This window comes from Myodes glareolus, chromosome 6, assembly GCF_982192425.1.
Source record: "Myodes glareolus chromosome 6, mMyoGla1.1, whole genome shotgun sequence".
Lineage (NCBI taxonomy): Eukaryota > Metazoa > Chordata > Mammalia > Rodentia > Cricetidae > Myodes > Myodes glareolus.
The window spans coordinates 23,469,591-23,540,038 of NC_142031.1; the positions used below are offsets into that span (position 1 = coordinate 23,469,591).

The 70,448-nt window shown below is 50.2% G+C and overlaps 2 protein-coding genes and 2 long non-coding RNA genes across 5 annotated transcripts; 1 reads left to right on the forward strand and 3 right to left on the reverse strand.

Moving 5' to 3' along the window:
- Positions 1–1,933: 1,933 nt before the first annotated feature.
- On the reverse strand, positions 1,934–2,947 carry Dnajb8 (DnaJ heat shock protein family (Hsp40) member B8). The gene has a single exon (XM_048416672.3). It carries the CDS (start codon positions 2,711–2,713, stop codon positions 2,021–2,023), a length of 693 nt encoding a protein of 230 aa, XP_048272629.1. The 5' UTR covers positions 2,714–2,947; the 3' UTR covers positions 1,934–2,020.
- A 13,619-nt stretch (positions 2,948–16,566) lies between these two features.
- On the reverse strand, positions 16,567–29,649 carry Gata2 (GATA binding protein 2). 2 transcript variants are annotated; one of them, XM_085690602.2, is made up of 6 exons: positions 29,372–29,649; positions 23,639–23,911; positions 22,591–23,232; positions 20,929–21,074; positions 18,881–19,006; positions 16,567–18,355 (listed from the first exon to the last, which is right to left on the reverse strand). In XM_085690602.2, the coding sequence occupies exons 2-6, from the start codon at positions 23,865–23,867 to the stop codon at positions 18,056–18,058; spliced, it is 1,443 nt and encodes a 480-aa protein (XP_085546728.2). In that variant the 5' UTR covers positions 23,868–23,911; positions 29,372–29,649; the 3' UTR covers positions 16,567–18,055. The 2 variants fall into 2 exon arrangements, with proteins under 2 accessions (XP_085546728.2, XP_087763180.1); XM_087907054.1 differs by lacking the exon at positions 29,372–29,649 and adding an exon at positions 24,553–24,761.
- On the forward strand, positions 24,863–33,861 carry LOC146894161 (uncharacterized). Its single transcript, XR_015738071.1, has 5 exons — positions 24,863–26,173; positions 26,550–26,752; positions 28,188–28,727; positions 31,692–31,805; positions 32,480–33,861. It is a non-coding gene; the product is annotated as an uncharacterized LOC146894161 (long non-coding RNA).
- An 18,000-nt stretch (positions 33,862–51,861) lies between these two features.
- Positions 51,862–62,309, reverse strand: LOC125388488 (uncharacterized). The gene is made up of 3 exons (XR_007228246.3): positions 61,260–62,309; positions 58,683–58,916; positions 51,862–52,739 (listed from the first exon to the last, which is right to left on the reverse strand). It is a non-coding gene; the product is annotated as an uncharacterized LOC125388488 (long non-coding RNA).
- Positions 62,310–70,448: the final 8,139 nt, after the last annotated feature.

A 70,448-nucleotide genomic window follows, 5' to 3' on the forward strand; every position in this document is an offset into this window, starting at 1 on the left:
AGCCTGCAGGGCCTCAGAGCTTTCATTTGCGAAATGAGCAAAAATGTTGCTGCTGGGACCCAGGGCTGAGGACCTGAGGCAGCCCTCCAGGAGGGTTGGGAATGGCACATCTTATCTGTGCTGGGGGGAGAGAGGACACAAGAGGAGACTCAAGAAGCGGGCAACCGGTGGTCCCTGGCACCAGGGTTCTTGGGATACTGGAATCCCCGAGTCTGGCAAGCTCCCAGACTTCCTCTGGGCACCTAACTGAAGTGTGTGACTGTTCGGGGCTGCTCGGCTCTAATTGGATTTGCCCAGCAGCTGTCTGACCTAAGCAGGCCCACTTGAGGCAGCCGTAGCTGGTCAGTGATCAGGGACATTAGCAGGTCAACAGGGGCAGAGGTCGGGTGGTGAGTGCCAGGGGATTTTGATAAAGTCCGTCCCCAAGCAGGGCTGGGAGCTCGGGCTCTGCCTTCTGTGTACCCCAGCTCCTTTGCCCTGACCAGTAACGTGGTTAGCTGCCTCCAGCTGCCGGCTGGCTGAAGACCCCTGAGGCATATTCCAGGGAACTGGGGCCCAGGCCAGGCCTCAGGGTCAACAGCTTCTGGCCATCACACTTGCAGCGCTTGGCAGGCCCTGGCAAGCTTGGGGTGATACCTAACTTCCTAGAACAGGAAGAAGATTCCTGGGCCCACTTCTCAGCGGCCTGTATTCCTCCCCAAGGGGTCCTCTTCCTAGTGTTGTGTGGGGTAAAGAGGACAAGTTCTTCCCTGGTTCCCTCAGTCAACCAGGTTCCCTCAAGGCCTCCGGTCCTCCTGCCACGTCCATCTGACCTGCTGTGCCCTGGAACTTTGGATCTCACCTCCGTCCTCTCCACACCACAGGCTGGACCCCTTCTGAAGCTGGAGTTTATGTAAGAGCAGCATCAGCCCATCTCATCAGCCCACTCAGCGACCACAGGATCGGTCCCTTACCTGAGAGCTACATTCTGTCGCTAGTAGTGAACCCTGGAGTTGTCACGGCCCCGGCCACACCTGCTGCTGTGCTTCCTGCGGGAATAGCCATCATGGGCATTGTTTAAGTGCTGGTCCCTTCGCTCCAGCACCCAGGATGGCACACTGGCTCAGCTGCCTGCCAGGCATGTAACCCTTCCCTTTACCTCAGTTCCCTCTTCCACAATATGGAGCCGAGAACCCTGGTATGTGAAAATTGGGGGTGTTCCACAAAGTGACTCACATTCACTTTGCTTGTCTCTTCTTGTTCGTCCAACAGGGTCACCTGGTCCTGCCCCAGGCCCTTTTCACATGCTGGTCCCACCACCCAGAATGCTCTCCTTGAGCTGTCAGAATGTCCTCCCAGGAGACCTGACCCAAACTACCCCTGCCCCCTCAGTGTGACATTGCTGCTTCCAGCCGACCCAATGGTTCCCGGCACCAAACAAGAGCATACTCATGGTGGGAACAGGGAGCTCACCTGCTGCCCATTCAAAAGCCCTGGATGCATCATGCAGAGAGAAGCATGATGGGAGGTCACAGGGAGAGGATGGGGGTGCTGAGGCTGGGGAGGTAGCTGAGGTTAGACCACAAGGGCTCCACGGTAGGGACGAGGTCAGAGGATTTTATGATCAGAACAGAAGAGGTGGAAAGGTTGAAAGCGGTGTAGGAAAGAAAGGCTGGCTGCTACTCCATTAGCGGGTGAGGAAACATGGGAATTGGGCAGGAGAGCCTATGAGGATGGTGGTCATCCTGGAGAAGGTAGAGAGAAAGGCAGAGAAGGTAGGACTGAGGGTAACAGGATGGGCAGGTGACCTGCTCCTAGGCTTGCTGTGGGCATCAGCTGGTGCTGGGCACGGAGGCCACAGCTCCTGAGTATGTCTGTGGAGTTGGGGCAGCCACACCGTGGGCCTACAGTGACACACCCCCACCGCTGAGGATGGAAGACGTATCCACATGAGTTCACTTGGAACATTTATTAACTACTAGCTTACGACTACTGTGGTCCCTTGTGATGGTGACTAGCCCAGGGCCAGGCTCGGTGGCTCTCACTTGCTGTCCACCCGCATGAGCTTCTCCTTGCCATTGACGGTTACTGACCGGAGCTTTCCATCCTCTTCCACCTCCACACGCTCCTGGCCATTCTCGATAATACGCTTGGTAGTCACCTTGTGGCCATTCACAATCTCCGTGGATGACATCACTGACTTGAACCCTGAGTTGCCTGAACTGGAGCCACCGATGGAAGTGGACGAGAAGGTGGTGCGGCTGCCCCCACCACGGCCCAGGGTATCGAAGGATGAGAAGGCCTCCATGAACGCCGGGAACTCACCGAAGCCCGAAGAGAAGGCCCCACGTAAACCACGGGGCCGGCCACGGTCACTGAATGGTGTGTCCCAGAAGTCAAAGGAGAAAGGATCCATTCCCCCAAAGAACTCACGGAAGATATCCTCGGGATTGCGGAAGGGATAGCCAGCACCAAAGGGACTGCCGTGAGGGACATTGCTACCGCCACCAGCCCTCCAGGTGTCACAGCCTGCCCGGTCGTACACAGAACGCTTCTTAGAGTCCGACAAGACCTCATAGGCCTCAGACACCTGCTTGAACTTCTTCTCAGCCTCCTCCTTGTTGTCGGGGTTCTTGTCGGGGTGCCAGCGCAGAGCCAGCTTCCGATATGCCTTCTTGATGTCCTCAGGAGAGGCACTGGACTTTACCCCTAACACTTCATAGTAGTTGGCCATAGCAAGGGTGGAGGGGACCGGATCGGATTGAGGGAGGACTGAGGAGGGCTGGGGCAAGTTGTTAGGGTCCTCCTTGAGTCCCCTTGAGTGGGAGACTTGCTGGAATCTGCTGGCTCTGGGTGGCGAGAGTTTTAACTTTCCATCCTCCCACTTCTCAGGGACAGGTGGAGCCTCCACTGAGAGGGGTGGGGGTGGGGGTGGGGGATAGGAACAGTGCCACTCTGGGCTAGGCCCAAGTGGCCCCTTCCAAGCTGGGGCCAGGGCCCTTTGTGACATAAGCAGTGAGTAGCAAGTTCCCCCACCCCCTCAGCCAAGTTCTACACATCATAGGGCTGTGGGAGAGGCTGATCTCTGTGGAAGACCCGGACTGTGAGTTTGGCTGTGTGGAGGGGGTTTACTGGGATTCCTGGGAGCCAGGAGGAAAGGCAGGATCAGTTGTGGGCCTGGGTTAGTGACACCAAAGTTAGGTGGCAGTGGTCAATGAGAGGAGCAAGGACTTCCTGGGGTCTGTCCTCTGAGCCGATTCTGCGTTGCTGTGAAGGGCTGAAGAGGACCCAAGCCCCTTGGGTTAGATAGGGGCAGTCATCTATCCTATTTGTGGCCTGTTATTTCTAGATTCTCACAGACATCAGGAAGGCAGCTCATAAGCAGCTGGGGCAGATCCAGCCCACAGTGCACGATCAGCAAAGATTTGTTTAATGTATGAGGCTCAGAGACATAGCAACAGCTCAGGGTCACACAGCAAACCTGTGAGGGAGAAGGAAACTGGAACTGGGTCCATCTGGGCCGTGGTGGCCAGCAAGGAGAAGGTCCATTCTGTTTAACTCAGGTATAAAAGGTCATTAATAGCTGGGCAGTGGTGGCGCACACCTTTAATCCCAGCACTTGGGAGGCAGAGACAGGTGGATCTCTGTGAGTTCCACAGAGAAACCCTGTCTCAAAAGCAAAACAAACAAACAAACAAACAAAAAAACCCAAGGACAAGCCACCTCTGATCCCTGGAAACCAAATGTAGTCTCATATATGGAAGAAAAATGTAGAAACAAGCTTATCCTAGACCTGGAGAACATCTCTGGAGTAGCTGGTGTTAAGAAGGGGACAGACCAAGGTGCACAGCAGGATGCTAATGGAGAAGAGGTCTTGGGGGTCACAGCAGCCTGGAAAGTCTCCAGGTTTGTGGTCCTTGGCTTGTGCTCTGCTATCAGATCCTGTTTGCTATAGCAGTGTTGACTTCTCCCTGCTCCCATCCTCATCCTGTGCAGCAGACAGAAGCAGCAGACTCAACAACTCAGAGTGTCAATAAGAGACTGGGCTTCCAAGACCTCTATGATGCCATTCTTCCTTCACCTCCTTCCTCCCTCCTCCTCCCTTCTTCTTCTGCATCTTTAAGTCTTTCTCTCCGTTATCCTGACTCATTCTTTCATCTTCCAGTGCTCCTGGGCTCTCAGTTCCCGACACCTTGCAGGGGACCTAGTAGTTCTATCAAGACCCACAGGCCAGGAAGGACAGCAGATTCTGGAGACACTTCAGGTAACTGTCACCATTACGCACATTCACCGCAGTAAGAGCAGGACGGGCTCCATGCTCCACACCAGTCCTCACTAACCCAGGCTGCTGGTGGTGGCTTCAGGTAAAGGCGGCCGCACCCCCACCATTCTGGTAGTGATGGGAATAGCCATGTTAGTGATGGAGATGATGGGAGGCGCAGGAGGTAGAGATGGAGCCGCTGACAGTGACAGAGGCTGGTAGTGGTGACTGTGACCCTCCTAGGAAGGTGACAAGGAGTTGAGCCATGTGTGGCTCAGCTTGCTAAGGTGCAGCGTCACACTCAATAGGTGCTTTCCTTACCTGCCCACCCTGTAGGGGCTGCTGGGGCTCCTCTGTGGGGCCCCCAAAGAGACGCTGTTCTGACCTGATTTTGCCAAATGTGTGGCAGAGGGCCCGGGGATGCCAGTTACCAGGAGTCACTGCAACCCTCTGTTGCCGTGTGATGGACAGGCCTCACCCACCTCCTGGTGAAACCTGGCATCTGCCAGGTGGGAAAGGCCCTTTTCCTGGATGATTATGCAAGTCCAAGGCAATGCCGGAGAGAGGGGAGGAGGAAGCGAACCAGTACCGAGCTCTAGGTGGCACAGAGGATGGACAGGTAAGGAGGAAGTGATGTCGGAGGTGGTACCGTGGTGATGGAGGAGATGATGAAGGTGGCGGTAAAGGATAGCAATGGTGTGATGGAGGAGAAAGTGGTGGCCATAATCGTGGAGGTGGAGGTGAAGAGGATCGTGGAGGAGGTGATGCTGGTGGTGGCCATGACAACGGCAGTGGCAGTGACGATGTCGGTGATGAGAAATGTGATGCTAGTGATGATGATGGAGGTGGTAGCAGTGGCAGTAATGGAGAAAGTAACGGTGCTGATTACGGTAATGATGGAGGAGGTGATGGTGGCGAATCTTGGCTGAAATGGTAGAGGCAGTGGCGATGGTGCAGGTGGTGAACACAGGGAAGGCAGTGATGAGGATGGAGATGGCGATGATGTCAGAGGGTGGTCATGGCAACAGTGACGCTGATGGAGGCAGAGACAGTGGTGGCAATAGAGGTGCATGTCAGCATCAAAGGGTGTCACTGCTGCCCACTGTAACTGGGAAGGAAGGCATGACAAGTGTTTATGGTGATGCTGATACCCAGGTAGGATGTTGGTGTTCTCTGAGGCTCTTCTAACGATGTCATCAGGGCCATGGTATGCTTACAGTGTTGAATTAAGGGATTCAGGGTGGTGATGTGTCCTGAAATCCTGTCATCCCCTCTGGTCCCAGCCAGGCACCTTTCCTGTCTCACTGGCATATCTGGTACTGTCCCTATCCATCTCCCAGGAGAACCTCCAGCTTCTCCTAGGTCAGCCTCATCGCCCTCCTTCTCCAGATGGAGTCTATCTGCCCAAACGAGACAACGTGGAAGCCCCAGCACTGCTCAGGCTCAGGATAGAGGACACTTGCAGTGACTTAGCGGGGCAGCATATCCGGGGCCTCTCAGTGCCCAAGGAACCTTGACAATGGAGACCCCCTAGGTGGGCCATGAAAGAAGATCTAGAACTGGACAGCCACTTGGTGGCAGCATGCCGAGGTGAATTCCTCTTCTGCAGAGTTCTAAAAACTATCTACTGTGAGGTAGCGAAAGCCTGCCGTGTTTGGGGGTCCAAGTGGAGGAGTATGGCATGTGAGGGCAGAATATGGTGAGTGGGTAGGAACATTAGCCAACCCCGTGCTCCTGACCCACAGCGGTGTTAGGTCACTTCCATTCTGTACATTTCTGTCCTCATCCTCTAGTGGGATGGTGAGATCTCCCCGCCTCCCCCTCTGGGGGTAGGGCAGCGTCTGATGCCTCAAGTCCATCATATCAGAAAGGACTGTGGAAAGAGAAAAGACCTCCTATGATTCGGTGATCTAAGCAGAGCCCAGCTCAGTACAGAAGCAGGCCCAGAGAGGGCAGGGCACACCCAAGGTCACACAGCAGCCCCGGAAAGCCCTCCCCAGGCAAGCTGATGGAGGCTGATTAGGCAGCCAGAGGCCCCTCTGTCTCTCTAATTAATGGAGTGGCTTTTTAAAAGGATTCTAATCACCCCGATGCTATCTGCTTATCGCCAGAATTCCTAATTAGATGGACCTGGCAGGAACTTGCCTAATTCCCTCCAGCCTCTGCACCCTGCCCAGGGGGGCAGCCCACCCACCCGTCCACCCCAGCAGATGGGCAGCTGTGGGGCCTTCTCTTCTCTCAGGGCCTGAGGTGGTGGCCAACTCCATTTCCTTCAGGATGGATGGGTGACAGGAATGGATGGATGGGCTGCTGGATTGACAGTGACAGGTGAGTGATGAGACTGGGTGGAAGGCAGCAACAAGGAATAAATGAAAGGCTGGGCAGAGAGTCTGAGGGATAGGGTGTGGACTGCCAAGCCAGATGACCTGGGTTCAAATCCCAGCTCTGTCACTTCATAGCTGTGTGTTCTTGGGGAAGTCACTTGACCAAGTTACTGTGACTTGGTTTCCTCATTTCAGCTGTAAAACGGGGGTAACTCTTTTCCCAGGGATGTTTGACAGTAACTGGCGAGGGCTACTGCTGGCATCCTTGCTCCAGGTGGCCACACAGTGACCGACCCCAATGTCAGGGGCTGTTAAAGACAGTTCTACACTGTCTGTCTGTTTCGGGTACAATATTGTCTTCACTGTGGACAGTTTAACCATACACGGGGCCTGGAGCAGCTTGTTTCTCAGTGAAGCAAAGACTGGAAGTGTGAGCGGCTCCAGCAGAGTGGCCAGAACAGGTGCCTGGGGAGACTTAGAGCGGGGCTCAGGGCCAGATCCGGGCTTGGAGAGTGTACTGAGATGGGAGACCTTGGAAAGAACTGGAGCAGGAGGATGCATCACTGTTGGTCCCAGGAGGATTCTTTGCAACAGTGGTATTGAGTGTGATACCCACCAAGTAGCAAATATGTAACGTCTGAACGTTACCAAGTGTCAGCGGAACCAGGGCATCTGGTGTCACTGTTCTTTGCTGGTTATTATGAAACAAAACGACCAGGTGAGAAAACCTTGAATGTACAAATCTTGAGCTTACAGACTCACCCTTGTCTCAGTAAACCTCTAGACTTTTACCCCAGAGGAACTTTGGCGTGGGGTGTGGTGTGTGGGGTGTGGAGACATTGGCACTCCTTGTGCCCTGTATAGAGCAGTAAGTAGAGCAGATCACGTAAGGCCTTTCAAAGAATTGATTAATTGATGTTATGTATGTGTATGGGGTATTTTGCCTGCATGTATGTCTGGGCACCGTGTGTATGTATAGTGACTGTGGGGGCCAGAAGAGTGTATCAGATTCCCTAGAACTGGAGTTACAGATGGTTTGAACCACCACGTAGGTGCTGGAAATCAAACATGGGTCCTCTGCATGAGCAGCCATCTCTACACCATCTCTCCAGCCCACTAACTTAAGCATGTTAAGGAAAAGGAGCAAACATATCGCATGAACTTTATACTGTGAACTATTACATCACAACAAAAATGAACGAATCAAAATGTTATATATTAATGTGAATAAATATCTCATATGTGGTAGAAAGCAAAAAAGAAGGTTTTTTATTTGTTTGTTTGTTTGTTTGTTTTTTAGTATATGATACTGCAATCACAACCCTACCCCTTACTAATGTTTTGGTTGGAAAATATTAAATGGAAAATTCCAGAAATAAACAATCCATAGGATTTAAACTATACACCATTTGCGTAGTTTGATATCATCACCCCCTGCGCCCATTCTATGTAGAATGTAAAGCATCCTTCATCCGGTGCATCCACAGTGTGTGTGCTACCCACCTGTCAGTCACTTAACTGCCATCATGGCCTTTCTTATGTTCAGATACACACACCCCATTTAATAATGGCTGGAGAGAGGATGGTGATGGTGGCGGTTTTAATGCATGATTCGTGTTTCATTATTACTGTTGTTAATCGTTTTCTGAGCCTCACTTGTAAACTGAATATTATCATAGGAAAAACATATCACCTCCAGTCTCTGGGATGCATGGGAATCTTGGGCCACATCCTCTGCAGGTGAGCAGAGATCGCCCACATTTGTCAAAGTGAAAACATGCAGAACAAGTCCATTTCCAGGATTCCCACCACTGAGGAAGCCCTGGCCATGTGGAGGAAAGGGAACCCTGGTGGCTAGGATAGGGTCAGATTCTTTAAGCTGCCTCCAGTCTACCAGCTCCCATTGCCAAGCAACAGAGGGTGGGTGGCATTGTTGAGGTCACTGCTGGTTATATGAAACTCCACTGTGGTGGCGACACAGGTGTCTCTCTGGAAGAAGCCACAGGAATCCCACGGCTGCCGGAAGTGAGGAGGGCTAAGCTTAAGGGAGCTGGCAAGCATTTCACAGATTCCTCCCATTAGAGCAGGAACTTGCAGTGAGTGCCAGCTGTGGATTGCCCTCAGGGCTAGCCTGCTGGGATAGCAGGGAACCGCTGGAAAGCTGGCTGGCTACACAGGCTCCTGGCAACAGAAACCAAGAGGTAAAAACTGTGAACAGTTGTAAGGTGGTAAGTGCCCTGAGGCACACAGAGGCCTGCAATGGCTATGCCATCTATGTTTGGGGATGTCTGAAAAAATTGCTTAAATAAAAGGTTAAGAAGGGTCCTGGGGTGATCTTACCTGAGGGAGTGGAGCAGAGTAGGTGTAGGGGTGAATGAGTGAGAAGTGACCGGGCTGGAGTGGGAGAGGGAGGGGGTATAAGGCCTCTGGTTCTCCATCTTGGGAAGGTGGGGCTGGACCAGCATCCCTGCAGAATTAGAGCCTGCTTCACAGTGTGTCCCTACTGCTTAGGGCAAAGTAGCACCGCCCACCCACACTGAGGGGAGGTAGCGGATGAGGGGGATGAGGGGAGAGGAGCATTTTTTCCCAGGATCCCCTGGGGAGTCCCAGTGTGTGCTGGGCGTGGGCCTGGGAGGACAGATGGGCTGGGTCAGCAGTTGGCAGGACCCTCCTCCCTCTTCAGGGAGCAATCCCACCACAACCATCCCATTCTGTCCAAGAACTGAGCTAACCCCCTTTTCCCATTACCCACAGTTTCCCCAGCTTAATGAACCCAATTTAAGTTGGGGGTACAGGAGTGGGACAATATAGACATGCTTAGGGAATGCCCACGACCATCCCACTGCATCCCACAGGCAGGCTTTAGTCCTGTAGGAAAAGTACCTGGAAGGAAGGTGCTGGCCCGGAGCCTCGAGACTGGCACTGGGGGACCTCTCCTAGCTCGGTGGCTTCTCAGAGGGCCCTGCACCTGCCTTGCATGCAGATCTGTAAGGTTTTCTGTTGTTTGACTGGTGTGATTTCAGAGAGGCTAAGTCACTTGTTCAAGGCTGTACAGCAAGGAAGAGAAAGATGTAAAGTCTTGTCTGTCTGTCCATTCCTCCCCACCTCAACCTCTCAAACCCTGAGCGACACTGTCCAGGGAAGCCGAGAGCCTCCAAAGAGGTCAGGTACATCTTCCTTACCTCGATACGGGAGCTTCAAGGGTTATAGAGAAGTCCATTTAGCAGAGCTGAGGGACTAAGGCACACAATTTTCTGTTACTTAAATGACAAAATGTTATTTTAAATGACATCAAAGTATTAACATATCTGTAAAGTAAAAAGGCCCTTCCAGACCAGACGCTGAAGTCACTCTTCAGCGAACCACTGTTCTGCTTGGCTGTGCACCTTTCCTGGGCGTTTTTTCTACTTTTATAGGTGTGTGTGTGTGTGTGTGTGTGTGATGCTTTTTTCCCAGCGAGTCTTGTGTGACAGCTTTTCCCAGCGAGATGCAACACACACGTCTATTCACCTAAGACAGGGAGACCACAACAAAGTATGGATACCACCAAAGTCCAACATGGAGAACCAGTGAATTTTATTGGGGTTGCTTACAGGAATATGGGTGAAGGGTTACGTACAGGAGTAGAAATGACTCAAGGACAGCTGCCTCACCAAAGTTCATCCCAATATGGATAACAGTTCACAAAGCTGGGAACCTGGAGCACACCGCACAGCCTGCAGGCAGCCTGGAGAGTGTCCTTTCTAGGTGCCTCCGTTGGTCTAAACTTCTTCCAGACAGGTTAGCTGGTTTCTGTTTTTTTCTAGGCAGCTCATTTGGTCTCTGAGTCTTCCTTGCAGCTTGGCTTTGCTCCTTTGAGAGGGTCTCTCAGCTTTTATGGCTTACTCTAGTAGGAAAGGGCCTAGTGAATCTGGTCAACTTCAGGGACATCCTGAATATGTTTTGAGTTGTTTATCTTCCTGTTTAAGGAGCTTCCTTGCAGGATGGAGTATTTCAATTTTGAGGCAAACTGTTTCCCAACAGAAGATTGGACCCAGAGCTTCCCACGCAGTACATAAAGCACTCTTCCAGTGAGCTACTCTCAGGGCCAACACAAATGTTTTTCTTTTTTTATATAAATGACATTTTGACTCATAAAGACATAGACATTGCAGATATAATAACAGCGTATGTACAGGTGGTTTGTCGGTTTCTTTGAGAAAGATTGTCAAAGTCTCAGACTGGCTTCGAACTTGCTTTGTAGTCATCTGTAGCAGCTTGCCCTGAACTTCTGGCCATCAACATGGTGCTGGAATTGCACCATCATGACAGGCGTTTTGCACATGCTTTACAAATAAAAACACCACCTGCTGCTGGTGCATGCCCATAATCCCAGCCACTCAGGAGGCTGTGAGGTAGGGGGATCAAAATTTCCAGGTTAGCCTGACAATGTCTGGGATGTAGCTCAAAAATCAATGATAGAATACCTTCCCTAGAATGTGCCAGGGTTTGACCTTCAACTCCAGAGTTGAACAGTATAGTCAGTGGCCACGCCTGCTGTATGCACAGCACTGGATCTTGTTCATACTTTTTAGCACCTCCACACAGTCCACAAGACCAGGGAACCAGAATTTAAGTTCTGGTCCCTTCCAGGGATAGACAGTCATACAGGGGGATAGTTTCTACATGGCCCATCAAAGTACACCCTCGGGAGGCAACGCTAAGATGCAGGGGCGGGGGGCAGGGAGTGCATGGCCCTGATGGGGCTAGAGACATCTCTGAGCTTTCATACCTATAAGACTGCTTCCTGGCTGCTCTTGCCTGTCTGTGGGGTGACATCTCTGCACCTTCTTCCTGTCCCCTCTTGAAGGTGGATAAATTGTTTTATCCTTTATTCTTGGGACCAGTCTCTCTGTGTAGCCCTGGTGGCCCTGGAATTCACTCTGTAGATCATTCTGGCCTTAAACTTACAGAGATCCTCCTGCCTCTGCCTCCAGAGGGCTGGAACTGAAGGTGTGCGCCACCACCATCTGACCCGATCATTCTTTATTCCGGTTTTGTATTCTGGGTCTTAATATATTTTGCAAACTTGTCTCCCATTCTGCAGACACTATTTTAAACATTATTAATTAATTTTGAACAATAGTCTATCCCTGAAGTCATTTAGCCACATTATAGAACATTTAGGAGATAGAAGGAAAATTCCCATCACATAAATATTACCTTTTGATAACATATAAAGAAGTGGGTGTCATGTGACTGAAGCTCACCATCAGGAAGCTCATTCACAATGCTTCAAAGCCGCTCCGACCAGCCGGGTTCAGAACTCCCCAGACAGGTGCTTGTTCTGTCTCTATGAGAACTCTTGGGTTTGGAGACCTCAGGCTTGTGTGGTCGCCACACTGCCCTATGGCTGGCTTATTTCTCTTAGCATAGTGTCCATACAGTAGCATGTGTTAGCATTGCTTTACTTCTGAAAACAGAGAGACCACCATTGGCTGGACAGCTTCCGCTTTTTGTCTCACCTTTTGATGGATCCCCGGGTGGCCACCGCTTCATAGCTATAGTGAAGTGTCAACTGTGACTTTGGTGTGCAGACACCTGCCGGAGTCCCTGCTTGCTTTCCTTTGGGGTGTCTACTCTTGCCATCCCCCTACTTTTTAAAAATATTTATTTTATACATATGAGTGTTTGCCTGCATATATGTTCACATGTTACAGTACCTGAGGAGGCTAGAAGAGGGCATTAGACTGTCTGGAACTGGAGTTACAGACAGCCATGAGCCACCATGTTGTACCACTGGGAACGGAACCTTGGGCCTCTGCAAGAGCAGCAAGTGCTCCTATCTTCTGAACCATCATGGCTCCAGTTTTGGTCCCCATCCCCCCACCTTTTTTTTTTCTCTTTTGAGTGTGCATTCTCTCAGGATTATCAAGACTGTCATAAAGATCTTTGAGCCCAGAGTGAAAGGTATTTGGACAGCAATGGAGAGTTCGTATCTTGGAACAACTCTCTGGGCACTACTTTTGACAGTCCTCTCCCATTTTTATTGTTCTGCTTCCCCTCCCTGGTGTAGAAGAAAACCTTTATATTTGTGTCCAGTGTCCTGATGACAGTTTATCTGTGAGGGAACCAAACTGGGTGATCCAGCTGGGTGGGTTGTAATAGTTGGTCTCAAGATTAAATCTTTAGGGCTGGGGTGTGGCTTGCCTGACACACATGAGGACTTGAGTCCCATCCCCAGCACTGCAAAACACAAGAAAAAAAAACCCAATGGTTTTCTTTAAAGTCTCATATGTGTGGTACCTTCAAGATTCAACGTCCCCACGATCCAGGTAGAAATGGGACCTTGGGACCTACTGGAGATGGTGTTTGGGCATTCTGAGAACAGCTGTCCTTCACTAAGAGAGGTGGAAATGGGCCAGACTCTGGGCATTTTCATGTGAATCTCCTCGTCTGATGTTATTCCCAACTAGTTCATGTTTCAGGAGCGATTTTTCAGCCCAGAGTACATCACTAGTTGGCAAGAATGTCTTTGCACAGATTTGGGGTACCAGCTGTACCCAAACTATTTTGTAAGTCATGGTTTGTGTTTAGGTTCACCTGGGTCCCCATGCACCTGCTTATCCTCCCAGCAAAAGCAGAGGTGTGAACAATCCCACAGCAGAATCCTGGACAACGTTTTACTCAGCATGGACCTATACAACCTCCTCCCCCAAGCATTCATTCCATTTTTTCCTAAGCTTCAGATTGATTGTTGACTTGCCTGTTTTTCCAGATGAAGTTTGGAACTGTTTTTTTTTTTTATTGTCTTTAAAAAGGTTGTTTTGCCTCATAAACTCATTGAGGATCCGCCCACCTTGGGAATGGCTCCACGGTGTCGGTCATCTTCCCTGCCTCGGATGAGCTTGTCCTATCCTGTGGTGGATGACAAGAATTCCTCTCCAAATTCTCCTGGAGGCTGTGGCCACTTCTGAGGCCCTAGATTGATCAGTGAGACTCATTCCCTTCCCTCTCCTGATAATAGGTCACCAAGAAGCAGGAGGGACTGGGAAGGACAGAGTTGGTCCCTAAAGGTCACACAAGAGGTTTGGTTACTACTATGGAAAAAGAGAGTAAGAAGTCAGGCTTGGAAGTGTCCCAAAAGAGGAAGGGAGGGAGGGCCTGGGTTGGCCGGCCCCACCTGGGTGCAGACAGATGGAACAAAGACCCACCCCACCCTGACTGCGCTGATGCCTGGCCCTATGGGATCATACAGAAGGTGGTCACCCTGCCCAAGGCCTGTGGCTCCTGGTCTGCCTGGACACTTTGTCCACAAAAATCCTAATTGTTTACCCAGTGATGGCTGAGTGGTGGGCGTGTGAGGGACTAATCACTGTGTGGAAGAAGAAACGCAAACAGGGATCAGCAGTCCCCAGAGCTTGCTTGACTGTAGCCCTGTGGTCTTCTGCGCTCACCAGCCTCTCACATTGGCCCAATGACTTCTTCTCCCAGGTAGTCCCTAAGTTCAACAGGCAAGGATACAGGAGGAATCAACCTGTCATCACAGGACCACCTATCCCAAGAACACATTGGCCTTGAGTGTCCACAGAGGGAAGACACTCGTCTGCTTGCGTTCTCCTGGCCTGTCCCTCAGCACCTGAGACTGTATCTGGAGTGGATGCTCCAAAGCTTTGGGCTAACAGGAGAAAGGACATAAGCTAGGGCACTGTGGCCGCTCGTAAGCTTCCTCTGCATTGTGGGCTTGGATCTTAGCCTTTGGGTCCTCTGAAAAACTCCAGGTCTAGGATGTGGGTGTTCCATGTTCCAGGTTCCTCGTATGCCAGGGTCTGGAGTCCGACATCTCGGCTGCAGGCTCAATTTCAGGATTCTCTTTCCTTTTCTAGGTTCTGAGCTCCAGGAAGGCTCTGGATTTGAGGAACCTGGCTCTGGACTCTGTGGCTCTGGGTTTGAGGGTGCCATGCTCTGAGCATTTCAGTTTGGGTGTGAGTGTCTAGGCTCTCGACTCTGCGTTTAAGCTGTAGATCCCTATGTTTCTGAGGCCAGAGCTGTGATTCCTGATTCTTGGGCTTTAAACTACAGGTTCTTAGACTAGTGATTCTCAACCTTCCTAATGCTGTAACCCTTTAACACAGTTCCTCATGTTGTAGTGACTCCAACCATAAAATTATTTTGTTGCTACTTCATAACTGTAATTTTGCTCCTGTTATGAATCATAATGTAAATATCTGATATGCAGGATGTCTGATATGTGACCCCTGTGAAAGGGTTGTTCAATCTCCAAGGGGATCTAAGCCAACAGGTTGAGACTGTCTATTCTGAACTTTGGGCCAGCCAAGTTTGCCCTGAGTCAAGAAATATCATTACACTTCATACGTGGAACATTCCCTCCTTTGAAGTGATTTCTACCTGTTCTCACTGAGGAGGCTTCCTACACCTGTAACAATATGTGGCAAAAGGGGGTTGTTAATAGCGCACACACGTGTGCGCGTGTTTACACACATGCGTGCAATCTACTCCCAGATCCATTCTTTATCAAACACATAACCCTGTATTTAAAACCTGGGGACAAGACAGAAAGCTGCCCCTGTCTTCACTGTGGCTGCAGCTAACAGGGGACCCATGTGGTGGTCCATGTGGGACCAGGGCCACCCAGGGGGAAGCACAGCAGCCTAACTAAGGTTCAGCTTGGCTCTTGCCTGACCCAGCTGTCCATTCTCCAGGGAAGGATGAGAACAAGGTAGTGGTGGCATGTCAAGGCAGTATGCTATGGCCAAAGCTCTGGAGGTACCTCACTCTACCCTATGGACTGGCACTTTGGACGTCTGGCCTTCTGCTGTGTGTGATAGCCCAGCAGTCTGATTCAGGAGTGTGGGGTATCAGGGATGTTGGAGATTGGACTTTGACACTGGTAACAAGATCACAGTGACTATAGAAAAACCCTCAGGAGCATCGGTACCAGAGGTCAGGACAGCATCAGCGAAGATGTAGCCATGAAGAGGGGTGGCCATGTGGACAGTTAGGTGATCAGAGGCAAGTGACCAAAGTCATTGTCAAAACTAGTCATAGTGGCCACATGTCAACTTCTCAGGAGGCAAAGTGGCAAGAGCCATAGTGCTTAGGTGTTTGAAGCCAGCCTAGGCAATTAGAGATCCCACAACTCACCCTCCCCCAAGAAAAATCACTGTTAGCACCATTGGTGGCCCAGGACACCAGTGACTGGGATCCACATTGGCCAAGGGAAACCTTGATGGGAAATTCTAGGCATATGATTAGTGCCAATTATCAAGATCACTGCTAGGGACAACTTTGTGTACAGGCCAATGGGTGGACACACCACTGACCAGATGCAATGATGACATACTTGTGATCGGTTAGCAGTCACTCTCTAAGGGCATAGTGGCAGATACATTGATCAGGAATATTGATAATGGTGGCTGTCCTGGGTCATTGGTTAGAGACAGCAATCAATGACAGGGTGATCAAGTTTGTCAATGAACAGATTTGGCAACTTGATACCCTAGAAACCAGAGCTGACCACACTTGGGGGGGGGACCTGAGAGGTGCTAGGGCAGTTATGAAACGCCTAAACAGGCATCTTGCTGGGTTCACAGAAAAGGAAGCGGATGAAGAGCCTTGTCCATCCCCATGTACCTTCCCCTGGTCCCCAGGGAGGAGGTTTTAGCCAAGTGGGGCCTTCTCTGAAAGACAAGAGACAGCAGAAGTAAGTCCATTTTACAGTTCAGGCTCTGCCATGGATGCGGGACCCCAGGGATCCACGTGACAGGCTGCAACATTCACAGGGGTGCGGGGCCCCAGGGACCCACGGGACAGGCTGCCCCGTTCACAGGGGTGCGGGGCCCAGGGACCCACACGACAGGCTGCAGCGTTCATAGGGGTGCAGGACCCCAGGGACCCACGCGACAGGCTGCACAGGGGTGCAGAACCCCAGGGATCCATGCGACAGGCTGCAGCGTTCACAGGGGTGCAGGACCCCAGGGACCCACTTGACAGGCTCCCGCGTTCACAAAAAGTATTTTATTATTTTTAACAGTATTCACTTTAAAGGAATAGGAGGGTAGCATACAATTTTTACAGACAATATTTAAATGTTGTACATAGTTAACAATAACTTAGGTCACTAATTCAAAATAAAACAAGCCAAAAACATAAAAACAAAATACTGCCGCTTCTTTTTCTTATGCGGGTACTAGCACAAAATAAGTTACTTCCGGTTATGGTGCTCTGCAGCAATTGGACGCCAGTATTGCACGTAGTTGACCTATCAGCACAATGGCCTTCCCGGGCTAGGGCCCCCTTGCTGCTGCTACACCACCACCACCACACACAGAATCGAAGTTTGGGACGTGTTTTATGTACAGCTGTACCTTGAAGGATCCAGCCAGCCACAACGGAACAGAACACCCCAGGAATTACGGGAATCACAGTCTGCCCGCCCCCTGTCCCCCAGCAACCAAGAGCGTAAGATCCCCCTTATCCCCAGCCTCCTGCTAGGGCCATGGATCCAAGAACATTCGAGAAAGAAGAGTGGAGCTCAGCCGTGGTTTGCAGGTTTTATTCCTTTTCATTGTGGGGCTTCTGTGGCGTCGTACAAGTGACTGGACCCAAAACGAGTTTAAAAATAAAACCACTCATCAGCGAGTTAAGCTTATGCAGTTTGGGTTTTGTTTTGAATATTTTCTTATTTATCGTAGAGTGGGCGGGAGTTGAGGGGTTAGCAGAAAAGGATGTATTTACAGGGGTCCAGCTGGCCTAGAGCACAGGCCGCAGTTTGGCCATTTGGGTCACACCAGCTTTGGCCTCTCGAAGCCAAGGGAATGATCTGGGAGACGTTTCCCCTTTCCAGAGAATGCTTCCTTCCTGTGACCCAGCCCTGGCCTGGGAATCTGCGCAGGACCGCCTGCGATTGTCTCTGCCCTCTGCCTCGAGGGCTGCGTCAGGGCAGGGGCTACCCTCCAGGCAGCTGGGGAGAAGGCTCTGGCCCAGGCCCTGTGCGTCTGCCCCCCAGAGCCCTGACTGGTGGCAGTAGGCCCCAAGGAAGGGCCCAGAGAACACAAAGAGCCCATGCCTCCATGTCTTCATGTTCTTGTAAGAAATAAGAGCAAAATAAATTATTATTATTTTTTTTTTTTGCCTACTCCTTGCTCCTCCAAAAAAATGGTTTCATTTTTCTGTTCCGAGTCTCCTCCTTTCCTTGCTAGAACTGTCTCTTTTGCTCTCCAAGCAACTGTCCGTGAAAAAAACTTTTCTGGGCAGCACCCAGGGCACACAAGCTGTAGCCCAGTTAAGAACATTCACAGTAATGGTGGCACACGACTGGGAGTCCTCCAAGGAGAGGTGGCTTCAGCCAGGCGAGGCTGGCAGGAGGAAGTGGGTCTCTTGGAATGGGCAGGAGCCAAAAGTGTGTTCCACCCATCCTGGGAGTGCCCGGTCTCACTCTGGTTCTGCCAGTCACTCTCTCTGTCCATGTCTGTCCAGCGGGAAGCTCTGCCTAGCCCATGGCAGTCACCATGCTGGAAGGGTGGGGGTGACCGAAGGAGAGACTGGAGGAGGGGTGGATGGGTGTTGGCGTGGGCAGGATGTGTCCAGAGTGGCTGAAGGGTGGGAGATGGCCCACGGGTGCCATGTGTCCAGCCAGGGCGGCTGCACTGAATGGGGACGACTTCTCCTGCATGCACTTGGACAGCTCCTCAAAGCACTCAGCCCCTTTCTTGCTCTTCTTAGACTTGCTGGACATCTTCCGGTTCCGGGTCTGGATCCCTTCCTTCTTCATAGTCAGTGGCCTGTTAACCTGAGGGCAGCCACACAGCCTTTAGGACAAGTTCCCTACCTACCCATGGATCCCTTCTCCACAGGTCAAGGGAAGCTGGGTCACGCATATCCCCAGGGTGCCAGGAATTGTGCCTTCAGCGCAGTCCTCCCACGTCACTCACCACACTCCGCCTAAGCCTGCACTGTCACCATCTCAGGAAAGGAGAGGTAACGGTGTAACAGCTCACATGGTTGTTTCCAGCCCACTAAATGCCTGTTCTGCTAGCCTCCTCCCAGACACCTCGATTCCTCCCCTACCCCCAACTTTTCCTAAGACAGGTACAAGCTCCCTGCCGGCCCTGCCCCCACCGGTCCCACCTCCAAAGCTCCAAAGCAGAGGCCCCCTTCTTACAGGAAGCCCTTCTGGCACTCTGGGCTGACCAAACAGGCAGCCGGCTGCGGCTTCCCAAGCCAAGCCAAGCTGGAGATTGTGGCTGGGGCCCGCTGGCGCTGGCCGGGCTGCACAAAGAACCGAGGTCCCTGGGGAGGGGTGGGGTGCACTTACATTGTGCAGCTTATAGTAGAGGCCACAGGCGTTGCACACAGGGTCCCCGTTGGCGTTCCGGCGCCATAAGGTGGTGGTTGTCGTCTGACAATTTGCACAACAGGTGCCCGCTCTCCTGGCAGCAGACTAGGAGGGGAGGGGTAGCGTCAGCGGGGCCTCTCCCACGCCCCACCTTGACCTCCTCCAGGGCCCTTAGCGCCACCCCCAGTCTCACCGCTTAGCCCAAGGAGCAGTGGGTCCCACAGGGGAATCAAAGCATCTCAGACCAAGGAATTTTAGAATTTGAGAAGTAAGCTAGCTAGGAATCACAGAGCTTTGGAATAAAGAACTCTTAGAATCCAACTGATGTTAAACACAGAGGGGAAAGCCAGTCACTTTCCCCAACTGCCTGCAATCTAATTTCATAGGTGAGGAAACTGAGGCCCCAAGAACGGTCCAACCCTACGGCCATCCTGAGTAGCTCTGTCTCAGGTCGCACGTCTCCTCTCTCACTATCCCCTGGAAATCCTGAATCCGGGTGAGTCTCGGTCAGGAGGCCATGGTAGCAAGACCCTGCACTGCCTAGGAGAGCCCAGAAAGGCCTGGGGAAGTTGCAGCCCAAAACTAAAGTGTGGAGTTGCCTTGTCCTATACGTGATCTGCAAGTTACCAGGAGAGATTTAAATTAAATTTCACTACAGTCTAAAAACAAAACGTTCAGTTCCCGTGACTGCACTAACCACATTCCTGGCGATCGATAGTCATACTAGCCAGAGGCTTCCACACAGGGCTGAGGAGCAAAGACATTCCCACTTCTGGCTGGTCTAGATTCTCTGTGCCTGAGAGCTCTCACCTGCCGCCTTCACCAGACCCTAATCCCAGCCCCCCAGGAAATGCCAGTCAGAGGTGGGGAGTGGAAGAGAGGAGATCTGGTCGCTAGAACAAGGAACTCAACCCTTTTCCTAGAATACAGATCACCCTTCTGCCACCCCTTCTGCCCCAGGTAAAAGGAGTGGAACATGTTCAGGTCCCCCCCTCCAAGCAATCCTAGCACTGAACTCCACTGGGCAGTCAGTGTCGGGTGAGAGTCCAGCTGAATCCAGAGTGGCCCTGGGCCTGAGCCTGCTGATGGAGGGGACCAGAGTTGGCCGCTGCGGGGGCAGGGACGGTGAGTAAGCAGCCTGAAGCTGGAATTCTGACTCAGGGGCCGGCAGTATATCCTCCTCCCACCCCCACCAGCCCACACCCGCCCTCACCCTGCTCCAGGGGGAAAAAAGAAAAAGGGCCCCAAAGCGGTGAACGATTTAAGCCCATAAATCACTTCGCCCTGAAAAAAATATATTTATTATTCTTAGCATTTTACACATTATTTGCAGAGCGGAGGGTATTAGAAATTTCAAAACAGCCCAGCGAGAGGCAGGACTGAGTCGAGGCGGCTCTGAAAACTTGCCGGTCCGGAAACAGATACACGAAGTTTCCTTATCTACCCACTGCAGATGTCCGGATAGGAAACTCCGGCAGGAGATCCGAAAGGACATTTTTTTAAAAATCACTCAAATGAAAATACACAGTATAGGTGACTCCATGGAAAAATAATAAGGGCAGGTTTTTTTGGTGGCTGCTGTGTGTTATTTAAATAAGCGGAGGAGACTGTGAGCTGGGGGGTGGCGGGGAGGCCAGAGCTGCCACAGGGAAAAGTACTTCATGACCCTATTTTTAAAAAGAGCGAATTGAAGGCCAGAACATGAGGTGGGCTGCTGGACCCTGGGTTCTGGGAATCCTTCAGCAGTGGGGGGCAGGGAAGGGGGTGCCCGGTGACTGCAGGACAGGAAATTCGGCAGGAAAGAATCCACCAGAATGAAGACCGACCTGACTGACCCCCCAAACGATTTTACTGATAAGAGACTTTCAGGTGGCAAAGTCTCTGCATTTGAAGTTTTTTTGTTGGGTTGTTTTCGTTTTTTGCTTTTTTTTTCTTTTCTTTCTTCCCTTAACTAACCACCAGCTCTACTCAGGTCTGTGGCCACTGTGGCCCTGCCCGGCCCTGCCCCACAATGTGCCCGTTCTTACCAGCCTCCGTTTGGGCTTGATGAGGGGCCGGTTCTGTCCGTTCATCTTGTGGTAGAGCCCGCACGCGTTGCACAGGTAGTGGCCGGTGCCATCCCGTCGCCAGAGAGGGGTGGCTGTGGCCCCACAGTTGACGCACTCCCGGCCTTCTGTGAGGGAACAAGGAAAGACACAAGGCCATCTTAGCGGCTGCGCAGAGAGCCAGAGGTTCAAGTCTGACACACGATTAAAACAAGGGAGACTTTTAGTTCCGCCCTGCAGACAGAGGAACTGGGGGGGGGTCCCCCATAGAAGAGGTCCTGAGTCTTTTAAGGACAACCCCCCATTTCAGATGCTGCTGAGGAAAAACAAAGAGAAGCAGTAAGTACAGGGTGCCAGGGATTCTCAGAGTCAGTAGTGAGATACCCGGAAAAGGAACTGAAGGCCAGCTTAGTAGAGCACAGGCTAAGGCTACAGCCACAGTTGCCCAGCCTGGCCTCTTCCCTTCTATTTCCTCTCACTTTAGCCTCCCCAACTGTGCCAGCATCGCCAGGTCTGTTCCTCATCTCCGCTATCCGATCCTTGCTGTCTTTATGTTTGGTCCAGGGTCAGGAAGGAAATTTGTCTTCCCCCCAACTTTGCTTCTTTTTCAACCAAACCCCTAGAATCCAATGATCAAAGATGCTGTTTCTTAGAAATGAAATGTTAAGTTCTTTCACTTTGGGTTAGGTGGCCTCATTTTTTGTTGTTGTTTTTGGTCAGCTGAAATTCAAATAAAACAAAAACAAAAAAGGGCTACAAAAGCAAAGACTCAAAGAGTCTTAGGAGAGCAGGAACTGGAGGAAAGTTGGGGTTCAGTGGGGTGAACGCTTAGTAAACTCGGTACCCAAGACATTCTTCCTGCTTTAGTTGAAACTAAGCACCTATGAACTCAAGCAAGAGAAAGGGGTTTCTGAACTCAGGGGTAAACTTTGAAGAAAACCTTCCCCCACTCTAGCTAAAAACTAGGGAAGGAGCCTCAGAGCCAAGGGTTACTGCCTGAGGGCCACACTGCTAGACAAACCCAGCTGGATCCAGCTATCGCTGGCAAAGAGGTGCGCAGAGGTTCGCACTCCTACCCTCAGGGAGAAGGATCAGGGTCACTAGGACACAAACAGGCCTTGGGAATTTTGCTTTGGGGAAATCTCCAAGGAGATCTGGAGTCACCGCAATCCTAAAACTAGACCTGCAGCGTTGGAGAGCCAGATTCCTTCAGGGCCTGGACCTCTGCAGTGCCCGCAGCGTGCGCACACGCTCACAGATACACGTACACACATGTACGCACCGACTTCTTCCCTCACCTACACCCTGCATTCTCCCCCACACCCAGTCATGAGGCTGCTGTTTCAGCTGAACGATGGGAAGGGACAGGGAATCATATTCTGAGAGTCAGCTGATGCTTACCCACCTTGGAGAGGAGGACAAAGGTGAGGAAAGGAACTGAACATTGTGGACACCAGGAGCACTCAAGGGCAGGAGGAAAGTTTTAGGGTTTCCTTGCTCCCCACAGGGAGCCTCAAACACCTGTGGACTATCAGAGAGGCTTGCCACCCATTCTTGGCTCAGGAGCACTAACGTGGCCCCTCTTCAGATCACAACCCCTTTTACAGAGACACACCCCACCCACAGACCCTGACCTGCCTTTACCTGAGCAGGAGCGCGCCTTGCTTCGCTGCTTAGGGGTGAAGCTGGAGGCCGGGCCACCCAGGAAGCCTCCGGGATGGAAAAGCCCGCTGCTATAGTCATGAGCTGAGGCAGGCACATAGGAGGGATAGGTAGGGATTGGGTGATGTGTTGCAGGCTGAGTGCCCATGGTAGCTAGGCCTGGGCGCAGGGGACTGCCACCTTCCATCTTCATGCTCTCAGACAGTGACACTTGGTACTTGACACCGTCCTTGTCCTCACCCCGGGCTACACTACCCCCTGCAGAAGATGAGGCTGGGGAAGCGGCTCCCGTGGTGCTGGGGTCTGGAGACACTTCTTTGGGTGGTGTGGGTGGGAAGCCGAAGAGATGAGAGCCAGAGTGGGCTGCAGTGGGGGTGAGGGAGGCCACTGAGCTCCCACTGCCTCCCCCGCTCCCACCTGCTGCCCCGGGGTACACAGACAGAGGCCCTCCGGGTGCTCCAGCAGCTGAGGGGTGCAGCGGGGTCTTGGAAAACGGGCTGACGGTCCAAGGGCTGTGGTGATGGGCAGCGGCGGCCGAGAGAGCAGCTTTGCCCCCATCCAGCCATGGCAAGCCTGGGCTGTGCAACAAGTGTGGCCGGCACATCTGGCCTCCGGTGAGACGGGCTGCAGCAGAGGGAAAAGGGGTAAGTGTGGGCAGGGGCCTCAGAACCGTGACACAGGCATACAGGATCACAACTCAGTCAGCAACCCCACCCTCTAAAACACCAGAAACATTAATACCCCAGCCTGTAACCATCAGCAATATCAGTGAAAGGCTGAAGGACAAGTGACACAGAGACAACCCCACCGGACAGGGTCCTGAAACATTCTCCTAAGGTAGTTGGATATGGACAGAAGCCCTACGGGTCCCAGACCCTCCCCAAGAGGTCACTGCCTCCACCTTCGCCAGCCCGATTTCGCAGCTGCTTAGATTCCTGTGGATCCCACATCCGGGAAGCAGCAGCGGGCCTCCCCTCCAAGGCCTGGCGTGGGCGCCGGGCGTCCAGAAACCCGGAGGGCCGAAGCTCACCGTGCGCGGGGCTGTAGGAAACGCGCGCGCGCGCGTGGGCCGGGTTGGCGTAGTAGGGGTTGCCCTGCGAGTCGAGATGGTTGAAGAAGACATCCACCTCATCCGGAGGCAGCAGCTGCGCTGGCTCCATGTAGTTGTGCGCCAGGCCCGGGTGGTGCGAGTCGGGGTGCTGCGCATTCAATACGGCGGGGTGCGCCATCCAGCGAGGCTGCTCCGGCGCCACCTCCATGGTCCGCTACTGCGGCTTGGGATCCAGGCGAAGGCCGGGCGGCCCTGAGTGACATAGGGGATTTGAGGAGTACTGTCGGCCTCTGACCCTCCCCCCGCCCCGCTCCCAAAGTCGGTGTCTTGAAAGGAAAGGCGTTCCAGTGGAGCTCCACTGAGGACCAGTCCCGGGTAGGAGGAAAGCGCAAGGTTCAAAACGAAAGGAAGGTGGAGGAAGGGGTTCAGCCTCACACACTCGCGGGGAAACTCGCGTTCCCACAGCCACACAGTCATTCACACGAGGTCACACACAGGGATGAACCCTGACACCGGCTACCCCAAACAAACGCACGCGGAACTGAAATCGTGTTCTCACACCGAACCCCTGTCCTCTGGGCACACAAACACATCAACTCCGACTAAAAGTTAGAGACAAGAGCGTGGACATCCACTATGGGGCATACAGCCCCCCCCCCATTTACATTGGTAATGTATACACAAACTAACCTCGACACCCCTCATCCCAAACATGAACACGCACACGCAGTTCCTGGGGCTGAAAGCCGGCCCCCAATGTCCTCTCCAGTAGTCAGCCAGACCTCTCCACAAGGCATTAGAACGTAATCGCTCACAGGAGATCCTGGCCTGAGATCCACAGAGATCCCTCCAACCTAGGAGTGCCCCACAAGCCCCCCGCTCCGCCAACTTACACTCGCAGAGGCGCGGGCAGGGGAGGGCTCAGCAGTAGAGAGTAAGGGACACCAGAAGAGCCCCTAGAATCGCGGGTCCCGCGACAGCGCGTCCAGAGACTGGCGGGTTCACGGGATAGGGGCGGGGGACAGCGCGCGCCTCGGCCTCCGGCCCGCCCGACTCCGGCCCCTCGGCATCCTCCGGCCGCCCTGGCGCCAGCTGCCGACTCCTGCACAGACATGAAGCGGGGGCCGCGCACGCCTAAGAAGCTGGCGCCAGCCAATCAGCGCCGCGCGCCGCCCAGCCTCCGCCCCCCCATTGGCTGCGCCCGCAGCTTCGGCCGCTGGACTTCAGGACTGACCCGCGAGCCGGCCCCCCTCGGCCGCCTGGCCCCCTCCCAGCGCCCTCCGGGCGGCCTCTGATTCCAACGCCCCCTCCCCAGGGGACCCCTCGCCGCGGGCATCACCCTGCACCCTCCGGCAGATGCTCGGGTCCTCCAACCTCTGCCACCCAGCAACTAGCCACCAATGGGGTCTCTGACTTCCCAAGAGCCGAGGCACGCATCTTCTGGGTGTCTCTGCTAGGACCCCAGCTTTCCATACTCTTGGGTGGAGCCCCACCTCCTTCGCTACGGACCACGGCCAGCCAGAGTCCAGCGGACTCCCCAGACCTCTGCCTGCTTGTGCTATGGGCTGGTAGGATCGGCTGGCCTGACGGGTCTAGAGGACTGTGGACCCCACTACGACACCTGAGCTTTGGGCACTGGTACACTTAAAGCTGTGCTAGACCGATGGTCGCGGTCCGGCCAGCGGCCTAGAAGAGGGAAGGACTCCGGGCGTGGTCTCACTTAGCAGACCACCAGGCCGAATTGCCTGGGGCGAGGTCGTGGAGCAGGGAACTGGCGCCAGAGTCGGCTGGAGGGAGACTCCGGGGGCATTAGCCATATGTATATTTTTCCTCCTAGGGGTCCCCGAAATGGCCTTCGGGGAGAGGGAAGCAATGTTTTTGAGCACTTTGTTTCTAAAGTCACCTGAAGTTTTTCCTCCATACCTCCATTCTGGAAAGGCCGTGAGCTCGGAGGCGGATGTACAAACGTAGCTCCCTCTTTGGGTATAGACCTGAGACCTAAGCTCCAAAAGAGGCTTGTGAGTCAGACTTTTAGGGGAATCTAGACAGGTGCGAGGGATTGGCCGAGCTCGACGCCCTCCACCTAGCTCTTCTATCTTTTCAGGGCCCTTGACCCCCAGGGAATAATCCCAGAGGAGTCCCAGGTGAATCCCGAGCAGGGGGAGGGCTGGGGTCCCCGCCGCCCCCAAGGATGGGGGAGGGGCAGCAGGATTGACAGTCCGTAATTGGGTAACTGGAGGCGGCTTCTCCGGCCCGGCGGCCCCGCCACCGCGACGCCGGGCCCCTGACGTCACCCGATTCGCCAGGAAATGAACTTTTTAATAATCCAAGGAGGGAGGAAAGCCCTCGGTCCCCTCGGCTCGGGGGGCGCCCAGCCCGGCTCAGCTCTGCGGGCGCGCCCCATCACCCCCTCCCAGGTCCTCTGCGGACAGCTCTGTGGGGGCGCGCGCACGGCAGGGCCTCCTCCGATCTCTGCGGCTGGCATCCGTCTGACTGTCCGAGGCTTTGGAACAGGTAAAGGCCCTGAGTCGGGGTGCAGAACAGCACTGGGCCGGAAACCCGCACCTCATGCGCCCTGGGGGGTCCCTCCTGTTCACCCTGTTCCCTGTGCTTGGCGCTTCAGAGGCAGCAAGGGCCCAGGCGGCTGGGAAGTCCGCTCCCAGCTTAGGCGGGAGGTCGTGAGAAGGCTCTGGGGGGCTATAGGGGCGCAAGGCCGCAGTGCCTCGGGGCGGCTGGGCAGGTGGGTGGTCCAGTGCCGCCAAGCTCGGGAAGGCTTTCTCGGTCCTCCCCTCCCCCGCCCCCGCGCGCGCCTTTAGACCAAGTTCTTCATTAACGCGCAAAGCGAGATAGCCACGGAGTTTCCAGAGTATTCGATGTCTCTGGAACCTAGCAGGAGCGTCTAAAGGCCTCGCAGCCCCGGTGATAACCCTACTCTCAGCAACGGTGCCCCATGCGGCCGAATCCCAGGCCTCTGCTCTGCAGATTTCCTGGAGGAGAGCGCCGAACGCAGAGGAAGCTGCCCTGGCGGTGCCCGCGCCTCGGCTGGCAAGGCGGGGGTGGGGGGGAACCTCCCAACACCACCCCTGAAAGCAGGTAATTCCCCTCTTTTCTCCCAAAGTCGCAATTAAATTATCTCCCTGTTTGAACGAGATGAGGGTTGTGGTTTCCACGCCACGTCACGGACAGGGCAGGTCCTGTCTCTTGTAGAGGTGAAAGTGGTCAGCCCGGCGGGTCCCCACTCAAAACGCGAGCCCCAGTGTTGTCCACCCGACTCACACAGAGCAGAGCGGAGTGCTGAAGGGGATTTAATTACTCTGCTCGGCAGCTCAGAAAATCGCCACGCAACAAGGGCTTGGTCGGGCGGTTAAGCGACGCTTGAGCCAGGGCCTCAGGAGACCCGCAACAGCCTGCCTGCCCACAGACTGGGCATGGTTTTTTTTTTTTGGGCGGGGGGGGGGGTCCTGCCAGGTCCTTTGAGGCCCCGGGGCTGCCTTCTGGAAACTGCCAGCAACCAGCCGGCTGGCCTGAGCCCCTGCCGAGGTTGGAGCCCCCTGCGTCCCATGCGGGTCTGCTGAGTTTTCCACAGGACCGAACCCGTCTGAAAGGGAAAATTGCCAGCTAGGGAGCAGCACACTGAATTGGTGAATAAAGGGGATACTGCTGATAAACGTGTGTGACACAGATCGATCCACAGCCAAGAACTCACTACTAGGCCGAAAATGAACGGCTAATAAAACCCAAACAAACACCAGGGAGGACCGAGGCAGATTCCAAGGATAGCTTAGATTCGGCTTCCTCCAGCCTCCGCCGCCCCCCAAAAACGAAAGCAGATTTATTCTTTCACAGCCCCCTACTATGTAAGTGCCCCAGAATACCTTCAAGCGGACACTTGTCTTTTTTTCTTATTTTGTTATTATTTATTTTGGAACATACCTGGCGTTGCTCTTTTCTGAACTAAACAGTACTTTTCCTTTCGCGGAAACAAGATTTCTAGGAGAATAGAGAGAACTTGACTCCTAAACTGAATTTTCTAACCACCATTTTCTCCCTTCGTAAACTGGAAGTTTGTGTAGAGAGGGGACAGTGCAGGGGGGCGTGCTCCTGATTGGGAGCTGGGTTCTGTGGACCAAGGCCTATTTTGGGTGTGGCCCGGCTCCTGCAGAGCAGTCTGAAAGGAGATGGAGTCATATAGGGCCCCCAGTTGGTGCTGCCCTCCCCGCTTGCCCTTTGTTTAAACTTCGCTCATCCAAACGTACCTCTGGGATCACAAGTTCGCCTCTCTCCTAAGGGCTGCTAAGTGGTCGGCTAGCTTAGGACGGCCTTCCAAACTGAAATCGTTCACAACCCAGAGGCCTCTAGCGCTGCATTAGCCACAAGCTTTGAGGGATACTGGGAAGGAAGTGTGGGAGCTTTGGCCACTGTGGCTCAGTGTCTCTTCTATGTGGAGGACTCAGATATGGTCCAGGGAGCGCCCATCAGTTCAGAAAGGCTCTAACAGTACCTCTTGCTTCCTGCGGTTCCCTTTCAGATCCTCAAATCAAAAGATTCTTGCTTCCCTAGCATCTGCCATCTTCTTCGGAGTCTTTTGGAAATACAGACACTGGGATCCAGTGTCTTAGTGACTGGCCCGCTGGTGCCAGTTGTCTTGGACTCTGCAAATTCTGATCAACTTCTAGCCTCCATACCCCACCCGCAGACCATCGGGGGCTTCTCTTCGTCAACAGCTCTCTGCTTTGCTCAGAGGCCTGGGGTCAGCGACTTGACAACTGCTAAATGCATTTCGTTAGATGCAATTTGCTTGCAATTTGTCAACCCGGCTGGGAAACACTCTCCAGACGCCTGGCAGACGCCACGGCTCTACCTGGTTCCTGGATCCTGCCTGTTTAGAAACGAATTCCAACTTGGGCCTCGGTGTAGACCCAGAACTCACCCCCAGATGTTCCCGACCTCGGGAGACAAGTCTTTTTTTTTTCCAAACAAACGAATTTCTTTCCTTGTTTTCTGATAAAGGAGCAGACGCCACACGGGAGGCCCTTTTGAATACAAGACCTTTCCCTTCACCTCTCGGGTAAGCTCGAGTTCAAGCCCGGCCGCCACCGAACGATTCAATGCCCAGCGTCCAGACAGGCCCAGAGCTCTGTCTACGCCAATCCACAGCGGGTCCCTGAGTATGCGTCCGCCTCGTTCTTATTGAAATCCCACTGAAAGGATTCTGGCTCCGACGTGGGCAGCGGAAGACTTACACACCCTGCTCTCTCCCCCACCTGCACCCTCGCCACACAGGATAAAGGGCCGCGGGGCGCTTCGAGCGGGGGGCACAAGCAGGAGCGAGCCGGGTTAAGCCGCGCAAAGCCGGTGCACGGGACCAGCCGGCAGGTGCAGCCAGCGCCCGGCGGCCCGGCTTGGGCGCAACCGCCGCCGCGACCCGGGGGTGGGGGACCGCCGAGACAAAGGCTCCAGCTCTAGGGTGGGAGGGGGGCGCGTCGCAAAGCTCTGAAAGCTGGGTCTTGAGGCCCAGGGCTCTGTAAAAACAAAAACAAAAACAAAAAACCCCAAAAACAAAAACGAAAGGCTGGAGCCCCCAGACCGGCCTTTGGGTTTCCGGATGACCTGGGTTTGAGCCACTAGTAGGACCGTGCGATCCGGGTGTTGGGAAGGCCGAGCCTGGGATCCGGAGGCTCGGGACAGCGCGGGCGGAGTGCAGGAACTTACCGACAGCAGCGCGGTGGGCGGCGCCCTCGGGCGGCCACGGCTAGGGCTCAGCAGGAAGAGAGCGGTGTGTGCGGCGAGGCTAGTTGTTCCGCCGGAGCCAGCGCGACAGAGGTGGTCACCAGCGGGACCCCGGCGCGGCGCCGAACGAAAGCTCGATGCGCAGACTGACGCTTTTGTCCGCCTGATGAGCCCCAAGACCAGCAATGGTTGAGGTGATCGCAGGCCAGAGAGACCTGAGCAGTGAACTACCGCCGGGCTGGCCTGGCCACCTCTCTTGGTTCTGGCTGCCTCTCGGTTCCCGGCCGCAGCGCGGCAGCTTTTTATTTCGACATCACTGGGGGGGGGGGGGGCGCCGCAGGGGGGCAGGAGGGTGCCCGGGCTCTGAGCCCTGTCTGCCGGGTCCAGTCGCCGGGCTGGCCAGGCTCGGGCCACTAGACAGTCGAGGCGCGCACACCCTGCAGGTCACTCCCGCCTTCTCAGGGCCACGCAAGCACTTCTGCTCTCAGGGATGTAATCTCAGAAAGCCTGGGATGTCTCTCTTTGGAGAGTCTCCCTCACAAGCAAGTACACAGACACCTGCCCCTCCTTCCACACACACATCGTGCACGTGCTGTCGCTGGGGAGATGTCCTCGGACAGACGCTTTCTGGCACACAAGCACCCATGTGTACACACATGTATAAGATACACACACACAGTCACACAACCCCCTCACTTCCTGCACATTTGGCTAAGTGCAGATATATTCCCACTTCCGTCCCCCACAGACACCCATTTCCAACTCAAGCATTAGAGTTTCTGGTGTATTCTTGGCCCGTTACTAGCAAACCCTTTGCATCAGAGAATGCCACACGGAAAGCAAGAGGCTTGTCCTTAACAAGAGTAGGAGAAGGCACCCTGGTGGCAGTCTGCGCCCTAAGGAGGTACCTGAGCTAGGTAGCAATGAGAATCCCTTCCTTGTAGTACCTTAATCCCCTCTGAGAAATCCAAAGAACCCCATAGACTTATTCTGTCCCCCCCCCCCCCCGTGCAGGGAGTGGGTCTTCTCCTCCTCCTTCATCCTTGTGCCACCAGCTGTTTTAGGGCTTTCTGAATCTGTGGCTTTGTGTGTACACCCTCTGCATGTAGTTCAGTTTATGTGTCCAGTGGGCTATGTGTTCACAATGGGGAGATCACAGGAGTGTTTGCAAAACCCAACACCTCCCTAAGCACTTGTATTGGGTAGTTGGTCACAGTCTGACTTGTTATCAGTGTGTGACCCCACAAATGCCTGTAAGAGAGTGTCTGTGGAACTGGGTGTATGTCTGTGTCCAGATATCTCCGGGACAGACCATCATCTTCAAGAGTCATGTGGTAGGCAGAGGGTGTCTCTAAGTATGTCTTAATCAGTGTGTTTACCTTTGTGCGTTTGTGTCTGTGTATGTGTCTTTAATAGTCTGGCTATCCATGCATGGATATCTTTCAACTTGTATTTAGGTGTGTGTGTGTAAGAAGGAAGGGGAGTTACAATGTGTCTGGGTACTCACTGACAATTCTATTAATTAATGAGGGGTGTGTATATCTGAAGCCATACAGTTGTGTGTGTGCGCGCGCACACACGCGTGTGTGTCGGAAAGGCAAGGTTTCACTATGTCACCACAGCGGGGATGGAACTCACAGTGATGTATCTGCCTCTGATGCCTGAGTGCTGGGATTAAAGGTGTGTCCCACCGCTCAGGGTTAGTATGTCTTAATGGCAGGTGTTGATGTCTAACTTTGAGCTGAAGGCAGATGAGGAGTTGCACATCCAAGTATGTCTGCATATCTGTTGCTTCAGGTGGGGCTGGTGTGCTGGGCTTGGTGTTTGTGGCCATGTCTGAGGGGTGGGCACCTGTGTCTGTCACTCCATCCTGGATCTGTGTTTCTGTAGCCAAGGTTACTCTATGTCTGGTAAGGGAGGAGTATGGAGACAGTATGTGTATCCTCCAGGCTCCCTGGCCTCCTGCACCTTCCCTAACCAGCAGGGCAGGCAGCCAGTGGAGCCCCGGGGTGCCATTTACTCTGGCACTTTCTGTCTGTCTGTGGGAGGGGGAGATGAGCCGATAAGCCTTATCTGCTATTACCAGGGCCATGCTGAATAACCGTTCTAATGAGGTGGCCTCACTGGGACCACCAACTCCCAGGCCCCCTTCCTATTGGGTAGGGGCATGACCAGCCAGACCTGGAGCACAGAGCCAACCCCCTACAGACCTAGTAACCCCTGTGTCCTAGAGACCCTTATTTTATTTATTTATTTATTTATTTATTTATTTATTTATTTATTTATTTATTTATTTCTGCAGCCGGGAATCAAGTTCTCTCTTTTCCATGGGCTGGCCTGGGCTGGTTAGACCGACAAGAGCCGCTCAGTCTGGCCTCTGAGGCACACAGTATGAGGCCCAGAACTTGGGATGGAGGTGATTGGAACCCAATGACAGAAAGATTCAGAGGGAAAGGGACAAGCAGCAGGGACTGCGGGAACAGATTTTTTTAAAATGCAGTCACGCTAAGTGACTATCAGGGTGGGCCTAGGGACTGAGCTACTCAGGCTGAAATAAAACAACAAGTGGCAGAATGAACCAGAGAGGTGGCAATAAAAGCGAAGAAAGTATCAACCGGAGAGAGGGACGGACAGGGAGACAGAATCAAGACGCGCGGGAATGAAGAGAGACGACGGAAACATAAGAGGAAGGAGAGAAGAAAGGCCCAGAGAGGCATTGGGGGGGGGCGTGTGTGAAGCAGGGCTGGGGAAGAAGGACAGACCAAAGATGGAGAGACTGAGTTGGCCGGGCTGGCCAAAGAGAGGCCAAGGCCTTGGAGACCCGGGAAGGCATGAGCTAGGCTCGGACCCCGGGCGGGGCACCGATCACGGGGCGATGGCGATGGGCAGGGGGGTCTGAGTGGGGCTGAGCCGCTGTCCGGGGTAATTTTTCATCTCGGCCGGCTAATCTTTGTTCCCGGCGAAGATAATGAATAGCCAATCGTTATCTGCCCGGCTCCCGGAGGCTGCCCGAGAATGGGGTTGTACAGGGCTGGGAATTGTTTCCAAAGTGCCGCGGAATAAATGGTGTTTCTTATCTCTGCCTTCCAGATTATCGCAGCCCTTTCAGAGCGCGCACAACAAATGCGCCCGCCATCGAATGCAGCATTTACCACCGCAGATCCGCGCGCCGATGGGCAGGCAGATAGCGTCCGCGGGGGGCTCGCCGGGCGGCGAGTGTGCGCCCCGGCTCTGCCCGGTGTGTTTGGAGGAACACGTGGGTATGCCAGCGAGTGGACCCTGAGCGAGCACGGATGTGAGTGTGCGAGCAAGTGTGCCTCGACAAAGTGCACGTGTGAGAGTCCCCGAGCACACGCGTGGTGAGTGTTCGTGGCGAGTGCCAGGAAGTGGCCGCCTAGACGCACGCGGGAAGGGGCGCTGCACGTGACCGCGTGGGGACGCATGCAGTGGGTGTGCTAGCCGCGTGCACGAGCGAATGTATTGTGAGGACCTACAGGTACCTGGCCCCGGAGAATGCTGTTTAGGGGAGCGGAACAGAGGGGTTTGCAGCCACTCATGAATGTTACGTGCAGCACGTGCAGGCCGCACTCCACAAGGTGTGTTTCCGAAGCTGCGCGATGGGCGCAGTAGCCTGCGTTTGAGCCCGTGGCACAGGCTCGGATCTGTGGGACAATGTGTACCCAGGGCGACCAGGTGTACAGAGAGATGCGCAAAGCGAAGGGTCATTTTCGAGCCTTGCTTGAGCCTGTGTTGTGCAGACTCTGGGCTGGACGTTGACTGTGAGGAAGACAGCGCTGTATGCCGGATCTGGGGAATGCTGGAGAGTGACACCGGGAGAGTGGCTGTTTGGGGAGTTTGAGAACGCCCAGGGGTTCCAGTTCTGGCCCTGGGACCCCTCCGCCAAGGCCTTACAGCTGGAGCGACAGAGCCCAACCCGCCGCCCGAGGTCCGGGCCGTGAGTGACACGCGCCGCCACAAAGGCTGTATTTTTCCAGGCCCGCGCCCCGCCCGCGCGCGATGGTCCCCATGGCGACGCAGATAACGCGCGGCCATTTTCCTATCTCCCCGGAGTCTATTATACTGCGGGATTAGCTCATCTCCAGGCAGGTCAAACCCAAAGTCACACAACCTGCGGCGTGAGCCCCGCCTCCGGCCGCTCCTCCTCCGCAGCCTGAGCGAGCGACCCCCGCGGCAGGACCGGTACGCGGGAGCAGAGCGCCACCTGGCGGCTGCAAGTTCCCGGTGCGCTGCGTGAGAGGCCGCAAGTGCCCCAGGCTGTGGCTTTGTGTGGTCGCTTGGGCGACCCCTAGGGAAAAGCTGGCACACAGTAGGTACCCCCAAACTATTTGCTGGAAGGATGGAAAGGCAGAAAAGTTGACAATGGCTAACTGCCAAAGGCCACCGCATGTTGGCAACAAAAGCCCATCCCACTGAATGAGGAATAAAAGCCGATCTCCCTTGCAACCCTGGCAGCAGCCTTGCTGACTCCAGACCCGATTTTCTCTTCCTTCTTCCAGGGACAGCAGCCTTTGGATTCTCTGAACAGGAACCCTCCATCCCTGTGTCTGCTGGTTTCTCCACCCAGAGTAGTCGGCCTGTGGTCAAATATCACCTATCAGACAGTTGCTCCTCTCTCCCCTACCCCTCCTCTGCTTGTTAGTCAGTTTCATAGTATCCAGTGAATTCTCTAATAACATTTGCTTGTTCAGGGTTCTGTGATGTTCCGGACAATGGCGGAGCGACGGAATTTCTGACAATTGGTTTGGATTATCACAACATTAGGAACTGACTGAGGACCAGAAGGGTAAGCTGGATGGGCCAGGCTGCACAGCTTTCTTTGCATCATTGAACCTAGGCTACTTGCTAGCTGTGAGTTAAGAGTTACTCAGTAGCCACCCGGGCCCCAGAGCTTGACCCCACCCACCAACCCCATCTGAATGGCAGCTCCAGGGTCCCTCACTTCTCTGCACCTGCTGTGAAGGTGAACTGGCCTCATCTTGCTCTCCTAGAGCAGGTCCTGAGAGATGGTGGTGGTGATGGTGGCGGTGGTAGTGGTGGCGGTGGCGGTGGTAGTGGTGGTGGTGGTGGTGGTGGTGTTAGTGGCAGTGACACCTGAACCACAGGAGACCGCACTCTCCGTTTAGGTTAATTAGGCACAGCATTCCTGGCTTTGGTGATCCAGCTGCTGCCAAGTGAACTCAGCAGGCTTCATCCTGGGGACTGGGAGTGTTGGGAGAGGTGTGGCCAGGAGTGCTGGGAGTTACAGTACTAGCAGCCTCCTTAGCGCTGTCCTGGAAGAGGAGCTGAGTGGGGACCCTTCCACGCCATCCACACCCCCACTCCCACCTCCCACACACCCTCTCAGCTGGGCAGCCCTATGCACGTTGCTTTCCCGCTCTGAGCCCCTGGTTCTGCCTCCATAGCCCTCCCTCCAGGATCACGGACTGTTGGTGTGGTGTGCAAGCTTGCCTTTAGAAAGCATTTTGTGAGGCTGGCTTGTCAAGTTGGCAGACAGAGTCTCCGGCAAGTGCCATGCCCAGTGTCTGCCAGCACTCTGGAGTGGGGGATTACATGTAAAGACTCTCATGTCTTGCTTTTTGTGAAACATTTCAAGACTGGCCACTTGTACCTGAGTTTTTGCATGGAGTGCTAGAGTTCTGCAGAATCCCCTCTGAACACCTGGTGCCCACCCGTCCCCACCCCCTGGGTCACGGTGTGTTTCTCACGGAGCCACTGACTACTAGTGGTTGTGTTCATTTTGCCTTTCCTTTCAGCACTGGGGCCTTCTGTCTTGTTTCTCCCTGTAGGACCAGTAAACCACTTAGCAATGAATTAGTCAATGAATTAATATGGGCAGCATTACAAGGAGGCACACAGCCACCCTATAAAGGTCTCTGGCTGTGCCCATTGCACTTTGCCCAACCTCCCCAAACAGTGCAGCAGCCAGACCTGACTCATCACGCAGATGAATTAGTCATCAGGTTATGGTAAATATTGGGAGGGGGTATGTTTTCTAATATCCAGACCTTCCTCCAAACAGTGGGAGTCGTGGAGCAAAAGAAAAGGGTTTGCAGCCACTCTTGTAGCGAGCGGTAGAGGTTTGGTAAGGCAGTAGGCACAGCAATAGCCAGGAGGAGGTCTGAGGAGAAGGCACGTACAAGAACTTGGGAACACAATATATAAAGAGGGTTGACTTGGCCAACAAGAGGGCTCAGTGGATAAAGGTTTGCCACCAAGCCTGACCTGAATTCAGTCCTTAGAACCCACATAGTGGAAGGAGAGAGTCAATTTCTGCAAGTTGTCTTCTGGCTTCACCCCCCACCCAAAGTAAATAAGTGCAGAAAAGGTGGCACCAAATCAACAGAAACCACAGTGGGAAAATGCACAAGGGTATGGAGAGACAACTCATTAAAATTAATAAGATGTCTCTTAGATAAATCAAAACATGCAACTTCCTTAATCTTTTCTCGTTAATTCAGCTCCAAATGTATCAATTACTTTGTCTTTTTGTGTTCGCTCTCTCTCTCTCTCTCTCTCTCTCTCTCTCTCTCTCTCTCTCTCGTTGTTGTCATTTTGTGGGGTGTGCTGGTGGAACTCAGAACCCTGAGATGACCTCTGAGCCAAGCCAGACTCAAAACTGGGACCATTTTTGAAAGACAAATTGTAGCTCTCTAAGTCAGGATTCATGAGCAGTGGTGATGCACGCCTTAATCCCAGCACTCAGGAGGCAGAGGCAGACGGAGCTCTGCTTTCCAGGCCAGCCTGGTCTACAGAGTGAGTGTCAGGACAGCAGAGCTATGTAGAGAGACGTCTCAAAAAACAAAAATGAATAAATAAGAACTCTCTGGTCTTACTAAATGATGGGCCCATTTGTATTTTGGCAGTTGCTCAGCCATTTTTGGAAAGAGAATGGACTCGGGGTGGCAGCATGGAGGACAGAGGAGCACCTGGAGGACGGTGGGGTGAGGCCAGGGTCCCCCCTGCAGTCTATCCAACCCTGACCTCCTCTCCCTTCTGCAGAGCTGCTCCCCTGCTCCCTGCTGCCGTCTTTTCCTGCCTGGATTACCATAGCAACATTCTCTCTGGACGTCACTGTTAGGAACCTCTCCTGTCTCTGCTAGGAGAAGCCCCTCCAGCCACCGAGCTGTCCTCCTGGCTAGCTTACATGGTGCAGCCCTCTCCCGGGTGCTGAGTGTTACCTTTCCAGTCTACTTCTTGCTCAGTTGGGAGAGGAGGGCGTAGCGGGGAGAGGAGGGCATAGCGGGGAGCAGGAGGGTCCTAGGACTTGCAGCTTTCGGGTGGGCCACTGGGCAGAACAGTGCCTGGGATTCCCCAGGACACAGACAGCCTAAGTCTGGTGATCAGTCAGAAACAAGACCTGGAATAAAAATAAACAAAAATCCAAGGCCCAGTGCAGGGCCAGAGGTCAGCCGTGGGCCAGGTTAGGCCAACTGTGGAGACTGGGATGCAGGGCCGATGTCACAGGCACACAGGGGTTCCATCTTGGACCCTGCATTCACTCAGTGCAGAGGATTGATATCCCCCAAACCCCCAGCCTGGCCGATTGGAACTTCCTGTAGCAAGATGCAGTGACTGAGGATAGGGACGTAATTCAGGCCTGGGAGAATCACACCGCAACAACACTCATCTATTCCCTCGGGATCTGTCCTCTTGGTCAAACAGAGCTTAGAGTGGTAGTACCATCTTTGTGCCACACAGAATGCTTCCTGAGAGTAGAGCCACACGGGCACAGAGCGGAGAGTGACAGAGAAAAGAGAGGGACTCATACTGTGCTACCCATTTTGTTTGTTTGTTTGTTTGTTTTGTTTCTGGAGACAGAGTTTTTCTGTGTAGCCCTGGCTGTCCTGGAACTCACTCTGTAGACCAGGCTGGAAATGGCTTCAGGCTCTGGGATTTAGGGCTTTAGCCGTTCCCTATGACGATATGGCATCTCTATGCTTTTTCCTTTCGTTGGTCCGAGGTGAACTTCTACTTCTTTTTTTTTATATATATTTATTTATTTATTTTGTATACAGTGCTCTGCCTGCATGTATGCCTACACACCAGAAGAGGGCACCAGATCTCACTATAGATGGTGATGAGCCACTATGTGGTTGCTGGGAATTGAACTCAGGACCTCTGGAAGAGCAGTCAGTGCTCTTAACCTCTGAGCCATCTCTCCAGCCCGAGCTTCTACTTCTTACAAATGAACATGCCCTGACCCCACCGCTGTGGTTGGTCAGAACCAGCTACAGTCTCTGCCTCTGAGAGGGACAGCCCTCCTCTGACTGACTCCTGGGAGGAGCTTGCCAGTGACCTGGGGTGGTAGCAATGGTGCCTTGAAGTGTCCTGGCCTAAATTATCTGCCCTACTTCTGATTTCTTAGAAGTCTTAGGAATCCTGAGTGGATCCAAAAAAGCCCAGGCATGCAAGGCCACTGTGTGGTGAGTGTGGAAGCCCACACCAGTCAGGAGAGCTGTCTAGTGGGTCTTAGTTGTGCCAACCATGGGCCATTGGTTGGACACAGAGACTCCAGCTCAAGTGAGCAACCCCGTGAGTCTGTTTCTTCATCTACCAAGATTTCTTTTCTTCTTCATTCATTTTCCATCTTCAGTGTGAAGAGTATAAAGAGATGGTTGGTGTGTCTGGGGTCTAACCTGCAAAACAGAAGCCACTTCTAAAAAATGGAAAAGGGGTTAATATAAGATGGCTCAGTGGGTAAAGCTACCGACCAGCAAGTGTGACGGCTGGCCTGAGTTTGATTCCCAGGACCTGAATGGAGGAAGGAGGAGCCTCTGCTCTCAAGTTGTCCTCCGACCTCCATGTATATATGTTGTGTACAAGAACATACCACGCACGCACGCATGCACGCACACACTACACACATACAGGCACTCACGCATGCATATACAGGCATTATAACTGTATGTGGAACATACCACACATACCACATACACACACCATGTGTACAGGCACGCATGCACATACAGGCATTATAATTGTGTATGGAACATACCACACATACCACACATGCACACACACACTACATGCGTACATGCACACACACACACACACATACAGGCATTATAATTGTGTGTGAGTAGAGTAGATGGTAGTAGGCAGGTGAGGGCTGGAAGTGGTCAGTATATGTCTTGTATGTGTGTGAAATTGTCTAAAGACAACTTTAATAAAGTATATATAAAAATCGTTTCATTTGAAAAGCTGTGTGCTGTTCCATTACAGTTTCTCATTTTTATAGAATTTCTCTCAGCCTTTGTTCAGGGCATAAATACACTATTCAATTTGCTAAACTGCTTTCCTGTCGTTAGACATTAAGATTTTTATTTTAATTATTAAAAATGTTCCAGTAAACATGAGCCAAATTTCCAAAGCTCAAAAATGTAAAAAAAAAAAAAAATAAGCTGAACAATCTGTTACAAATTTAAGTTGGGTGTGGTGGCACACATCTTCAATCCCAGCACTTGGGGGTAGAGGCAGGCGGATCTCTGTGAGTTTGAGTTCAGCCTGGTCTACATAGGGGGTTCCAAGCCCCATCTAGAATTGCATGGTAAGACTCTGTCTCAAAAAAGGAGAGGAGAGGAGAGGAGAGGGGAGGGGAGGGGAGAGGAGGGGAGGGGAGGGAAGGGGAGGGGAGGAGGAAGGGGAAGGGGAGGGGAAGGGAAAGGGAAGGGGAGGGGAGGGGAGGGGAGAAGAGGGGAGAAGAGAAGAGAAGAGAAGAGAAGAGAAGAGAAGAGAAGAGAAGAGAAGAGAAGAGAAGAGAAGGAAAGAAACACAAGCATAGCAGAATTTCAGTTCAGAGCCATAGTGGAACAGGAGATGGAACTCCAGGCAAACAGGGAACAGTGACAGTCCAACTATGAGTCACAAAAAGTTATCCCGCCCCCTGAGCTGGGAATCTCAGGAGGAGGCTCTGGGAAGTGAGCCTATGAAAATAAAGCCTTACACCAGTAAACCACCTTATCAGTCAGCTTTCCCTTAGTGTAAGGAATGCCAGAGGCAAATGTAGTTTTTTTAAATTTTTGTTTGTTTTTTGAGAGCTCTGGAGCCCATGCTAGAACACATTTTGTAGACCAGGCTAGCCTCAAACTCACAGAGAGCCACCTGTTTCAGCCTCCCCAGGGTTTCGATTAAAGGCGTGCGCCACCACTGCCCAGCAGCGAATGCATATAAAGACAGGATTTCTGGCCCAGTTGTGGAGAGTTCAGCTTGTTCAGCTGCTGCTCTGTGGTAAAGGGGTGGAGCAAAGATCCTCACCTCAAGTCTAGTGCTAAAGAGAGAAAGGGAAGACACTGGCCCCAGTTCCCTTCAAGAACACTGCCTCACCTAGACCCAAGTAGAGGACCTTAGCTCACATGGGCGTGGTGAACTCACAGAGCAGAGAACTTTCTCTGACCCAATGTCAAAGAGCAAGTTAGAAAGGGAACGCCATCTTGTAGCTGTCTCCTGAAAACATTCCTTTTTGGACAGAAACTTAAGACTCAGGCAACTTACAAGACTCAGGAAGTTCAGAAAGTCACATGACTCACAGGCCCCTCCCCGGGTTTATAAAAACAGTTAACAGTTGCTAGGGAGAGACTGTTGGTGCTGCCTACAGTCTACGTGGAGAGCTCCAGGGGTACAGTTTGCGTGACTCTGTCACCCCTGTTGGGGTGACTGTTCTGTGATTCAGCCACCTCCGAGTCAGCACTGATCCTGCAAATTGCACCGATAAGCTTAGTGGTTCACTAAGATGAATGCCAGATTTTACAAAGTGTCAGAGTTTGAACCCAGAGCTTTGTGCATCGTAGGCAAGCCCTCTACTGATTGAGCTACATCTACACAACACACTGATGCCTGAAACACAGCTCTGTGGCACAAGGATGTAGGCCGGCAACACAACAAGGATATAAAGGACCTTTGGTGTTCCTGCGTGTAGAGTCAATAAAGATCTAGAAGACTGGGCCTGGGTGGCAGTTCATGGCTCTAATCCCAGCAGAGCAGAGGCAGGGGAATCTTTATGAATTTCATAAGCCAGAGCTACACACTGAGATCCTGTCTTAAGCCCCCCACCTTATCCCAGATCTCCATAGATATAGTTTCAGGATTGGAGAGATGGCTCTGTGGTTAAAAGCACTGGCTGTTCTTCCAGAGAATCTAGGTTCGGTTTGCATCACCCACATAGCTGGTCACACCCTTTCTTAACTCCAGGCCCAAGGGGGTCCAGTGCCCTCTTCTGGTCTCAGTAGGCACTGCATGCAAGTAGAACGCAAATATAAATGCAGGAAAACACCTGAACACATATAAAATTCTATTTCTTTTGAAATATAATAAATTTCATCACAGAAGAAATTAAATAGAATAATACTTCTGAAAATATCTGTGTGGGACTGAGAAGATGGTTCAGTAGATAAAATGTTTCCTGATGTTTGGATTCCTAGAACCCAAGCAAAACCAAACCAAACCAAAACAAAACTGGGGCCTGGAAAAGTGGCTCAGAGACTGAGTACTCTCAGGTTGTTGTTCCAGAGGACCTGGATTGGATTCCCAGGCCTCTGGGATTCCCCTCCAGTTCCAGGGGATTGATCTGACACCCTCTTCTGGATTCTGTGGGTAGCAGGCACACACGTGGTACATAGACATACATGCAGGCAAGACACCCATACACATCAAAACAAAACAGAAACTGGACAGACATAGCACTTGCCTGTGATCCCAGCCCTTGGGAGACAGAAGCAGGATCCCCTGGGCAAGCTGGCTAGCAAGGTGAGCCCCAAGTCGTGCCTTTCAGCTTGAGTGAAGACCTTGCCTCAGTAGATAGCGTGGCGATTGACTGAGGACGTTGCTGTGCTGGCTAGTTTCATGTCAACCTGATACAAGCTGGAGTCATTGGAGAAGAGGGAGCCTCAACTGAGAACTGATTGTTCTCATAACATCGGACTGTATGCCAGGCTGTGGCAGTGCACACCTTTAATTCCAGCACTCAAGAGGCAGAGGCAGGTGGATCTCCGTGAATCTGAGGACAGCCTGGTCTATAAATCTAGTTCTAGGACAGCCAAGGCTACAAAGAGAAACTCTTGTCTTGAAAAACAAAACAGCATCAACAACAAAAACAAAACAAAAGCACTCAATCAAACAAAAGATGGATCTGTAGGCAAGAAAATGTAGGGCGTTTTCTTAATTAGTGATTGATATGAGAGGGCCCAGATCATTGTGGTGGGAGCGCCCCCCCCCCAGACTGGTGTTCTGGGTTCTATAAGGAAGCAGACTGAGCAAGCCATGAGGAGCAAGCCAGCAGGCAGCATTCCTCCATGTCCTCTGCATCTGCTGCCGCCTCCATGTTCCTGTCCTGTATGAGTTCCTGTCCTGACTTCCTTTAACCATGAACAGTGATGTGAAAGTCTAAGCCAAATAAACCCTTTCCTTTCCAAGTTGCTTTGGTCTTGGTGTTTGATCACAGCAATGATGACCATAACTAAGACACCCAAAGGCAACTGTAGGCCCCACATGCATGTGTGCATTCACATTCACCAATACACATTCAAACATGAATACCAACATGCATGTATGTACAGAACAAAACTTATGCACCTAACAGCTGGCTTGTGCTCGGAAGCCTGGAAACTGTTGAAGCAAAGGGTTTCTGCTATAAACTGGGATAAACTGGACAAGTTTCTGAAGTTCGACATGGCGGTACACATCTTTTATCCAGCATTTGGGAGGCAGAGGCAGATGGGTCTGTGAGTTCAAGACCAGTCTGAACCTCAAAGTGAGCTCTAGGCCAACCAGAGCTATGGAGTTACTTTTTCCACTTGCCTCTCTAAGCATTGCCGAGGAAGCAGGAGCTGTAAGGGAAAAGATTGACTCCATGCTCTGCAATGCATTCCAACTCCTGCAAACAAATTCAAGTGTCAAACAACAGACTGAGAAGGAGCATTTGCCATGTATATAATGAAGCAACAGTCGTTATCTATAATATGCAAAATGTTCCTAAAAATCAGTAAGACAAACAACCCAGGAGAATAATACGCTGCTCTCTAAGAGGAACACATGCCCTCATCCTCAGTCAAAAACTGAAAGCAGCGCTATTCCTCATTTAGCTGACTGGGCTTTTAAAAAGCCCTACCCAGACAAGAACAGTAATATTCAGCCAGCAGCAAACTAGGGATTCTCTTTAGTGGTGGGCAAGGGCATAAAGTGACACAATGTAGCTCAGGCTGGCCTCAAAGTCTTTTGTAGCTGCGATGGCCTTGACCTTCTGTTCCTTCTGCCTCTGCCTCCAGAGTGGTGGGATGACAGGTGTACACTACATGGCTGGCTCACATGTGCTTCACATGGAACCCAGAGCTTATTTGTGTTAAACAAGCACTCTACCAGCTAAGCTTTACCCCAGCTCAAGCAGCTTTAAGAAAGTACATATCTATATACACATACACACACATATATACACATATATACATATCTATACATACCTGCATGCTTGTACACACATATATACATATCTATGGATACCTGTATGCACACAAACACATATACATTTAATGCATATTTATGCATTCCTGTATATATACATATATGCACACATACATATATACAATATACATATCTATGCATTCCTCTACACACACAGTATACACATACCAATGCATAACTATATACACATATATGTGCATACAAATGTATGCACACACATATATATCTATGCATATCTGTATGTATATACACACATATACATATACATATCAATGCATACCTATATACACATACACACAAATATGCATACCTAATGCGTACATACATGTCCGTGCATACCTATATACTCATACACACATATTCATATGCATATCTATGCATACCTGTATATACACATATATACATATCCATTCATACCTATATATATATGTGCATACATATGCACACATGTACATATGTATGCATACCTTTATACGCATATACATTATATGCACATATATATCAATGCATAACTATACACACATGGCACACATATATACATACATATCAGTGCATACCTGTATGCACATTCACATATATGGATACATATATGCACATATATCTATGCTTATCTATGCAGGCATAAATTAGTTTTGTTGTTGACAGTTTCACACATGCATATAATGTATTCTGATTATCTCTACACACACTTTTCTCCTTCACATTTTTATCAATAACCTCTTATCTCTAACAATCCCTTTCCTAGGTTCCTCACTTTTGATTTTGTTTTCTGTGCAGAACTATTTTTTTAACAATTAAAAAAATGTTATGTGTATTGGTGTTCTGTTTGCGTGTGTGTTTGCACGGACCTGGAGTCACAGACAGTTGTAAGCTACCATGTGGGCGCTGGGAACTGAGCCCAGGTCCTAGTGCTCTTAACTGCCAAGCCATCCCCTGCCCCATTCCCTTGCAGCTTTTTTGGTCGATGGCAGATAGGTATCTGATGATGGCATTGGCTCCTAGCTCCTTCTCAGGACATCTGGAGGGGGGTTGGTGGTGAAAGAAGAAGCTGTGTGGAGCAGGGGATGTGCAGAGAATCTCTGCCTTTCTGCCTTTCTCTAATTGATCAACAGACCTAAAAGTACTGACTTAAAGAGTCTTTTAAAGCTGTTTGTGGTGGCCCACACTTTAAACCCAGCCCTCAAGAAACAAGGCAAGTGGATCTCTGAGTTCAAGGCCAGCCTGCACAGTGGGTTCTGGGCCAGCCAGGATCGCAGAGTGGGATCCTGTCTTTAAAATGAGAGAAAAAAAATGGCAAGAAGTTTCTGGGCTAGAGAGGTAGGGGTGGATCTGGGGAGACATAGAGGGATGAGTTGGGGTGATTATGATAGAAACACATTGCATGAAATTCTACAAGTCAAACCTTTGCTGTCCTGGAACTCCCTCTGTAGACCAGGCTGCCCTTGAACTCAGAGATCTGCCTGCCTCTGCCTTTTGAATGCTGGGATTAAAGACATGTACCATCACCACTAGGCTAATAAAAATATTTTTTAAAAGCCCAGTTTCGGTTATAGAATACTATATTATTCTGTAATATAGACCTTTAATTCCAGACAGAGACAGGTGAAATTTCTGTGAGTTCAAGGCCAGCCTGGTCTACAAAGTGAGTTCCAGGACAGTCGGAGCTGTTACACAGAGAAGCCCTGTCTTAAGGCCCATCCCCACAAAAAGAATAATACATTACAACCACCATTTAAAAACCCAACCTGATTATTCATATGTGCACATTATTTAGGGCTTATGAGTGGCATTTTGAATCGTAATGACAGGTATAGTGTCTCCTGTAATTTAGGAAAAAAAAATAAAGACTCTTAAAAACCTAATAAAGAATATATAAATTGTAATTTTAATAAAAGTTGAGATCTAGTTCCACTTTTCCTTTTATAGATTTTATCTTTGACATTTTATTATAATTTTATTTTTATTTTTTTATTTGTTTTTTCCAGAATGTGTTTGGTAACTGGAGATTTCTCTTCCACCAGCCAGTTCCTGAATAGCTGCTCTGAGGCTTAATATTAATTACATACTGTTTGACCTATTAGCTCAGGCTTATTATTAACTAATGCCTACAACTTAAATTAACCCACTTCTATTATTCTATATTTTACCATGAGGTTCATGTCTTGTTGTTTCACACTTTGCTTTCTTAGTTACTGCTGGCATCTCCCTGACTCTGCCTTCTTTTTCCCTTTATCTTTGCTTGGATTTCCTTTCCTGCCTGGCTCTATTCTGCCTCGTTATTGGCCAAAGCATCTTCTTTATCAACCAATGGTGATAAAACATATTCACAGCATACAGAAGGGCATCCCACATTAGTTTCTCTGTGTAGCCCTAGCTGTCCTGAAACTTGCTCTGTAGACAAGGCTGGCCTTGAATTCACAGAGCTCCCCATGCCTCTGCCTTCTGAGTGCTGGGATTAAACATGTGTGCCACCACCACCTGGCTTATTTTTATTTTTTGAGACAAAGTTTAAGTAGGTGGTCCTAAGTGGCCTGGAATTCATTATTTACACCAGACTGATGTTGAAAACCGAGTTCTACTGGCTCTCTACTTCACAAGCGCTGATGTTAAAGGTATATACTACCACACTCTGCTAAATTTATTTTATTTTTGTGTGTGTGCATGTGTGAGTGTGTGTGTATGAATGTGCATGTGTGCATGTGTGTGTGTGTGTGTGTGTGTGTGTGTGTGTAGTGCTGGAAGAGATCTGAAGAGTACGTTGAATTCTCTGCTCTAGAGTTACAGGACTCTGTGAGGAACCCAGAGGAGTGGGGGCTAGGAGCTAAACTCAGGTCCTCTGCAAAAGTTCAAGTGCTCTTAACGGCTGAGCCTTTTCTCCATCCCCTTATTTTATTATTTAAAGCAATTATTTTTATTTATCTGAGACAGGGTCTCACTACTATGCCCTGAAACTCACTATGTAGACCAGGCTGACCTTGAACTCATAGAGATCTGCCTGCCTCTACCTCTCAAGTGCTGGAATTAAAGGCATATACCACCAGGCTGGCAAAGCTTAATTAATTAATTAATTTGTGTGTGTGTGTGTGTGTGTGTGTGTGTGTGTGTGTGTGTGTGTAGCTCTGTGCTCATGGGTATGGATGCCCATGGAAGCTCAAAGAGGGCGCCAGATCCTGTGAGGCTGGAGTTACAGGTTTGTGAGCCACTTGAAGTAGGGAACTGAACCTAGGTCTTTGCAGCAGGGGCAGCACTCAGTCTTAGCTGCTGAGCCAACCCTCCTGTGTATCCCTACTCCCTCTCAAATTCATGGCCTCTTCTTTAATTATTATCTTAACTTTTTATTTTATATCTGTGTTTTACCTGCTTGTGTATCTGTGCACCATATTCATGGCTGGTGCCCAAAGAGGCCAGAAGAGGGCACTGCACCACCTGAAACTGAAGTTTACAGACAGTTGTGAACTGCCTTGAAGGTACTGGGAATTAAACCTAGGTCGTTTGGAAGAACAGCAAGCTTCCTTAACCACTGAACCATTTCTATAGCTCTTGCTTATTAAATTATTATCAATACACAGACACATATGTGCATATAAACACAGTTGCTGAGCCTATTGGTGTTGCTCTAAGGTGTATGTACTTAGGGACTTTGGATAACCTATCAGGGGTTATTATAAAACATTTTTTGTAAAGCCTTAGGATTTTGATTAACATTACATTGAATATATAGTTCAGTTTGAAAGTTATCACCTTAACATGGAGTTTTCCAATGCATAATATTTCATACATATTGTTCAATACATGATATTTTATAACATTTTAAACATACAGCTATTTATCATCTAATTTCCCTGTATATAGTTTGATCAATTTGAAGGCATAGATCTTACACATCTTTTACTAAATATATTCCTAAGTAAAGGAATAACGAATTCCTTTTTCATGGACTGGAGAGAGATGGTTTAGTAGTTAGCTCATCAGGTCCTCTTTCCAGGGACCTGAGTTTGATCCTCAGCATTCACACAATGGCTCAGGACCATTTACAATTTCCATCACTAGGGAATCCAACACCTCATCAGGCTTCCTATATATACATGCAGCTAAAACACTCATACACACGAAATTAAAAAAAATCTTTAAAGATTAAAATTCTTTTTCCATTTATCATCAGTTTGTAGAAATATAGTAGACTTATGCATTTATCTTTATTCTCAAAACTTAGCATGATCATTTATTCTAATAGTTTTCATTTTTCTCGTTAATTGGTGGTTTGAGTCCATACCCATATTGAGTATAAAGATGGTTTCCATGGCTGGAGAGAGAGCTCAGTTCTTTGTTGTTGTTTTTGTTTGTTTGTTTTGACACAAGGTTTCTCTGTAGCTTTGGAACTTGTCCTGGAACTAGCTCTTGTAGACCAGGCTGACCTCGAACTCACAGAGATCTGCCTGCCTCTTTCTCCCGAGTGCTGGGATTAAAGGTGTGTGCCATCACCGCGTGGTTGGTAGCTCAGTTCCTAAAGGCTAAGGCTCATAACCCAACATCAAGACAGTTTTACATAGTTTCTTACCCCCCTGGGTGTGTGTGTGTGTGTGTGTGTGTGTGTGTGTGTGTACACTCATACCGTAGCACAGATATGGAGTTCAAATGACAATTTGCAGGAGTCAGTCCTTTCCTTCTATCATGTGGGTCCCAGGGATGGAACTCAAGGCTCGATGGCAAAGCCTCTATCTGCTGAACTTGCCAGCCCTGTGTGTTCCTTTTTGATTTTTATGACATTTACTTCTTTTTCTTGCCTATTACATTGGTCAACAAATATTGATCCTAATCGTAGCATTGAGTCTCCCACTCTTGACTGTGATATTAACTGTGGGCTTTCCAGGCGCCCTTTGTTAGACTTGTTCTTTCTAGACCTAGTTTGTTGGGAATCTTTATTTTTCAATTTATGTCAAATCCTTATATTTTCTGTGGGCCTTTCACAGTGGCTTCATTTTTTAGATTTGCTTACTTTATATGTATGAGTATTTTGCCCTGTTGTATGGCAGATCCTTCCTGGGGAGAGGTGCTGTGGAATCATCCTTCTGTACACTGTGTTGCTGTCATTGTTAATAACAAGCTGATTGATTGACTGATAGCTAGGTAGGATTTTGGGGGCAGTGAGAATGCTGGGTGGAAGGGCAGAGTCAGAAGAGTAACCAGCTAGATAGAAAGGAAGCAGACATGCCAGAGAGGTAAAAGCTCCATGAGCCTCAGGGTAGCACATAGATGAATAGAAATAGGTTGATTTTAGTTGTAAGAGCTAGTTAGTAACAAGTCTGAGCTATTGGCTGAGCTTTTATAATTAATAAGTCTCTGAGTGATTATTTGGAAAATGGCAGTGGAACAGAGCTGATCACAGTCCCAACAAAAAACTCTGCCTACAGAGAGGCAAAATTTACATCTACTCACTTAAGATAAGGAGCCTACAACAGACCAAAGTATGGATACAACCGAGTCCAACTTGGTGAGCCAATGAGTTATATCAGGGTTACTTAGAGGAGCAAATATGACTCAAAGGCCCACCCAGCATGTGACAGCTCACAAAGCTAAGAATCTGGAGCACACTGCACAGCCTGCAGGCAGCTCAACGGGTTGAGAAGTGTCCCTTCCAGGTGACACAGTTGGCCCTAGCCTTTTCCAGGCATCTCAGGCAGGTTTCATTTCTTCTCAGCATTTCGGTTGATCTCTGCTTCCTCTGGACAGCTGAGTTTGTCTGAGAGTCTCCTTCGCCATTTATCTGAGTGTGACACTCAGCAGTCTTGTTGCTCCCCTGCAGGATAGAACACTTTATGTATTTATTTTTATGTGCATTGGTGTCTTGCCTGCATGTGTGTGTTTCTGTGTGAAGGTGTCAGATCTTGGAGTTACAGACAGTTCTGAAATGCCATGTCGACACTGGGAATTGAACCTGGGTCCTCTGGAAGACTCTGGGAGAGCAGTCAGTGTTCTTAACCATGGAGCTACCTCTCTAGCCCTCTCTTATCTATCTATTATTTATTTACTTATCTATCTATTTATACTTTGAGGATGGAACATTTCAATCTTGGAGGAAACTGCTATACAACACGTCTACATAAACGTAGATGCCTGGTGCCCAAGGAAGTTGGAAGATGTCAGAGCACCTAGAACTGAAGTAACAGAGGCCTGTGAGCCTCTGCATAGGTGCTGGGAACCAAATCTAGGACCTCTGGGAGAGTGCCAATCTTAACCACTGTGTCTTCCCCAGCCTCCTGTTCTCATAATTCTTTCTACTCGTTCTTTTACCCTAGTAAGTTATATAGGCAGATACTGGATCTTAAGTCAATGCTGTAGCATATGTAACATGAGGGGCCAGCTTGTTGGGGTATCTGTCCCACCCAATACCCCACAACCGGCAAGCCCCCAGTAAAAATCAATCACACAGAGATCTCTATAAGTTATAAAGCTGATTGGCCCATTAGGTCAGGCTTCTTATAGGTCCTTGTAACTTATATTAATCCATTATCATTATCTATGTTAGCCATAATGGCTCAGTACCTTTTCCAGCTGGGCAGCTTACATGTTTCCTCTCCGGTGGTCTGGGCAGAACTGGCAGGGGAGCTTCCTCCTCCCTAGACTTTTTCTATTCTCATTGCCTGCCTCTACTTCCTGTCTGGTTGACCCGCCTATACTTCCTGCCTGGCCAATCAGCGTTTTATTAAAATACATGATTGACAGAATACAGACAATTCTCCCACACCACAATGTTCCTTCCCTGAGGGAAGCCTTGGCTGGTGGTAACACAGTTTACTCTTTCCATACATTTGATACATTGCTTAACTCAAATTGCTAACATTTTGTTAGGACAGCTGCATCGACACCCATGATGTCTGCTTTGGTATCAAGATAGCACTTGTTCTGTGAATTTAGTTGCTTAATGTTTCTTGCTCTTCTGCCGTCTGAAATAGCCTCGGCAGGATGGCTACGTTGGGGTGTTGTTGCTGCTGTTGTTGCTTAATTTTTTTCTCTATGATTGAAATTTTTTGAGATCCTATAACAAGCACCAAGGTTATTTTAAATGAACAAACAGTCTGAACAGATACTCGTAAAAGACAGTGTTTGAATGAACAGTAGAAACCCAACAAACTCATTAACATCATTTATCTCCAAGGAAACACAAAGGAGCTTATGCACTCACCAACATGACTAAGTTAAGTGTTAAAAGAACCAAGTGCGGAGGATGATGTGGATCAACCAGATTTTTCGTACAGTATTGGTGAGGATGCAAAAATGACAGCCACTTTGGAACACAGTAGGATGAGACTTTATTCAGCTAACCATGTCCCACCATGTCACTCGGCAGTCCCATCCCTACAAGTGTACCCCTAAGGAAAACAAATGCACGCCCACAGCAGCATTATTCAAAAACAGGCCCCGTTTTGGTGTGAATGAGAAATGTACTCCACAGGCTCAGGTATTTGAACACTGGTCTCCAGGTGGTGGGGCTGTCTGTGAAGGCCTGGGAGCCGTGAGGAGGTGGGGTCTTGCTGGAGGAAGTACATCACTAGAGGTGGGCTTTGAGGTTTGATAGACTGGCTTGTTCCACTTCCTGTTCTCTCTGTGGGCTTCCTGTGTGTGGATGAAATGTGATCTGTCCCCAAAATACTGAGGCTGGCCTCAAGTTTCTGCCCCCATGCCTTCTCCACCATGACAGGCTGGATCCATTCTAGAACTGTAGGATAAAACATATCCGTTTCTCCTCTAAGCTGCTTCTACTCATGATTTTTTATCACGGAAACAGAAAAAGAATTACTACAGCCCGTAACTGAAAATACCTGCTATGCCTATCACTGTGTGTGTGTGTGTGTGTGTGTGTCTGTATGCGCGTGTGCATGTGTGTGTGTGTGTGTGTGTTACACAACTTGTGATCTATCCATACTGTGGAGTATTATTCCACTATGAAAAGGAACGAAACATTAATTCATACAATGACATGGATGATTTTAAAAAGCACTGCGCTAGTGCACAGACATCAAACACGAAAGATCATTTGCTATACGACCCTGTGTAAAGTTCTAGAATCAGCAAGAGCATCATGGAATGGAGGAAAGCAGGGCAGTGGTGGCTGGGCTGGGAGAGGACCAGCTACAGAGGAGTGTAAAGACGGTGGACAGTTTTCCTGATGCAGGGCCTGACAGTGGCAGATCAGGAGCCAGCGTTCGACACTTGTCACCACGCCATTGCCCACGAAGCTCTCCTTTCACTCACAGTGTGGCTTCAGCACCTTGATCACCTCAGTTTCTCTCTGTACAGAGTGGGGCCGGTAACTGCTCGTAGTGAGTGCTGTGGGAGGCACCAAGAGCATGTCCTTCAAGTCCAAGGTGCCTGCCCTCTCCGGATGCCTGGAGTGCAGTCACCAAATCCCTTGTGGGAACTGTCCTCTACTGATGGAGACTCCTCCCTAAGGATGCTGAAAATGCTGGAAAGAAACCTGGGGAGGGACAGCTGGGAGCTGATGCCAGCACAGTCTGGTATCGGAGAAGCCACATAGCTAAGAAGGATCCTTCTGGGGCCACAGTTTGGGAGGTTTTGGTCCACAGCTTGTGACGGCACAGGACATCACACTGAGGATGCCTTGGGGACCACAGCTCTTACCTCACGGCGGCCAAGAAGTACAGGAACAGGAAGAGGCTGTGGACCTAATAAGAGCCCCCCTCAATCCCTTAACTTCTTCCCACTAGGCCTCACCTCCTATACTTCCACCTCCTCTTCCAAACACAGGCTGGAGACCAGGCTCTCAGCATGTGGGCCTTTGAGAAACTTTTCATATCCAAATTATACCAGCCCTCCCCTGATGATGTCTCTTCCTAGGCAGCTCAAGGCAAACCTATATGACCACCTATAGGTTTACAGCCCCCTCAGGTGACACTGACTCCCCATGCAGGGAAGGCTACAAAAGACCAGAAGCCTCACCTTGCAAGGGGAAATGCACCATTCTCGGCTCTGCCCCGCCCACTTCCATCCTTTCCCCAACAGGCTCTCCCAAGCCCTCGGATCTGTTCTGCATCTGCCCCTCAGATGCCAACCGGAGAGATTCACAGGTCTGGTGTTCTCTGGCACTGGCAAGGGTGGAGTTTCACAAGGATCTTGGGGGAGATTAGCAGTCCACCTTCATGCTCCTTAGGACAAGATAGGCAAGTGTTTGCAAATGTTTGTGAGCCACTGAGCTGGAGTTCATCTCCCCTTCCAGGCTAAGGAGCAGGCAGGAGAGGAGGATGCCCCTGTCAATTAGCCCACTTGTTTTAAGAACAATGGGCTGTGGTCTCCTTGCAACCAGACTTCATATATAACAAAAGAAACCTGGGTGTTTGTGAGCCGGCCTTTGAGCCAACTGGAAAACTTGGCCTTGCCAAGGGCTGGGGCTGGACAGGTCCAGCGCTGCTCTGTTCAGCACCTTCAGAAGGACTAAAGCCGTCCTCCATCTTAATGTCTCTGATCCTCTTGTTGAAGGATGAGTCCTGTCCCTAGCCTGAATTCATTTCCAATTCCAAGAATTCAGGTCCTGTGACCCATGAAATTCTAGAAGGTCTGACTGGGTATATGCAGAATTTTAATCAGAAATTTCTAGACTCTGACTGAAGGGGTCTATTAGGTCACTAAGTCAACCCTTCATAGAGCCAGGGCCACTCCACAAGGTGCATGCCTTCCTTGTCTAGGAGTTCACTCCTTCCAAGAACAACCTCCTGAACTCCGACTCTTTGAAAGAAATCCCTCACCCTGAGCTGTGTGTCAATTCCTTGAAACTCTCCCCAGATCTTCCGCTGACTTCTGAGACCACAGACTCCATTTTCCTCTTTGCTTCAAGAAGTCTCTGTAGACTCTTTGGCACCAGGTCCTGGTAGAGGCAAGAATACCGAATCTTAAACCGGCGATGGGAGAAGCCAAGACCCACCCATGAGGACATTAGTAGATCCTCAGGGCACAAAGATTTCACCAGCTGTGTCTTGAAATTGGGGGAATGTAAGAATCACAGTTTCCTGCACCAAAGCTTATACCCAATTAAACTATCCACCAAGTCAGGTAATAAAGGTATTTTCAGACTTGCAGGTCCTTAAGGAATTTGTCTTCCATATTACTGTTGTCTAAAATTCCTGAAGGATATGTCTGAGCATTATGAGGGAGAAAGCCAAAAGAGGAAGGTCTGGCCTACCTGGTGTGCTGGCTAGCTTTATGTCAGCTTGACACAAGCAGGAGTCACCGGAAGAAGGGAACTTTAATAAGAGAAATACCTCCATAAGATCTGGCTGTAGGGCATTTTCTTATTAGTGATTGATGTGGGGCGGTGGGGGGGCAAGCCCATTGTGGGTAGGACCATCTCTGAGCTGGTGGGCCAGGGTTCTATAAGGTTGAACAAGCCAGGAGGAGCCAAGCAGGTAAGCAGCACTCCTCCGGGGCTTCGGCATCAGCTGTTGCCTCCAGATTCCTGCCCTGCTTGAGTTCCTGTTCTGATGTCTTTCAGTGATGGACTATGACGTGGCCATGTAAGCTAAATAGTCTTTTCCTCTCCAAATTCATGGTATTTCATCCTAGCAATAGTAACCCTAACTAAGACCCTGGAGACACCGGTGCGCACCACACAGGGATGGGGGACACCAGACACCCTCTGTAGGTTGCAGCTGAGAAGATGCAGTTCGAGTTGACAGTCTTCTAGATTCCAAGCTGTGGCTAGCAAGATAGATGTCCCACCAAAGAGAACAGGCCCAAAGCATCAACTTCAGAGAGGAAGGCCATTGGAAACAAAGAAAGATTAGCTGTCTATTCTCAACAGTTTATGGTGACCTAACAAAGCTGTGCTCTGGGGTGGGTAGGAGCCTTGGAAGACGGGGACAGGCACAGTCTGGCAAAGTTCTCCTGAACCACAGCTGAAAGCAGACTCTCAAGCTGTGGTCTGACAAATCTTCAGAGGGATGGAGGCTGGGATTGTGTGAGCTTGTGTTCAGATTTTGTTTTTAGGGACTCAGTTGGTGAGTGCTTTCCTTGTAAGCACAATCAAGGACCTGAGTTTGTTCTCCAGAACCCACATTTTAAAAGTCAGGGATGGCGCTTATAATCCCTGAGACTCAAGGACCAGCTATATTGTCAGTCTTTATTGTTCACAACTGGACTCCAGCCCTCAGCGGCCTCAACAATTGTTCCATCTAGAGCAGCGATCTCCAGCCTTCCTCCCGCTGAACCCTTTAATACAGTTCCTCATGTTGTGGCGGCCCCCAGCCACAAAATTATTTTCATTGCTACTTCATAACTGTAATTTTTGCTACGGTTATGAATCATAATGTAAATGTTTTTGGATAAATAGGTTTGCCAAAGGGGTTGTGACCAACAGGTCGAGAACCACTGATCTAGAGGCTTCTTTCTTCAGAGGAAAGTGGGGTGTCTCTGGGGACCTTCCCCAATTCTGGCTGACTGGGATAGTGTGGTAGGTGGAGTCAATGCACCTAGTCTCACAAGAAAGCCTCCAAATAAAGTGGCAATAGCACGAGACAGGAAGAACCCGGGACCAAGTTCCTGTGGGCATACAAGTCAGCCAGGTCACCCCAGATTCTACCCTGAGACAGAAACCAGTAACACTCTGCTTTGGCCCACTGCCATATTTGTTCCTCTGGATACAATTGAGTCCTGTAGATTCTGTGAGGACTGTGACTATGGCTGCATGGCCACAGGAGGGAACTCTTGGGATGGAGCTCACTCTTCCTAAAGACTCACAGGAAACGGACCTTACTCTCTGTCTCCTGGATGTCCCTGTCATGATCCTGGAGTTGACACAGTCATGTTCCCATGCAGGGGACCCCTAAAAAGGATGAAAGCAAATTCATCAAATCTGGCTGAGGGTAGAGATGGACAGCCGGGGATGGAGGAACAGGATGGCATCCCCAAGCCACTACATAAAAACACCCATGACTGTCTGTGTGGCATGGGACAGTAACTTCCCATAGCTGGTCAGTCAGCTGTAGGTAAAAGAATTTCATAAGTCCTACAGCTTGGAAATCCTGGCTGGCTATGCTGGGTTCCAAGCCGCAAGCAGCTGCAGGACCTCAGTTTCCTCCCTCCTGGGTACAGGACCTTGGCTCCTCTGCAGTTTTCAGCCCTTGGCTGCCTCCAGCCAGGCAAGCTGAGGACCGCCAGGCATCTGCTCCTCCCCCAGGTCAGGGTTTATCAGGCATCTACTGTCCATGAACTATCCAAACCTCTGGACTCTGCTGCTTATCTGCAGATAAGCTACTGTGTCTAACAGTCTCTATACACGATCTTCCTTGAATCAAATCAGATAATGGATTATTTGAAAACAGACTGTGTGTCGATTTACGGGACTGGAAGTGCGTTTGTGAGGATGGATGAATGAGCAACGTAGCTCTGTAATCTGAGAACTTGAGACAGGACCTAACACTAGGCAGATACTCTGTAAACACAGGGAAATGTGAGCTGTGGCCAATCAGGATCCTGCAATTCCTTCAAGCCACAGGGATTGATGGATGGATAGCAGAAGCGTATCAATAAACTGGTCAAAGTGAGTCCAGGGCTTTGGGCAGCTAACATGAGGGTCTGGTCCTACTCTGACTTCCACCAATGTAAGTGTGGAGGGCCAGAATGACTGGGCTAATTCCACGTAAGTTAAGAGGCTGCCCAAGAATGGGCCCCAAAGAGAAAACAGACCCCGACCACAGAAAACATGTAGAGTTTGTTTCTTAAGACCCTAGAACCAGCCACACTTAGAGAGCACGGAGTCTTCAGCTATATGCAGCCCTTCTTCAGTTTCTCCTTGAGATGCCCGTGAGTCTGGTTGTGTGGCTGAAGGGCATCAGTGCGCACCTGCCCTAGTTGGTTGTTGTCTGTTTGGTTTTCTAGATGCAGCCCTGGCTGGCCTGGAACTCACTCTGTAGACCAGGCTGGCCTCAAACTCTCAGAGAACTGCCTGCCTCTGCCTCTCAGGTCTAGTTTGCTTTCTATTGCTGTGATAAAACACCATGACCCAAAGCAACTTGGGGAGGAAAGGGTATGTTTGGTTTATGCTTCCTCATCACAGCCCATCACTGGGGGAAGTCAGGGCAGGAACTCAAGCAGAAGCAGAGGCAGGAACCATGGAGGGGCGCTGCTTACCGGCACACTCCTCATGGCTTGCTCAGCCTGCTTTCTTATACAACCCAGGCCACCTGCCCAAGTGTGGCGCCACCCACACTGGAATGAACCCTCCCACACCAATCATTAATCAAGAAAATACTCCTACAGACTTGCCCAGTGCAATCTGACAAAGGCAATCCCTCAGTTGAGATTCCCATTCCCTGATGAGTCTAGCTTGTGTTAAGTTGACAAAGCTTATTTAGCTAGCACAATGGTCCCTCTGTCCCTGTGCATGGCATTTCTTCTGCTGCATGGTGAGGAGGCAAATGCTAATGGCCGTCTTGGCTTTGCATGGAGATAGTGTCACAGGTGTTCCCTTTACTGTAAGCGTTCAAAAGTGATCAGAAGGCTTCCCTGTCCTTGGAATGCTATAGAAGTTTCCAAAACAGACCAATGCAGAGGTGTTTAGACTCAACCCAGGCTCTGGCATGCGATGTACCCTCCGGTCTCCTAGGGATCTTCTTGCTAGAGAAGCCGTGTTTGGCACTAACCTATCTGAGCAGTTCTCTGTCAAACCAAAGGGTGCCATATTTTCAGTCCAGGCAGCCCACAAGGCACCCAGCAAGGACAGCCAGGACAACATGGGCTGGAGCAAACCAACATGGAGAGGCAGATGCTGCCAGATAAAGCTGAGTGTCCACATCCTGGATCTGCTTGCTCTGCAGTCCCACAGTTTCCCTGCTAGGTTGGCTCTCCAAAGGATAGACTTCAAGAAAGTCCCGAAGGGAGCATCTTTTCAGAGACTGAAAGGGCAAGATGGGTGTGGAGGGCTGTGCAGCCGTGTAGGCCTCGGAGGAGGAGCTAGGGCTAGGGCATCTTGGGGTAGCCTCCAGCCAGAGGAGGGGGCTGTGTCTTTAACCGTCAGTCCTCACCAGCCATCAGAACCAGGCTGTCCCCAAGCAGAGGTCTGACTCTCAGAGAGCAGCTTTCTCCTCAGAGCTATTTTAAGAGCAGGATCAGCTCTTCTAGTAGTAAGGGGACAGATCGGGAATGTGTGACATCAGCGTGTCTAAGGCATCCTCTGACAACCCCAACAGGGAAGAAGCTATGTCCCTCACTCCTTGTCCGCTGACACTTTCCCACTTTCCCTGTGACCCCTGGCCATGCTCTGGGAGAAACTCAAAGCATTGGGAACAGCCTTCTATTTGAACCCATGGGATCCTAACAACAGGACAGTGGCCCTTGGGGACATGCAGAGAGAGTCAAGAGTGAGATAGCTTGGTCACCTGCTCATACTGTCCATGTTGAGGGGTACACAGGATATGGAGAGGTCTTCTCTTCCTGTACTCACCAGGGAACCCTCACATTCTCCCGATGACCATAATATCTGCCATGTCCCCAGATCTCTCTATGTGTCCTTGAACATGGCTAAGCTTCTCCTCATGCATTCTGGGTCTTTATCTAATATGTAACCTGGTGGAAGTCAGTTCATGGGGTGGGTGAGGTGAACTCTCCCAATGGGACTTTGAGTTTATATCTCCACTTGAACTACAAGAAAAGCTTGTGATCCATGACGGCGGCTTCTTAGAGGCCCAAACCTCTCTGATTGACACATGGATGTCCCATCTCTCCTCTGCAGCAAGAGAACAGTGGGACCATCATTTCCAACTGGTTCCAAGTATGGCCTGCAGAAGGAGGGGCAGCCTGGGGTTCCCAGGTGTCGGGGGGGTGCAGTCAGTACCTCTCACTCTCAGACTTCCTCCGGCCTCTGCGGGAAGCCTGGCAGTGCCAACCAGCATGTGTGGCACAGTGGCCTGGGTTGCAAAATATATCCGGCATGGCAGTTGGTGAAGTTATGCAATCGCCCCCAACTTACGGAAACCACCTTGAGGTGCTCCCGGGGAGCAGAGGTGGATGGCCCGGCTACCCAGCTGACTGCCGGCCTGAAAGGATAGCTGACTTCTTATAACCCCCAAAGGTCACCTATGAGAATGGGATCAACCTTGAGAGGGTCAGAGGGCATGCTCCAAGGAGCTGTGGTGGCCGGCTGGAGAGCAGGGTGGTGTGAGGATTTGATTGCCCCCCCCCCCCCCCTCAGGTGAGACAGCAAGCTTGACACAGGCTCAGGTAGCAAAGAGACTCGGGGAGGAAAGTCCCACAGAGACCGCTCCCAGCTCCACGTGGGAGCTCTCTCCTGTTCAGAGCCTCCACAGCAGGAAGACATGAGGGTGGGACATGCCCTCACGTGAGAGGCGTATCCAAACTGCTGATGTCCTGGGATTCGCCTGCCCTGCCGCAGCTGCGTGGTCAGCCATTCCTGAGAAGGCTGTTCGCCACAGCCAGTGAGATCCTAGAGCTAAGTGGGTCTCCCGGTCCCCTGCCCACCCCAGCTCCTCCACATCTCCCAACCCGGGAGGCACGGTCCTAATGGGGTTAAAGCCCAGCTTACCTAGAGTGAGATTCCGGCCCTGCCTCCCGTTGGAGCCCTGGTGGTCATAGCTTTCTCAGTTCTCAGTTCTCTCACACTTACAAGGATGAAGGACGTGAGAGGAAAAGCTGGCCTTGTTCCGGTCTCACCACCTGGCTGCCTACACCTCAGGCTCCCAGCTCCATGGGAGCCCCGCGGAACATGCCACGGTTCCCAGCCCTCTTCGTCTCCTTATCCGGACTAAGGGGGTGATTCTGTGGGAATTTGCATTAGACGCTGTACAACATATTTTACCTTTCTTTTTCTGCTCCCCAGTGCATCTGAGGCCAACTTGTTTCAATACTCGGCCGCCTGTTTGCCGCAGCTCTGGCATTGTTTAGTGAATGGATGTGCCGGGCCTTTTTCAGCTCCCTCCCCCAGGACTGGACACCGAGGTTACTTCCGTTGTTTTGGTCTGACAAAGGAAGTCTTCACCGCCTTCCAGCACTTACAAGGTTGCCTTGGAGAATCCAAAGATGTGTCATCCCTCTGTCAGATAGGATATGCATTTGTTATTTCAATGGATATGGGGAGGGACGAACTCATTGAGAAAAAAATGCAATTTTCATAGTTTATTTTGTAACAGGCTTCTTTATATATAATGCTTTCAAATTTTACCGACATTGTAGCATACATTAAATAATACTCTCTTGTATGGATGCACTATACCTTATTGAGATAATTATGTGTATTTTGTCCTTCATTTTATTGTCATTGAATCCTGTTAAGTATGAAGTGTCCTCGTTTGATTTATTTTTATTATTTTAATTATATGCATGCGTGTGTGTCTGTGTTGGGATATGTACATGTGGGTGTAGGTGTTCACTAGCCCAGGGCATTGGATTCCCCTGGCACCGGAGTTACAGGCCATTGTGAGCCACTTGGCACGGATGCTGGGAATCGACTCAGGCCCTTGGGTCCTCTGCTAGTGCAGTACATGTTCTCAACTGCTTCACTCACTCCCTGGCCGTCATTAGTATTATAGATGGGAGACCACTCGCAGGAGCATGGATGGGGGCCACTCACAGGAGCATGAATGGGGAGCACTCACAGGAGCATGGATAGGGGAGCACTCACAGGAGCATGGATGGGGGCCACTCACAGGAGCATGGATGGGGAAGCACTCACAGGAGCATGGATGGGGAGCACTCACAGGTGCATGGATGGGGAGCACTCACAGGAGCATGGATGGGGAGCACTCACAGGAGCATGGATTGGGGACCACTCACAGGAGCATGGATGGGGGAGCACTCACAGGAGCGTGGATTGGGGACCACTCACAGGAGCATGGATGGGGGAGCACTCACAGGAGCACAGGTGAGGGGTTTCCTGAGGAGCACAGGTGACTCGAGGACAGGCTAGAAAGTCATAGCCCCATCGTAGATGACACCGTCATGGAAGCTGAATCATAGAATCTCACCTTCAGTTGGCTTGCATTTCCTAGATGCCCTAGTGCCCACCCGCTAAGACCACAGGCAGCTGATAGCTGGAGGTCATGGTGAGTGGAGATCTGGAGATGTCTTATCCCCTTTCTACCACGAATGTCAGCAGCTCCATTGCCATGACCACAGACCTGCTATTGGGCCAAGAGTTCTTTCTCTAGGTCACCATAGAAACCTTTGCTCCATGAAGGCTGCTGGTCACATCGTGCCTGAAGGAGAAAGCTATGTGGGAAACAGTCTTAAACTCCTGTCACGCAGTGACAGCACAGAATCCAACTGTGTTGTTCATAGGTGAGAGCCGTGATAAAAGACTCTGTTTCTGCTTCATATGGTTGCTGTATCACCGCCTTAAGGGGTCCTTGAGAGTTTCGTGAGAGGGCATTGCCATTGTCATATAGGACGACAGCTCCATGGTGTTACTACTTCGAAAGACTGAGGACAGTCATCCCCATGCTCATTGCTAAGTCCTCCCTGACCCCTCCTTAAAGACTCATCGCTATTTTTAATTAGGTGTCTATGTGTGGGTTTGTGCCCTCAGAGGCCAGAGGAGGGCGTCAGCTCCCCTGGAGCTGGAGTTAATAGGCAATTAGGAGCCTTCTGACATGGGTGCTGGGAATCGAACAGATCTTCTGCAAGAGCAGAATATACTTTTAATTGCGGAGGCATCACTCCAGACTGGTCTCTTCTTTCAAATCCAACCTAAGGCCAGGGTGGTGGCGCACACCTTTAACCACAGCACCCAGGAGGCAGAGACAGGTGGATCTTTGTGAGTTCCAGGTTAGCCAGGGCTCCATCTCAAAAAACAAAACAGAACAAAATTCAACCCAGCTAAGAGTATTTATTTGTTTATTTATTGTTATACTAAGAAAGTGTTCTACCGTTGAGCTGCATCCCCAGTGCCCTGCAATCCTTGCCTCGTGTACAGCTCATGTACAGCCCGTGTACAGCCGTGTACAGTCCGTGTACAGCCCGTGTACAGCCCGTGTACAGCCCGTGTACAGCCCATGCAGACGTCTAGCGGCAGCTGTCTGACTGACCATCTGTTTCCATGATCTGACTCTAAAGCGACCCTCCGTATACCATGTGGAGTTGGGCTTGTTTCCTTGTGTGATACTCTCTGGCATTGCCCCACCTCCGTACAGGGTACTGAGCTCATGTCCCTACACATACCAGGCCAGTGTGCCACCGGTAAGGTTCCCGTTGGCCCCGACAGTCTCGGACTACTGTCCCACTCATCCTTAAAGTTTTAGTGATGAGATTAGATTTATATCTGACAGTTTTGTTGCTTATTTTCTGGGTCTCCTGTCTTTTTTTTTCTGTTTTCCTTTGTATTTAAATGTAACATTTGAATACAGTCTAAACCCAACAGTACATTATATATTATACATACCGTTATACACAGTTGCTCAAGATACATGAGGAGTGTGCATATGCACTTACTGTATTTCACTCTTAATTACACTGAGTATAATTCTACTTCCACTAAAATGCCGTTGTTACTCTGTTGGTCCTTTGACTTCTTTTCCGTGCATTTGCTCACTGTCTGAAGTCTCCTGCGTCTGGTTGGCCTTGAGTACTTCCCTCAGTATTTCTCCTGCTACCCATAGATCATCCCAGGGTTTGCACGTGTGGTAAAGGCTTTAGCTTGTCTCTCACCACTTAAGGTGTCGTCTCAGGGCCACCCGTAGTCGCTCTGTGTCCCCATCACCCTGCCCGCCGAGTCGCAGTGTGGAGTTTTCTCCCACGAAAGCAAGCCCACTTTTCCCTGCTGCCTTCAAGACGCCATTGTTGCTTTTGACTTTGGTGTTTGACCCTGCCATGTCCGCTGCATGGGTCATCACGTCTCTGCAGTTTGGAGTGAACTGTCAGAACACTAGGAAGTTTTCCGTTGTAACTGCAGCAAATACTTTTCTTCACTCCTCTCTCCTCTCTCTGGCCTTTCCACGGTGCAGATGCTGGGGCGCTTTGATTCGGAGTCCTTTTCTTCATGCTGTCCTTATACACTGTAAAAGAACCTAGCAGTCACCTCACGTTCACCAATCTTTCTTCAGCTTCTTTAAAACCACTGTGGACGTTCTCTAGCACTCACTTTGCTTGTTTTTCTTTCTTAAAGTTTAGCTATGTGTAGATGTTGATGACACATGTGTGCAGGTACCCGCAGAGACCAGGATGGGGCGTCAGATACCCTGGAGCCAGAGTCGCAGGCCTGTGAGCCGAGCCGCCCAGTGCGAGCGCTGGGAACAAACCCTGGTCCTCCAGAAGAGCAGCAGGTGCCCTTCATCACTGAACCATCTCTCCGGCCTGTGGCTTATAGCTTTCAGTTTCATAATTTCCTCTTGTTTGGTCCAAGTATTGTGATGTAAGCCAGGGTCTGTCACTGACTGACACCCTCAGACTTCTATTTGCTTTAAGAATGACTTCCTGTGTCTCCAATGACATTCTCTATAGAAGTGACCCTGTCATGCCTTCCTGACACCTTTGTGGCTTCGTTAGTTGTTTTCCTTGTTTTGTTTTTGTTTTGTTTTATAGGGCACCATCTTCTCGGTTAAATTCTAAGTACTCGCCTAGAGTACTAAGTCTTAGGACGTTCTCTTTGTTGCCACCATTTTCCATTTCTTCACACTTATTTTTTGGTTTTGAAACCAGACATTTTAGACAACACACTGCAGCATCTGCTACGACCCCTGACCCTCAGTTCCACATCCGAATTTGTTTACTGATGAGTTGGGGGTGTCATCGTGGTACTGTCACTTTGTCACTCCTACACTCTCTCTGTGCCTCTCTTTGGCCTTGGTGGCAGTCTCGGCCAGGGTTCCCTTTGGAAGGACACGGGCATATCTCTGTCTGTTGTCTTCCCCTGACCATACCAAGAGCCACCCACAGAGATGACCGCATTGCTGCCCCAGCAGCTGGCTGGGGTGTAAACTGCTTCACACTCTGACCCAGTCAGATGCAGGCTCCACCGAAGCGTGGGGTAGAGTTTAAAAAGTCACCTTTGCCCCCATCTGGCCCGGCCCTTTACCTGTGGCTTCCAGAAAGGAGAAGCTCCAGGGCAGAAAGCTTGAGAGTCTCTGTTCCCTGGGGCCCTGGGTCAGAGGGTGGTCTATGAGTAGGTGAGGGGGTCACGGGGTGTGTGTGTGTGTGTGTGTGTGTGTGTGTGTGTGTCTGATTTATCACTAATTCAGGCGTTCACTGGAAAGGATAAAACAGATCGCCACTCAGGTGAGTCCTTCTCAGTTTCCAGCGAGTCTTTTTTTTTTAATTGTTTTTATTGAACTCTATATTTTTCTCTGCTCTCCTCCCTTCCTCTCCCCTCCCCTTCTACCCTCTCCCATGATCCCCACACTCCCAATTTACTCGGAGATTTGTCTTTTTCTACTTCCCATGTAGATTAGATCCATGTATGTCTTTCTTAGGGTCCTCTTTGTTGTCTAGGTTCTCTGGGGTTGTGAATTGTAGGCTGGTTTTCTTTGTTTTATGTCTAAAAGCCTCTCTCTCTCTCTCTCTCTCTCTCTCTCTCTCTCTCTCTCTCTCTCCTTTTTAGGCTTTTTGTTTGTTTGTTTTGTTTTTGAGACAGGGTTTCTCTGTAGTTTTGGAGCCTGTCCTGGAACTAGTTCTTGTAGACCAGGCTGGCCTCAAATTCAGAGATCCTCCTGCCTCTGCCCCCTGAATGCTGGGATTAAAGGCATGCACCACCACACCTGGTTTCATATCTGTCTTTTAAAAGTAATATTAGAGATTTTTCTGTTCATTGCAGAAAATCTCATTTTAACTATCAGAAGATCCAAAATACTCCTTTGGGGATGGTGTGTGATGAATCTGCCAGACTCCTTCATCTTAAGATCAGTAGCCATTTTGTTACAAGATCAAAATAAACTCATTTCTGTTTCTATAAAACTCAAGTTTTAGTCGGGTGGTAGTGGCACACACCTTTGATCCCACCACTGGGGAGGCAGAGGCAGGAGGATTTCTGTGAGTTCAGTCAGGTCTACAGAATGAGTTCCAGGACAGCAAGGGCCATACAAACAGACCCTGTAGACAGAAAACAAAACAACAACAACAAAAACAACAAATAAATAAACAAAAAACTCTTAAGTTTCTCTGTCTTAGGATTTGACCATGCCTTGAATCTTCTTGGAATCTGACTTGTCTGTACCTGACTGAGTCTTAACCCGTATCCACTCTCATAAGATAGGTGGTGTTCCTGCCAAGTTCCTATGTAACCAAACTCCTCTTGAAATTCCCAACCCTTAAAAACAACCCCCAAATTGCTGGGTGGTGGTGGTCCATGCCTTTGATCCCAGTACTTGGGATGTTGAAGCAGGTGGACCTCTGAGTTCAAGGCTAGCCTGGTCTACAGAGTAAGTTCCAGGACAGTTAGGGTTACACAGAGAGACCCCATCTTAAAAAACCAAAAACCAAAACAAAAATAACACAAACAAAGGAATAAACAAAACCCACAACCATAGTCTTACAGTTTTGAGCTATACAAACCCCACTTTCTCCCATGTTACATGCTGTTCTTTCAAATCCCACTTTAGGGAGACAGCCCTGTCTGACAGAAAATCAGTCTTGCTTAATTTGACTAACATTTTTGGATAATGGTCTTTACTCCCATGATGACATGTGAGCAGAGGAGTTCAGTGTGGAACTTCTCTGAAACAATGACTGGCATTTCTGCTCATGCTCATGGCTGTGAGCTCAGGACCCAGAGGGACATCTTGCTCCCATCTTGTCCTCAAGGGGCACTGTCCCCTCTTCTGGCTTCACGTCCTTGGAGAAAACAGCCTTTCTTGACAAAGTGAAGTTGTCATCTGTCAGGGCCACTCCTTCCAACAGCGTTTGCTCAGAATGTTCAAGGGATTTACAGTTGGGCGTGGGGACACACCCTGGAAACCCACATACTCAGGAGGCTGGAACAGGAGGGTCACAGGTTCAAGGCCAGCTGGGGCTGCAAAATAAAAAAATGAAAAAGCCAGAAAAAGGCAACAGATGCCTTTCCAGCTCTGTTGCTTCCAGGCCTCTCCACTTATTACACAGTTCCTTCATCTACGCTGCTTCCCATGAAATCCCCACAAGCTCCTGGTCTCTTAAGATGCTAATGCCCCACTTTAGAAGTGGGGGGGGGGAGACTGGATGAAGTCATGAAGCCACCGAGTTTCCCCACCTAGTTAGTGTCCACACAGCCTCACTCAGCCCTCCAGGTCTGCGTTCTCATTACTGCTCAGGCTGTTCTCTTATAGAAATCAAACTCAGGACACAATTTAATCTTCTCTGTCCCCAATCCACCCACACTGTGATCTCCTCCAGCAGGGCTGGGGAAGCCCCCACCTCTTACCCCATTCATCCTGGCCTACTAAGACTAGCAGGTAATCTGGGTCTTGGTGGTTGGATCATAGGTGGTCTCATGCCACAGGTTTCACCAGTTCATGAGCTCAAACTTCTGCTGGAACATTAATAAAGTAGGAAGCCTTGTCCCCATAGTGGTTGGAGGAAGACAGTCACAGAAATCGTGCCGCCTTTTCTAAAGCCTTCACAGGTAAAACAGACAGCAACAGAGTGGGGAGTCCTGTGACTCACAAAGGCCCCCGGCCTGTAACACCTTCCCCCATTTACCTACTTTTTCCAACAGTCCGAAGCAATTTTATGCACCAGGTGCTCCTGGAGTCTGCTGAACAGATGTGGTCTCTGCCTTCCTGAGATCCACAGCCTGGGGGAGACAGATGTCTGCCCAGCTGGCTGAGTAGGGGCTCAGAGGTGGCCAGTGGGCAAAGTGACGCAAGCAGAGGGCAGCGGGGGCGGGAGAGGCGGGGGATGCGGGGGTGGGGTGGGGGTGAAACACGGGACTCTATCCAGCCAGAAGCAGGACGCTCCAGGGACATCTACACAACACCATCCTCCATCCTTAAAGCCACAAGCACCTGGGGCTTTGGGACAAAGTGTTTCACCCTCATTGCTTCTGGGAAGGGACCTGTCAAAGCAGGAAGCAGAGGGAGAAAAAAGAACCTCTTCATGACTCTGGCTTCAATAAGATCAAGGTTCATTATTTATGAAGAAATAGCCCAGCTGGCACAGTGACCACTCCTCAGCTCTTTTGGAGGAGCAGGTTCATGCATGACACATGCATGAAGGAAAAAGATAAACGCTGTGGTTGCCAATCCTCACTTCCCATTGGCCTGAGATTAGTCCTGTGACCATGCCTCACTGCAAGGGAGGCTGGGAAATGTAGTCAATAGCTGGGCAATTGTTGTATCGTGAGGGTGCCTCTTCAAAACTCCTACCTTGTGCACGCTTTTAATCCCGGCATTCTGAAGGCAGGCAGATCTCTGTGAGTTCAACCCCAGCCTGGTCTACAAAGTAAGTTCCAGGACAGCCAGGGCTATACAGAGAAACCCTGTCTCGGGGTGGGAGTGGGGGGAATTCTTGCCTTGGAACTTAACTTCAAGGCTCGGTGTTAAAGAGATGATGGGTATGGGGATAGCTTGCCCTGCAGGGCTAATGAGATTAGTGCCCCTCTGAAGCAAATCCATCTCTTTCAGTTCTTCGTTGTGGGATATTGTACAACTGTGTGAAGGTGTATTGCTGTGATTGGTGTAATAAAAAGCTGAACGGCCAATAGCTAGGTCGGATTTCTGCTAGGTGGGATTTCGGGAGAGAGAAAGGAAGAGGCAGGAGAGAGACACCAGGAGGAAAGAGGAGGTGAAGCCACATGATAGATTAATATAAACAGGTTATCTTAAGTTATAAGAGTGAGTTGAGCCCAAGCTAAAGGCCAAGCTTTCATCATTAATAAGACATGATTAATAATAAGTCTTCATGTCATTGTTGGGGAGCTGGCTGGTGGGACAGAAAAAGACTCGTTATATATGGCCCCCAACCTCCAGGCACTATTTCCACCTAGGGCCTGAGAATTCTAACAAACAAGCAAACAAGAAAAGCAGACAGGGCTTCCTAGTAACCCAGCACTTGCAGTTTACAGAGGTGCAGCTGCGGCACAGCGAGCCCTTGCGGTCGGAATATCATGCACTCAGCAAGTTCCTAGAGCTGGGGCAGGTCAGTCCTGCTCCTGGCTGGTGCTGCTGGCGTAAGGCTTGGCTTTCATGGACCCAAGCAGTAACAGAGCCAGCCACCAGCATGGCTAGAGCCGAGCTGCGGGTTTAAGGCTTGGCTCATGTGGTCAGAGAGGGCTACAGGTGTGCTGTAAAGTGGTCCAGATTGAGAAAACCTCTAAACAGGCACAGTAAGAAATGGGTATAGACAGTCACAGAAAAAAAATAGTTTAGAAACAATAGCAAAGTCTTTAAAGAGAGAGTAAAGTAATAGTAAGAAAAATAAGCCATGTAAGGATGAGAAATAAACAGGGTGTCTGGATCCTGTATGGTACTTTGTTAACTTTGAGTTTTTTAAAAATAAATGTACCAAAAACAATAGCTTCTGAGAGACAATGGTTTGTTGTCTGAGAGACAACTGCTAAATTAAACCAATGTATATATATTTAAAATGTCTTTATTTAAAAATGGAAGTCAGAAAATATATTACATTGGGGAAGAGGTTATGCCTTTGATTACACAGGACACAAACAGTTGTTATTCTCTTCAAAATGACAGCACCAAAGCTATACAGAGAAACCCTGTCTTGAAAAAAAAACTAGGCAGTGGTGGCACACGCCTTTAATCTCAGCAGAGACAGGTGAATCTCTGTGAGTTTGAGGCCAGCGTGGTCTACAGAGTGAGCTCCAGGACAGGCTCCAAAGCTGCAGAGAAATACTGTCTCAAAAAACAAACAAACCAAATCAAAATTAATAAAGTTCAGATTTAATTGCAGGAGATGTCCTGAAAATCCTAGCTACCGACATATAAACAAAGAAGCCAAGAAAGACCACAGGACAGGTGACATGTATGCTGACCCCTCTACATGGGAACAGCTCTGAGACTGGATGAGACATGATAAATCTTATTGGCTACAGAGTCCTCCTGACTTATTATTACATGCCATCCTTCCATATGGATGGACAGAGATTTCTATTACAATTTGGCTATGCAGTCCAAATGAATATATAAAGTTAACATATGCTTTTTACCTGCTCAGATATAAAACAAAAAAATCATCTTTAGCTGACTTATACACACGGCACACTCTATACTTGTGCTAATACAGATATTTGTTACCTTTAAAAGCTTGTGTGTTTTCAGAACAAAAAGACCAGACACCAATGAAGACAAGTAGCCTAAGCAATTCAGCCTCTCAGAACACTTCTGTTGCCATTTCCTCAAAATTCTACATCCAAAACAATTTCAAAGCTGTTAGCTGAGATGGTCCAGCCTCACAGACTACTCCAGCCAGACTTCAAATAAGCCATATACTTTCCCGCCACACCAAGACTAGACAACAACCAGCTCTCCCAGGACGTGACCATCATCCTGATTTTCTCAGGGTCACCTAAAGATGTCGCTGCTCCTAGACAACAGGAAGCAATATAGAGACAATGACATCCACATTCCCAAGAGATGAGGTGGGTGATCTTTGGTCATTTGGTAGGTTATGGATGTTTGTCATCATTTAGGGGGGTTAGTTATAAGTCATTATTGGCCATGGTCAGAAAAAAAGGAAAACAAAGGAGATTAGAGTCAGAGATCTCTTTTTGAAGGGAAAAAGGGGGAATATGGTACATAGAAATGATGGGATAAAAGGGTAGATTGTTGAGTCTGCTTTTTAACAACCGCTAGTCCCAAATATTTTACACTGGTATGAATTTTTGAATATTGATACAAATTTAGGGCTATTTTTGTTATACTGTGTATATGTTTCTACTCTTGTTGAAGATCTTGTGCCTGTGCAGCTTATTTAACAATGTAAAGTTCTATCCTTGAAAACTATTTAGGATAACAAAGAAATACAGGTTAGTAATCATCTGTAACAATCAAACTTGTAGTCATGTTATATGTTTTCATAGGTCATGCAGAGATATATTTTAGATAGGTGTTTCTTCAAATACTTCAAAGACCTACATAATATGGCTTTTTTTTTTTTTTGATTCTGGACATGGGATTTCTTAGTGTAGCCCTGACTGTCCTAGAACTTGCTCTGTTGTCCAGGCTGACTTTGAACTCAGAGAATTTCCTGCCTCTGCTACTCAAGTGGGGGATCAATGATGGAGACATCACTGCTGACTTCAGGATTTCTTTTGAATTTTTTTTTGTGTGTGTGTGTGTTGCACACATAAATGTAGGAGTCCACAGAGACCAGATGTATTGTAGCTCCTGGATCTGGTGTAACAGTGGTTGTAAGCCTCCTGATGTGGGTGCTGGGAACTGAACTTCAGTCTTCTACAGAGCAGTAAGCTTCTCTATTAACCACTGAGCCGTCTCTTACACCTTTGTATTGCAGTGGCCTGTTTCCAAATGGCTGCGGCTTCCCACTCCCAGCTGTATCATGTGAGGGCAGCAGCTTCCCACTCCCAGCTGTGTCACACAAGGATAGCAGCTTCCCACTCCCATCTGTGTCACATGAGGATAGCAGCTTCCCACTCCCATCTGTGTCACATGAGGATAGCAGCTTCCCACTCCCAGCTGTGTCACACGAGGATAGCAGCTTCCCACTCCCAGCTGTGTCACACAAGGATAGCAGCTTCCCACTCCCAGCTGTGTCACACAAGGATAGCAGCTTCCCACTCCCAGCTGTGTCACATGAGGATAGCAGCTTCCCACTCCCAGCTGTGTCACACAAGGATAGCAGCTTCACACTCACAGCTGTGTCATGTGACGATAGCAGCTTCACACTCCCAGCTGTGTCACACGAGGATAGCAGCTTCACACTCCCAGCTGTGTCACACGAGGATAGCAGCTTCACACTCCCAGTTGTGTCACATGAGGATAGCAGCTTCACACTCCCAGCTGTGTCACACGAGGATAGCAGCTTCCCACTCCCAGCTGTGTCACACAAGGATAGCAGCTTCCCACTCCCAGCTGTGTCACACAAGGATAGCAGCTTCCCACTCCCAGCTGTGTCACACAAGGATAGCAGCTTCCCACTCCCAGCTGTGTCATGTGACGATAGCAGCTTCCCACTCACAACACGTGAGAGCAGCAGCTTCACACTCACAGCATGCGAGGGCAGCAGCTTCACACTCCCAGCTGTGTCACACGAGGATAGCAGCTTCACACTCCCAGCTGTGTCACACGAGGATAGCAGCTTCACACTGCCAGCTGTGTCACACAAAGGCAGCAGCTTCCACGCTCTCACCAATTTCTAGACCACAGCCCCTCATCAAGGGAGTCAGAGCAGGGACTCTAGCAGGAACCTGGGGACAAAATCTGAAGCAGAGACCGTGGAGGATGCTGCTTAATCTGTTTTCTTATATAAGCACAGACCACCTGCCCAGAGGTGTCACCACTCCTAGTGGTGTGGGCCTTCCCACATCAATCATTAGTCAAGAAAATGTGCTACCCACCTACCTCAGGCAATATGGCATTTTCTCAACTGAAGTTTCTCCTCTCAGATAATTCTAGCTAGTGTCAACTGGGGGAGGGTGTGGTTTATTTTGTTTTGTTTTGCTTTTGAGATAAGTTCTAAGGTAGCC

Excerpts from the sequence above, each read along its gene's own strand:
- Dnajb8 (XM_048416672.3), bottom strand. The coding sequence starts at position 2,713 with ATGGCCAACTACTATGAAGTGTTAGGGGTAAAGTCCAGTGCCTCTCCT.
- Gata2 (XM_085690602.2), bottom strand. The coding sequence starts at position 23,867 with ATGGAGGTGGCGCCGGAGCAGCCTCGCTGGATGGCGCACCCCGCCGTA. Across the intron at positions 23,233-23,638 it reads TTCCTACAGCCCCGCGCACG|CCCGTCTCACCGGAGGCCAG; the intron begins GTGAGCTTCGGC and ends CCTCTGCTGCAG. Across the intron at positions 18,356-18,880 it reads TCTACTATAAGCTGCACAAT|GTTAACAGGCCACTGACTAT; the intron begins GTAAGTGCACCC and ends GGCTGCCCTCAG.